The following is a 67,784-nucleotide window of genomic DNA, read 5'->3' as shown; positions in this document are numbered from 1 at the left end:
TTCAATGCCTGATGCCTATTAATTGAATTTTTCTTGTTGGCAGATTTTGGCAAGATTGTTTACAAGCTGCAATAAATTATTGCTTATCTCAGGCCTTGGTTTTATTCTGCTTTGTGCCTTCTGAGTTTGGACTCTGATTAGAGTAAAAGCCATGTTAGTACTGTAGATCCCGATACAGTGCTTAATCACAAATGGCTTTACTAATTGTGTGTGTGATTTCAGTAGTGTTGTAACTTGCTTAAGCAGTACAAAGGCAAAGCTTACCAAATCAACGTACAAGCTCTTGCATTAGGGAAAACCCATGTCTGTGTTTTGGACTTAAAAGAATTTTTAATCAGATGTTTCTATAATTGGATCCAGTCATCTCTTGGGATAAAATGTCTCTTATTTGAGAAGACGTTTGCAGTGCTTCCCATTTGGTCTTCTTATGGTAAAGGCAGAAAGTTGACCCATCTGCGTGAAGGATCTGTTTAATGTGTAGAAGCTGTTCTTTATTCATCATATCTTTTTGGTTTTTTCTGTTACTTACATGTTTGATCTCTGTGAGATGCAAATATGATTGAAGCCAGTTGTGTTTGCTTTATCTCTCAGTATTAAGAATGAAAAAGTGACACAGTTGTGAGAATGAATTCATAAAAATGATTATATCTCTAAAGCAGATGTTACTAACCTGGTGTGAATAATAGGTATGTTTGTATCAGCAGGCATGATCTGATATCTGTACGTTACTTCAGATATTGGGCAAAGACTGTGCTCTAACTGCAAAGTGTTTGTTTTTAATTGGATATTACTTTGCTAACCTCTCTGCTACTTTTGCCAAATTGTTTTTATGATTTGATTCACTCAGATGGGATTTTAGTGTTGTATGTGTAGAATCTGTGAAACAGCATTAGAACATGACTTCTAATAGTAAACCACTTCTGTATTGCCTGCTTTTAAAACTAGAACAGCAGCATTTTACAATGAGTTCATAATAACGTGGGGTCTTTTAAAGGCTGCAAACGTTACAGTGACATCTTCCTCTCTGCACACCTTGTTCAGAGCCTGAGCTTGCTGAAGGGATGAGCTGATCAAGTGTCATGTTTCTGCTGAATATAGGAGGTGACTTCGTTTGTGTTAGATTTAAGTGGGAACAGCATATGAACGGAAAATCTCTTTGCCTCAGAGCTGTAGTACGGAGCCCTGGACTGGGTTGTGCCCATTTGAGACCTCGTGCACCTTTGCTGGGCACTTCCCTGCAAGTGGGGTCCTTGAGGGTCTTCAGTCAAACTGCTCGGCTTAGTGAAGACAATGGTTCAGTTAGGAAACATGAAAAGGGACTCAAACCTAGCCTTTACACTGCAGAAGCTAAACTAGATAGGGTCTTAGTGTCAGAGGAGAGAATGTACATAAATACTCCAGCTTCTGTGTTAGTATCTCAGCTGCTTGTACTGTTCAGTATCTGCTTTTTGTCCAGAACCAGCTGCTGCTCCATGCTGCAATAATAGTCCTCTATCACCCTGAGAGTCCAGAAATAAGATTAGCGGGCATGAGCTATGGAAGTCATATGCTATACTGTCATACTGAACTGTGTTCACCTCAGGATAAACCTTTGTCTGGGAGTTCTGTCTCGAATAGCATACAGCGCATCTGTCTTATTCTGTCTGGTCATTTCTTACTCAGTATTTTTGGGGCCACTCTGTCCTGTGTGGGAAGCACCTCCCTTGGCTTTGTCTGCAGGTGTTTCAGATTAAAATTTGAAAAGCTGCTTTTGCAATTCCACATTTAAGACTCATTTCTTTCAGCTTCTTCAGGGTGTCTGTCATTTTTGTCCAAAATTTGACTCTATTTTGACTGAATCCAATAGTCTCTAAGTTTTAAATGTAAAGAACAAGTTCCTGAGTCATTGTTCCTTGCGCATTTTTCCTCCATAATTTTATGTAGTATAAAGTACAGATGCTGAACACATAAAACTTCTTGTTAAGGATATGCTTTCCCTGAAGAAAAATTTGAAAAACTTGGGGCTGTAATTTAGACAAGAAGGTTTGTGGGAATAAATTCTCAGTGTCAGTTCTGTAAAACTGCATGTTCTCTCCCCTCTTAAAAAGCACGTGGGTAAGAAACACTCAGTGAAACTGAAATTGAGGATTCAAATAACTACTTTTTTGGTGCTTTTCTCATAAAACCCATATCGGGCAACCAGGGGACAGTATTTTGCAGACAGACTTGTGCTAGAGTAAGCTGCTGCTGTATAGGGCTTATTGTCGTTTGAAATTAAGCAAATTTGTTTCCAAAACCCTGAAGACTGAACAAAGGAAGCAACAGGCTTTCCAGTATTGTTGCCTTGTGTTGAGTTTTCCGTTTGGGTGCGGCTGGATATTATATTGCTAGTTATGAATATGTATTGCATTACAGTTGTATTGAGTTCAGTGATTAGGCGCAGTTTAGCATTGTTTTAAATGCTGTAAATGGCGCTTCTTTCTTTTGTGGGGAGCTGAAGTATCTGTGTATCTGTCTGTTGGGATTTCATCTCCATTAAACCAGAACATTTAAGTGCATATAGTCACGATTTATGCTAGCGCTGTCCCTTGTGCCTGTAGTGTGAGACAGGGGACTGAAGATGCTGCTAATGACCTGACTACACCAGCTGGAGAGACAATTTTCCCCAGAATACTCCTAAATCCCCTGCCAGGCTAGGCAAAAAGTCCTCCATTTGCTGGAATACGCAGGGGCGTACGAGTGTACCCTGTTTTCACGGGGTACAGCCGAGCATCTGCGAACCAGCAAATAAAGCAGCTTTACTTTGTGACGTGACTTGTGCTATCACTAAGGTCGTTTCATTTTTGTCTTTGCCAGGTGTGGCTTTTATAGATGGACCAAATGTGTGGCCACTGGTGAGAATCTATCGAGGTGGCTTTCTCCTGATAGAATTCCTCTTTCTCCTGGGTATCAACACGTATGGCTGGAGACAGGCTGGAGTGAATCATGTCCTCATCTTCGAACTCAATCCCCGCAGCAACTTGTCCCATCAACATCTCTTTGAGGTAAACAGAACAGATAGTAGGAGTAGTTGAGCTGGGCAGTGTATCAGGAGGATAAATCCTGCACCGTTTCCTGGCAAGGAGTTCTAATACAATTAGAAGGGGAAGTTGCTGAAGTCTGATTAGATTACAGGATTGAGCACTGCTCTCCCATTTCTTATAATGAGAATTCACTGTAGGTTTCAGAGCTATATTTTCATAAGGTATCTATGTGTTTTTTCTATCTTTCTGTAGATTGCTGGTTTCCTGGGGGTTTTGTGGTGCCTGAGCCTGCTGGCATGTATATATGGTAAATTCACCTACATCCCTATGCAGGTGAACCCACTCATCTTGTACGGCTTCATGTTGCTTTTTCTTATCAACCCTACCAAAACCTTATATTACAAGTCCCGTTTTTGGCTGCTCAAACTATTGGTAAGTCTCAAACCTGATTTAAATAAATATTTTTTTTTTAAAATACTGTAGCTGAGCAGTTCGAGTTAAGTATATCCAAGCATCACTAATCTTCAGGAAGGAGAGATGCTTACACCACTGTGTACTCACAGAGCAGACCTGATAAGGTATTGACTGCAAATGCTTGTTGAGCATGGGTTTACAGAAGCAACTTCTGCTTGTCTGTGCCAGTCTGTCATTATCTTTGTATTGCAGGTAGCTACTTGTTAATCTTCCTATAGACAGCTGTATACATAGTTCTGCACATACAGAAACACTAGAATATCCTTGCTTGTTTGTTCCTTAACATAGTGAAACAGTTTGATTAAGGTTCCAGTGCTCTAAGGCAAGGCTGCACGGATGCCCCCCAGCCCAAACTGGGTGACTGCCAACACTGAGAGCGTTCACTGACAGAGAGGGAACCTTTGCAAAGGTTACTGCTTATAAAGTTATGTTCATGGGTGGGGTTTTTTTTCAGCAAATCTGTTTGTGGTGTTGAACAAACTATTTATTTTAGACCCTGCTCGTATTTTCTAGATAAGGTAAATTTGGTAAATTGAATGTAAATATACATGCTACTTCAGTGTTCCAGTTATAGGTGGGTGCTCCAAAAGAACAGTTTTCAAACTTGTTGGATGGCTCATCGGTTTCTTCCCAAATGGCTGTTTCACACGTTCATCCCCACCCTGTATGCTCTTTTAAATTTACTTTAATCAAGTTAGTTCCCTCGATACCTTATTCTTGCTGGAACTGCTCTGAGAGCATCGGGCGGAAGAGGGTTTGGCTGGCTGATGTTATTCGTAGAATCGTTTTAATGCCAATTAAAACAATTAACTTTATCTGGAACATGGCAAAGATGAAACGTAGAATCATGCTTCAAGCATGTGCGTGCAGGTATACACACAGCTAGTTAACCTCTGTGCGCTTACCTCTTGTTATTTCATTTGCTAGCTTACTACTATTGCAGTTCTTCCTTTTTTGCCTTCCAGCATTCAGTCATGTCTCATAGATGTACCTTTAGTCCCAAGCCTCATTAGTCTTACTGCTGTCCCTTGGTGCTAGGGGAAGCCCTGGAAGTAGTCTAACCATGTGAGCAATATCTGTGCTAATTTACCTTAATATGTTAAACATGGTAAAAGTCTCAGTCTTCACAGAGCTCTTAGGCAGTTTCCAGTGCCTGCTCTATCCCAGCTGTCTCTAGACTGCTCTGCAGTCTGCAGTACAAGCATACCTTGGGGTGTGCAGAGGCCAATTCATCCCAAGGTCTCCTGGGGAAAAAAGCTTCATCAAAATGCAAGATCACCTTAATGGTGGAAAATGACACAGTACTTCTGACTGTGTGTTATGCGGAAGGGGGAAGGGCAGAAAAGAGGCCAGACAAACCACATAAAGAGTAGCTGTTAGGCTTTTCTAATTTTTATTGTATGTAATTGGCTGGCTGGGTGTGTTTTATTTCTCCATACAGTCGCCAGCAGCTATCTGGGTGAAAAGAGGTTTAAATAGCACAATTCTTAGAACTGTGCTGTTCACACAGATTTTAGTTTGGTGAGCGTTTTTCTTCACGCGCTTTGATATGTTTCATTTCCATCCAAAATGAAGTCTGACATGTTGGGTGTAGCAGAGCATTACTGGCACCTTCAATTTTTCTAGCACCGAATCAGGAGGATACTTCAGTGTGTTGTAGCATTTCCTGATGGATCTAGGAGGCTTACTGCATCCACCCATGATCATCAACAACTGCTTGTTAGTACTCAGAAGTGGGATCTCTTTTGATAATCTCCGAGGGACTGCAGGTTACATCTGAATTGATCTTCCTCTGCGTGAAAACAGTTATTTAGCCCTTAGTAAGTTTAATTCCCATGCCAGGCTCTTCTTTCTCGCCTATGTGCTTAGGTGAGCAGTTTTTTGCCCCGTTGCTGCTGGATGAGAAGCCCATGAGTGCCCTTGTGTAGGCTGAGGAGAGCAGCTCGCCGGGAGGAATCGGATCCGAGCACAGGGGATGGCACAGCGTCTGCATGCCCACGCTCTCTGCAGGGCGCCGAAATGGCGAAACAACTGCAGGGAGCCTGTCTGTGAGAGGTGAAAATCTAGGAAGTGTTTAGCTCCAACTCAAATATCTACCATCTGAGCAGTTATTAAAATGGCAGTAATCAGCACCAGGAAGTCTGTGCTCAGATTGTGGAACTGTTGGTATATAACTGCAACTGATGACTTGAAACTGAGGTTCAACTCCAGCTTTTGGTGTTTTATGAGTTTATTCTTGTGGCCTGTCTTCTCTGGAGGATGTTGCAGGGACCCTTCTTAGCTGGGAAGTGAGGAGTTGCACCCTCTGGTAGCTGGGCTGCAGCTCCAGCTGTGCCTGGGTGATAGCAGCAGTTGGAAACCACAGTGCCTGACCTGTGGGGTTAGGAGGGTTCAAATGGCAGCTCATGTTCTTGAGGATCGTTGACTGAGATGCCAGTGCCTTAGCTAGGTCGTGGACATATCTGCTGACTCCTCACCCACTGTAACCTTTAGGTGGAAAGCTTCTACTCTCTTCTACTCTCTTAAAAGCTTTATGCTGTCGTCTGGCAGTGCCTAAGTGTCTCTCCCTAAATTAAATAACAACGGGGATTTTATTAATTTCTTTTTTTTTAGGAAGATCTGTCTGTAAGGCTGTTTTCACATTTCATTTGTTTCAGTCTGTCTTTATGGAAAAAAATGAGGTCTATGATGAAACAGGTAAAGATAGTATCAGGGAGTGTTGGTAAAACAGAGGAAGGCTGGTGTGGCTTCTCTGGAAGGCTTTGAGGACAGACCTCACTAACGGCTGGCCCTGTTTGAGCCTTTGTAATAGGCGCTGTCCTACACGAACACAGTGCTTTTTGGGTCAAGAATCCGTATCTGCTTTATGCCACTAAGTCTTAATCCCCTATTTGGCTTTGAAATTGAGGACCAGAGTCTTAAATTGGCATTACAAGCTGATGGGAATGTGTCAGTCCTTTCCCGGGTTTCTGTAACTCTGTACCCTTTAGGTTAATAAGGAGAGCAATATAAAAGATCAGTGTTAGCCTGTGCTTTCATTAATGTAAAGGTTCATAAATCTCTGAACTACCGGATGGTGCTGGTGCTGTCTCTTTGAGAAATTGGCTGTTAGTAACTATAACTAACTGGGTAGAGAAAGTTGTAATCAAAGGTAATGGACCATGAAAATTGTCTGGTTTGAAAGTAGCAAAACTGCCGTTAAGGCTTCAAGGGAAAGTGGACTGGGATTGAGGGGGAGTCTAACTGACAGTCAATAGGATTTCCTCTGCCCTTTCTTTAACTCTTTCCCTGCTAGAGGCTTTGGCAGATCCAGCAGTAACAGTCATCGCTTTTACAACTTCTAACACCAAAGAACAGCTAATGTGTTAAGTAAACCGAGCCATCATCAGACTAATGACCATGCTGAGGGTCTATAATCTAACTGACATTAAGTGTGAGGGAGAAGGTAAGTGTGGAAGGTGTCAGCAGACATGACATAAATGCCTGAAAGAGAGCGCTGGTCAAAATGAGGAGCGACAGGAGAAATGGAGCTGTGTAGAGATCTTACGTGGAGACCGGGAGTTTCTGGGAAAGAGCTTGGTTGGAGAAGACTGGGCTCTTCTGCCAGTAAAAAACCAAAAAAGGTGGGGGGGACATGAATAGTTGCATACAGGAGGAGGAAAGCAGGAATGTTATTTGTACTAAAAGTGAGGAGATAGTTATCTTTTTTTTTTTTGTCAGCAGGTATGAAATGTCAGCAATAAATCTTCAAGCGTTTCTGTTATTTCCATATTTGTTCAATGCTGTGATGTCCTGCCACTGCATTTAGATGTCTTTTACACTGTGTCATGAATTATTCCTTTTTTTTCCCTGACAGTTTCGAGTGTTCACTGCTCCCTTCCACAAGGTAGGCTTCGCAGATTTCTGGCTGGCTGATCAGCTCAACAGCCTGGTCGTGATACTCATGGATCTGGAATACATGATCTGCTTCTACAGCTTTGAGGTTCAGTGGGAGGACAATGCTGGACTTCTGGCAAATACAGGTAGAGTTATGCTGGCAACCCAGGCAAAGGTGGTCAAAATGACCTGAAAAACATTGAGCAAGGCAACTTCATAATCATCTATCTGTTTTGAAGAGGGCTACCAATGTCATAGGAAATTAAATAATTGGCATTTCTTGTAAACGCAGCGTTAGAGAGATTCTGCACTTTCTTACTTCCATCCAGAGAAGTGGAATTTCAGATGTCTGTTCATTTCCTAATCCAGTCATTTGGCCTGATCTGTATATTCATCAAAGAATTTAGACACAGCACTTCTTGACTGGAAAGAGAAATCCACTTTCCTGGCATTGTTGTTTTATTTCATAGTGGTTTAACCATGTATTTGCTTTTAGCCTGTTCTGTTGCTCAGCATGAAAATGAGTTGCATGAGCTTGTTAACCACAATTTTCTGTGCTGTAGCCTGTTTCTTACAGGCTCCATCACAGTACCCTAAAGCAACAGAGGATGGAGAAACATCCTCAGAGCTTGTTAGTGCCACCCGTTATTCAATCAGAGTTGATGCTGTGACACCAGGGTTGTGTGTGCTCTGCTGCTTCTCTCCTTTCTATCCAGAAGAGCCGCAGAGTTGGCATATGAATTTTGGCTTTGGCCTTCCCAGTGGCAAAATAGTACCTGTCTCCTCCTGGATCGGGCTGTTGTCTTTCCATTTTCAGCAGTGACTGGCAAATCGTGTTGTCTGATGGTTTTGACACTTGCTGAAAGATTTTGCAGTATGCTTCAATAAGCATTAGTGCTCGCTTTGTTCTTCCACTCTGTCTGATCCTTCTCTTCCCTGTAAGACAGTGTTGCAAGTAACTAAATATTTATTTATTAATAATAAAATAAATAAAGCAACTGAGTGGATAACAACTTGTCCTCTTCCAATCCAAACAGTGGAATGATAGCACAGTGCTTTGGGATAAATATCAGCTAATAACTTGTCTCCATTAGTCTCGATAAGAAACAAATGTTTGTTAGTGGGGTGTTTGGTTTAGATGTGCTGAGAGAGTCAGTATAAGAATACAGCATGCTTGGGGGTTCCAGGCAAAGCTGGGGTTTTCCTGGTCATTTCCTCAATAAAAAGAAGGCTTTCAAACACCAGGGGTGTGACACAATGTCATGTTGGTGTCATTGCCTCTCACCCCAGTTGTTGAAGCCAGAGCTATGCCCTGGCTTTGCTTTTTAAAAACAAAACAAAAAAACCCAAACCAAACCAACCTCAAACACATACTGAAATACGTTTTTTCCTATATACAAGAAAAGTGGGTCAAGGACATCGTAGGCAAAGTAGCCTTTTTGAGCTGTCCTGCAGAGTTTGGAAATGCTCTCCCATTTATGCACAAACATTCAGTGTTGAAGGCCTTTTGTAATTCCATCCTTAATTTGATTATTCACAGTACTGCCAACAGCACAAAATAAATTTAAAAATAGATTATTTCTAATCTTCTTTCATGTTAATTATACTGGCAGCAGTGAAATAGTTAGATGATGATCTGTCTGGATGTGTTATTGATGTCATGTCACCTGAACATTTCCGAGAGGGAGTAAAGGGCTTCAGGATACTTTCTGGGGATGAGCTGCTTGCTGTTCTGGATGTGTGGTGCCTACGTAGGAGACATCGGTGGGGAATTGCTCTCCTGTCTCGTGATATTACTCTTACCGAAAGGAAGACGATAGGAGTTCTTAAACTGACTGACTCTTTGTCCCTGAAACTTTTTTTCTTGCAGATAATCAGATTTGTTACAGCTACTCCTACGGAGTGAGAGCAGTTGTCCAGTGCATCCCCGCTTGGTTGCGATTCATCCAGTGCCTGCGCCGTTACCGTGATAACAAACGGGCCTTTCATCTGGTTAACGCTGGAAAATATTCCACCACCTTCTTCGTGGTGACATTTGCAGCCCTCTACAGCACTCACAAAGGTATTGGTTATTTTGGAAAATCCCTTACAAGTCATGGGCTCTGCTTTTTACATGGGAGAAGCTCAGAATTTGGCATCCCATTGAAGCAGGAACTTTTGTCTTTTGGCACCTGTGAAACATCTCAGTGGAAAGGCAAGGGCCTGCCTAGCTTGCAAAGAGTATTTTTAGATCATCTTCTAGGTATTTTTCACATACCTGGTCTGCTTAGAACTGCACTTCTGGAGTGTGAGAGAGAATTTTCAGGTTTGTCTCCCGAAAGGAGAAAACTAAAATACCTGTGAGTTTTTGCTGTGAAGGGGGCTTGAATGGGAGATGTAGAAGGAAAGGGATAACACAGGAATTACTTCTCCCTTAGCATTCATGAATAGCTAACCTGGATCATCTGAATAAAGGTGGTCCATCATTCCTGAATGTGGGAAGATGTGCACAGTGCTGGGAAAATGCCCTCTCTGGATTTTCCTGTGTATTTTATCCATGTTTTTTCTGCAGCTGGTAGGGGGAGTTGTTTCCAATCCATTTAACTGCAGATTGAGCTCTGATCCCTGAAGTTCCCCATCTCCCTGGAAACGACAATTACTCGATTCTGCTCTTGTTCTGAGGGAAAAAGCTTTTAGTTTCTGCACTTCAGGCAGTCACCCTGGCTTTCATTGTTCTGAAGTCCTAAAAGCTGTATTCTTTTATTTGAAAATATATGCCTTCTATATCTCTAGAAATTAGCAACTGCACACACTCATGAGCAATTACTTATCCTGAAATATGACTGTGGCAGAGCAGGGAGAAGCATTCAAGGCATGCTTCTAGTTAACATGATGGTCTTTTGGAGGGGTGGCAGGGTTATTAGAAACCTTCCTGCGGCCAAGAAATGGCTGTTTTGACGTAGCTGGGCCTGAAGTCACACCGATAACGTTTCTTAAACCTTGCATTTTAAGGGCAGAGAGGTGCGTTGGTGCAGGCTGGCTGAGGGCTGGAAGTCAGGCGCTCTGTTTCCGGAGGTACATGCAAACCTGGTGTGGGAGCATCAGTGGTGGATGCAGCGCCTAGCCCCTCCGTGCGTCTCCTCCCGGCTGCCGTGTCCCCGGAGCTTGTTCTCATTTTAACTTGTTTGCTCAGTGACATTCTGCAGCTCTTCTGTTCCAGCCCTGCAGTCCAGTTAGTCACCGCCACCAAACCCTGAGATGAGACAAGTACAGATTGCCTGGCTATAGTCACTGCGTATATGCGTTTATATACAGTGCCTGCTCTGGGGAGGCTGACTAATGCTTCTCCTTCCCAGGAGGCAGAGCCTTCTGTGGGAAGGTTGGGGTAGGTTTGGAACCAAGAGGAAAACCAGCATCTGTCACAATGTCCTGTTGAAGAATTTGACCTCTTTCTACTCCCCTTGAAGTTTACATCCGTGCCAGTACTGCTGACCCCTGTTCTCGTTGCTGCCATACATAACTGTTGTCTGCTCTTCAAGTCTGGCAGGGAGTGGGTTGTAATGAGGTGTTTACGAGCCAGGCATGGGGCTTGTTCCAACTGCTGAGAGATATTCATGACTCCCAGCTTTTGTCTGTCCGGTTTTGTTAGTGGGAGTCAATAGCACGTAGTTGTTGGTATCCTACAAAAAAATTTGGAAGCTTTGTGGCCTTTGGAAATCACAAGTTAGCAGAGATTTTGTAAATGTCACTGTGCCTGAGCTTCTAGTGATTTTTCAGAGGGCTGCCTAAAGACCTTGCTGTGTCTTCTCAGCCCTGCAGGCCTGTTCCCATCCTGCCATAAATGCACTTTCTAATATGCTGTATCTGTTAAGAATCTAATTTATCTATGTGCTTTACATAGATTCCCAGTTCTTTTTGAACTTGAAATCAGATGGTCTATCATCAAGTTATGATGTTACTGTTGAAAATAGATGCACTGCTCGCCCACACCTTCCCTGTGTCTGCCTAAGGATAGCAGAGACACTGATCTCTTACCTACAAAACATCTGTTGGGGGCTAGCTGCTTGCTATTAATGAAAGCAAGCACTGGCCAGTGTCAAATTGGTAAAGATCCTTGCTCCTTAGACCTGCTCTAATTGCAGTAATGAACCTGTTAATTGCTGTGGTAACAAGGGTTTTGTTTAAACAGCCTTTCATGCCTGTGTTTGCAAGGCTATGACTTATACCTCTGGAATGACAGTGTTTGGCTGCCAGGACAAGAGGGTAATTGGTGGCCTTTTCTTGGGAGGTCAGGTAATGTACACCAGCGCCCGTTCTCCACTTGGGAGTCCTGGGGATGTTGCAGCCCTCTGAAAAGGCTTGTCTTCCTCCCTTGATTTGAACAGTGAATAATTTGTAGCGGGTCTGTAGGTTTTTAGCTCGCGGTCTGCCAGCTGTGGGAAGATGGACTGTGCAGCTAGGAGGGTTTGTTGGCGTTGAAAGCCAGCTAATTCATACAGAGCACTTAGAGCATTCTTGTGCTGTGTTTTTGTATGCTTGCTGGAAAACAGCTCAAACTAAACAAATGCACAAGTGCCACCTTATTATGTTTAAGTGATGTATGCTGCTTCTAGTCATATGTGGTACTCCCTTCTCCAAACCTCCTGTAGCAAAGGATCCCCCCAGCAACACAGCGTACTGTGGGCTCTTGACAAGTATCTCAGTTTCCCCAAAATATCACTGTTTAATAATTCATATTGCTCAAGCAGTGCATAATTCTGATTCTTTCTTCCTCCAGAGAAGCCGTTTCTTTACTTTTCTTCCTTTTGATTTAGATGCAGAATGCAATTTTCTCTGCTAATTGCAGTTGGGATGTTAGACCAGTAAGATATCAAAGTAAACTGGTGGGTTTTCTCTCCCGAACTTGTGATCCTGTTGTCTTGGGACTAGACTAGTTTTACAGAGCTAACTCCAACCTATCATCTTGATATTTAGAGACTGAATTAGCGAAGCTGAAGTGAAAGTAGCAACCCCATAAGACTGGAGCAGGCAGTGGTTGTGTGGCCAAGTGCTGACACAGCCTGCCCGCTTCACCACGGCTCAGAAACACCGTCGCATTTCAGGGACGACAGCAGCAACCCAAGGGCAACTGTTGCTGAGCTCCCAAAGGAAGAATTCTCAGTATTTTTATATCACTCAAAGGAATGGGAAGCAAAGGCCGCGTTCTGTAAATATAGTCCTGCGGGGTATGTTTGCACAGGCAAATGAGGCATATCTGTAACTCTAAGCTACCTAGCAACTGGCGTGCGTGCCGCCGGTCCCTGCCCGCTCGCAGCGCGGCCGAGCAGAAGCCTCTGCCCCCGGCTTGTTCCTACCCTTGCTTTGCACTAAGGAGTTGAGCACTGGCATTAACTTCCCTGGCAGTGCTGAGTAGCTTTCCCCAGAGCTAGCCAACTGAGTATTATATTGCCTTATTTAATCCCTATGGAAACCTGCGTGGTGCTGGGGAAGCAAATTATTCAACCTGAGTCTGCAGCAGACTATTTACCCCAAGTGCAGGGTTATTTTGACACACAACTACGTGTTGCAGTGTTTTCGCTCTGCCAAAAACACATGTGCCTTCCTTGACAAATGCACCATTGTAGCTGCTTCCACTTCAGTCCAGCTTGTAGCATTCCACGGGGATCCCCTCTTGCATAAAGTGTACTTGTATTTAAGAAGGTACGCTGACATACCTAGAATAGCCAGCCTTGGTTTCGTTCCTCACTCAGAACTGGTTCAAGCTTTGTATGATAGGTTTATTATATTTAGGTCTTCAGCTCACATGAGAAGCAGTGCAACTGGAGTTGTTTTGTGCTACTCTGAGAGTGCTGGTCGCTTCTTAAGATTTTTGTGTGATTTATGTTCCAACTTTATTCTTTGTAAAATAAGATGCATCTTGGTTTTGCTACTGTCTGTCAGTTCTCTCTAACTCGATGTCTTTTGCTCACATGGTGTCATCAGAAATATCTGGCTCACGTAGAATATAGATTGGGCTTCTGTGCTTGAAGAACTGAGCTTCTTGAGTGCTTTGTAGTCTTCAACCATCTTCTTGTTTTGTGGGATTTCCTTTTTCAGCATGGTCATTTGTGTGTTTCCCTTGTTTTTTTCAGGAATGTGCTACTGAGCTTAAGTACAAGTACTGGCTTAAAACTGGCTATCTGGGTTTTTAACCTTTAACTGAAAGGAAAGATGGTTTGTGGAAGTTTTCATCGTCAGTTTGATTTACACACCTTCTTCAATTAAATCCTTGTGGTCTGGGTAGTATCCAGCTATTTATTAACCTCTAAATTATTCCAAAGTTAATCCATGCAGCCTGGAAACTTGAGTAAGCATCTCTTCTTCCATACCACTCCCACGCCATTTCCCAGGTACTCCAAATGAGACTGTTGAACACCAGCTCTCATTGGCTTGGAAATGCCACGGAGAGCCATGGGTTGGTCTCAAATAATGTAACTGCCATGCACTTTCTCATTAAACAGCCCGGGAAATTGACAGTAACTAAAAATATGGAAGTTAACTAAATAGGGCTGTCTCTAAAGAGTAGTGCTTCTGTCTGTGTTCTCATCAGCACTTCAGAAACAGGCTTCTCTGGTGAAATGCTGTGTAATTTGTTGGTTTTTTTTTTTAAGCCAGCGTAAGAGAAAACTGTGAAACTCCTTGCTTTGCCAAGGAATAGAGATGTGAGCCGTCAAGGCAGGAGTCATCCTTCGATTAATGGGCTTTTGCAGGGAGGTGTTGGACCATCCCTTCCTAATAGAGAGGTTCAACCAGATCTGACCAGATGAAGATGAATGGGAAATGTGCTGCTTTTTGAAAATACAGCGGAAGATTCCGAGGTCTCTTAAGTGCTGCCCACCCCTCATTAATCACAATGGCTTCAGCTGTTAGCAGTGGTGATACAGGCTGCCGTAGCCGGTGGAACGGATCGCTGGTTCTCCCACAGTCTGTCCCACCACAGCTCCCCTGGGGAGGGCTGTGACTTCCAGGTGAAGGATGGTGATGCACAGCAGGAAGGGGGAGAGGATGGTGGTAACGTCAAACTGTTGCACTGGGAGCTGCGGGAGGATGCCTGACTGCATGCACCCTGGCTCTGCTCTTCTCTGCCAGCTGAAGTACTGGGTAGTGGGTTGTGTCACTTAACCCTTGTTGCTGCCACATTGGAAACTGCAGGGTGCAGCGCCCGTGCAGTTAATTTGCTGGTAGGTGGGACAATAATTAACTGTGATCCTAAATGATTACAGCGGCAAGGAGAACAAGGTGATGTGAGAGCTGGGACTAAAATGACTTTTACAGAAATCAGACATCGGTGCAACAGCTTATAGTCCCTCAACTGAGAAATGTCATTTCATTTCTAGGGAGTGAGGAGTGGGGCAAGGCAAAATAAGTGGACATACAGAATTCAAGTACAAGTCTTTTTTTTTTTTTTTTTAAAAAAAGTACGAAACTTAAAAAAAAAAACAACCAACCAAACAACCCATTAATGAAAGAATGAAACAAGTAGCATTTGTGAGCTCCTGTTCCCTAGCTTATCCCTTGTGTGTCGGTAGAAGATCTCCCATCTCTCCCCTTCTTTCTCAGCACTGGAAGAGCTGTCAGCACTGTGGCAAGCCAGACCATTTGATTTGGGTGTCACAAGAGCCTTATAGAGTGCTTGGATTGACCTCTTGAAGTAAAACAAACTTTGTAATGGGATTAACTGGCTCCTTTCTTAATACTTGCAGTTTTTTGTGGGGCTTGCCTTAGCACAGCATACTGGCAACTCCATCAGGATGATTATTTGGAGGCGAAACGTGCAATGTCTGTCACATTGCTGTGAGCTAGGATGAATTTTTGTCTGAAACCCTGTCATCCTGTGCCCAGGAGGCCTTCAGTAATGAGTTGTGTTCATTAGCCAGTCTTTCTGATCCTTTCCATCAGAGCAGCAGCAGTGTCATTAGCAAAGAATCGGAGGCATTGCCATGGGCAAACATTTCCATCCTGGCCTCTGACCTCCTCCCAGCTTTGACGTGGGTCTCTGCGGCACCCCGAGCCAGCCCGGCTTCTCCACGCTGGCTTGTTAGCTTCTCTAATTGCTTAGACACCCGTCTCAGTGATGGTGCTTCAGGGTGGAGCTGGGAAGGGTGAGGAGCACCCCGGCAGGGCTGCAGCAGGACCACCGTGACCGGGGTGGAGGTGCCGGCAGGAGCTCGCTGGCCGGCAGCTTGCGGTAAGTGAGCGGGGAAGGCGAGATGAGACGGCAGCCTGTGCTTGGCGGGGAGCCCGGGAGGAGGGGGTGTTAGCGAGAGCGGTTTCGGGAACTGCCACCGCACCCCGAATGTCAGCACAAATGAAGCATAAAATCCCGCAGGGAAATCTTGCCATGCTTTGTAGGTCTACAAATGTCAAGCAGGACATTCCCAGTGCCGACAGCCGCACCAGGGGGGCGGAAGAGGCAACCTCGGCACCCTGCCGCTGCGTGATTCATGCGTTCGCTTCTCAAGATTGCAGCTGAGGGAGGGTTTTAATAGCTGGGATTTGGAAAGTGGGCTAATAGTACCGTTCATATCACTTAATACACTTTTGTGTTAAAGGTGGCTGGAGAAGCGGGAACACTAATGAATAAGGTGTAAGTAAAAAGGGTGGCCTACTGTTATCTCATTTCATGGGCACTTAAGAGGGAGAAGCCTGACCTTTTTTTTTAATGGAACGTTTTAGAGAAGTAACTGACTACATCACAAGTGATTTACCTGTGAAATGTATGCAGGTCTGGAGTTCTCTAGTGCTGCAGAAATCTAGGAGATGAGCTCATCTGACAATTTTTTTTTTTTTTAATTTTGATTTTGTTTGGTTGAAATTATCTTTTGAACGAATCTGCTTTTGGATCTCAAAGCACTATAGAGGTAGCAGGTGATATTGTGTCCCAGTCCCTAAATTGTTCAGCGAAGGCCCTGGTTACCATGCTATTTATTTCTAATTGTGAATCCAGAGATTCTTATTAGTGAGACTGTTGGCAAATGCTTAGATTGGAAACCCCATCCTTCTCAAGGTAGCAGTTAAACATCCCCCAAGAACACTTCTCAAGTGCTAGAGAAGCCACCAGAAGAATCAGATCAAATCTCAGTCATGACTGATATGCTTCCTCCTGTTTGCAATTAAATCCCATTTTTCTGTTTGTGAGATACAAGCAATGAGATTGCTGTGATGTCTTGAAATTAGACAGTCGTATCCTACTACAAACCCAATGCAAACCTGCAGAGTATTTTTAGGCAACACATGATTTGGGGATTTCCCTGCTCTACAAGTGTAGAATCTAACTAGAAGAAACGAGATGTTGCCTCCTGACAGTTCTTCACTGCACTGTATCTTGCTGCTTTGCTTTAAATTGTGCCCGGAGGCTATAGCCAAGGTTTGCAGAATCTAACGGGAAGGTTGTTCCTATGAAATGGTTGGTATTTGACAAAGCCCATCAGCGCATGATGGCGAGTCCTCCGTGTGCTCCTCCGGATTATTTGCCTTTTTACTGCATTAAGTCCACTGTCATGTCATGGCTCTGCCATTGATCAGTATTAAATAGTGGTACATGCTGGCTGGGCAGAAAGGCAACGCTGCTGCTATTCCCTCATTAAGACACATAATTACTGAGGGAGTGGTAGTACTGCACTTGAAGCAGTAAGGTGTTAGACAAATGCTTTGGGCTGTCGTTCTGATGGCAGTTCCTATGTAGATGAGTCACTTCTGGCTGTCACCCCCCTCCCGTTGTGTGCTGGGATGGAGTTAATGGGCACACATCATCCCCAGGCAAAAAGTGTACACTCAGTACTCTAGTGTCTGTGCTTGGCTAGCACACCGCAAATGTGTGTATTTTTGGTTTGGTTCTGCTTAAATCCATGACTGAAAGGCTGATTGTCAAAAGAGTCTGAATTTGGGGTGCCTTGACGGAGAGGTTTTCAATCGATGCTGGAGGCAGAACTGCTCTGGCTGGGTTGGTTTTGTCTGATGTAGCCAGGCTTACCTGACTGTGTTTCCTGATAACCTCATGCTTCTTACAGCTTTTATCACAGCTTTCACCATCAGCAGAAACCACAGCCAGCTCCAGTGGCTGACACACCAGGAGTGCTTATCGAGGGCCATTGTGCTCTTATCCAGATCTTCAATAATACATGGCATTGATTTTTGCTGTGTTGAATACTATATAGTGTTTACATTCCCCAGAATAATTCAGCAGGGTAAACAGATAGTATTCTCTGGAAGTAAAGTCAATAGTAACAGCATTCAGGACAGTATTTGCTGTCTAGCTTTGATAGAAAGCAACCTTTCTCTTGCCTGTGTTTAGAAGGGGCTATAATTTGTGCAGCATAGTATTCTCTCAGAATGCTAGTCAGATACTGTGTCCCCTGGGGCTGGTTTTGGGATCCAAGATATTGTCTATCAGCATTTTTCGCAGGCAGTAAATTCTGCTGCTGCAAGTGCCTTTGGCTGTTTTCTGGGACTGTGGCCATTCACAGCTTCAGTTCAAAGGTGGAAGCCTTCCATTATTTATCTAGCTGACCTTCTGGAGCAATTTGTAGGTGTGTTTGTGCAGAGTGTCTACTGGAATTGCCTTTTATAGGGTAAACTAAGGATACTGATGGAAATTCTGCGGTGGAGGTTGTAAATGGGTCCTGTGGTACGCTGCTTCCCATCAGCATTGCGGCAAGTAGAGATAGCAGGGCACTGTCTCTGACATAGCTGAACACCTCCAAGTTGCAGACATGGTCGTGTGAACATGTATTGAAATCTGCCCATCGGCAGAGAGGGTAAAGCTGCACCTGCAACTTTACACACAGGGGTCTTGTGCTGGTGGTGGTTTGTTCTGCACCTGCTGTTTTGAATAACTGTAGCTTAGGAAGTTGCTACATGGTGGTGCCCTTTGGAGCGTGGAGTAGAAAGGTTCTTCACGCACCTCTTGATGGGTGGACTGGCACTTGTGCTGCCAAAGGGTTGCTGCAGTCCATGGGATGTTGAAGACTTGGGGGGTTTCTTCTGTCTTGGAGAGGTTGAGATCTACCAGGTGTCCAGAGTGCTTCTCTCATCCTGAGACTATCCCTCTCTTACAGTTTTTGGTGGTTTCTAGTACATCATTAAACAAAGAAAGAACACAGGATGAAACAGCTTCTGCTTAAATAGACCCTGACATCATCATACATATGCACAGCTATGTATTGCTCCTGAAAAACTGTCAGGCCAGGAGTAGATGGAGCCTCTGGGCAGAATATGAATGCCTTGATTTTCTAGCCCCCTGAGCAGCAGGGAAGAGGGCCACTAGGACCAGCCAGTGGAGATTGAGATATAATTGCTTGCCTACAGCAGTAACATATTTCTGTACACCAGCTGAATACCAATGAGGACAGAAGGAAGGAAGGTATCAAACAGAATTGCAGGCAGGAGGAAAAGGAGGATAAGTGATTAAAGGAAGGGACTCAAAGGTCAAGGCTGAAGACAATAGGCTAGCTCTGATTAGCGTATTTTACCCGGGAGTGATTTGGTTTTTTTAAATGAATTTTTTCAGGAGCTGAATGCATTGCACAGCTGGTTGGTGAGAAAGCGAGCAGGAGCAAGGGGCAAGCAGCATGACTCCAGGTGCCACTGAAAAGTCCGCTGCAAAGATAGGGGCAGGGAAAGGGAGCTGAGACCAGGATCACCTAACTAGAAGCAAGCACATCCTTTTGAGGTTTATGAGGTTAATGATACAAGATTTCTTACTTGGGCCTTTTTCTTCTCGGTGCTCCTCCTTTCTGTAATTGCACACAATAACCTTTAAAGCAGTTTAGGTTTAAGCAGCATGAACCGTTGAAATCACCGTCCTGTGTAATGCCAGCTTATGATACAATTTTGTTGGCCCCTTATGTAGCTTGAGATGGTAGTCAGGGGCCAGGCTGTCCCCTCCATGACTGGAGAACGCCGAAGGAGCACCCAGCAATGCCGCTTCGCTGCTCTTCAGCCCTGCATCTGCAGGGCACGGCTCATGCCAGGGATGTGGCCGAAGGCGTGATGATGGTTGTGCTGCCTTCTCCATGTCTGCTCCATGAAGAAGTGGAGTAAGACTCAGTTTATCTGAATTCAGTCCTTAAGGGGAAAAAAAAAAAAGACAGCATGACCTAACCTTCAAGCCTAAGCTACCAATAGGAAGCATGCAGCCTCACAGGGTATTTTGGAGCATTTGAGATGCTTTGCCAGCACTTAACCCATTAGCTGCCTCTGAATTATCGTTTAGGATCTGGTGGTGAGAACTAAACATAGAGATCTAATGAGCTAAAAATAATGTTGGAAAGAACAGGCTTAGTGTCTCTGAGTCACTGAATGTCAGCATCTGCCTTTTCTTCCTGAAATAATGTAGTGGAGGCTTTGGAAGGAGCTGGTGGGGGAGAATGAAATCTTGCAGTAGAGCCCTAATTGCTAAGCTCCAAAAACCTCACCTGTGTCCTGTTTTGTGGGCAGCTGCACTTTTAAAATGGATGGGAGAGGCTGTTTCAAAGCAGCAGCATTAAGGTACCTGGGCATCAGAGCCTGTATTCTGCAGGACTTCTGTGCCTGCTCCTGGGTGACGTCATGGCTCTCTGCAGCAGCGGTGGCGGGTGATGCGATGCTTAGACCTGTCCCTGGGTAAAGCTGAGCCTAGCCAGGATGGGGGCTACTGCTCAGAGGCTTCCAAGCTGGCACAAAAGCAGGGAAGCTAGTCAAACCTGAGAGCTGCAGCAGATCCTGTGTCCTTTCCCTCCGCAGACGTGAAGCTTCAGTGCAGATGGGCTTTGCTGCATAAGTAGCTTTAATAGGTTTGCTTTAGGGGGTGTGTTTTGAAAGGAGAATGAGCGTGGGTATTTGACCTATATCCTGCACATCACGTCCAGGAAGCTTGAAAGGCGTAATGGGAGGAATGTACTCTTAACACGATGCCTCTCATTTTCACCTCCATTAATTTTATTGGATTGCTGCATTACGTTTATATCATAATTGTTAGAAACAAAAAGGGAAGGAGAGGGCAAATTGCCCTGTTGCTCCCTCTGTGATCCCTTTCGGGGATTCTGTTGTTTTAAAGCCACACATATGGAAAACAGTGCTGTCGCTTAGTGTGGCATTGGGTTTGGACTGAAAACATTACGGCTTTTTTTATACTAGAAGTGTTATTGGCTTTGTTAGAATCGGTGAAAGCAATTGCAGTGGCTGCACAGAAAAGAGGAAAGACCCCTGATAGCAGCGAGATGCAAAGTGTCTCAGCCTTGCAAAGCATTAGAATGTGTTTTATGAACTTTATGACCCAGATTTGACAATTAAAAGCAGACAGGATTATCAGATCTGTTCGGTTTTACCCAGCCAACTGATGTAGGGAAATTGAGCTGAATTGAGAGCAGCGTAACCTTTTCAGGGGGGAATGGGAAACAACTTAGTTGCAAAAACCCGTATCCACAGATGAGCAGACGCTGGGCCCACAGTCCTGTGTTTCGCAGAGGGGAGCTCTATATGGGCACTGAAAACTCCATACGGAGCCTTCTTCAGGATTTATACATACCCATTAATGTATTGCCTTCTTTTTGCTTAGTTTCCCCTGCCACCACAACCTCTGAAATGGCTAGTGGAAGTTCCTGCACTGTCTAGCCTCTTTTGGGCTTTTACTGCACTAACTCATAGTTGTTTATATTTATACAAACTAAAATACTTCTCTTACAAAACCCTCCTAACTGAGCACTGCCTCATTGCTTTTTCCTCTGTACAAGCCCGTGTCCTTTGTGAAATACGGCCCTCAGCTTCCACCTGCTGTTCAGAGTCAGAATGGCAGGTCTGCCACAAGTTTCAAGAAAATATTAGTGGAAATTTCAATCCCAGGTGCAAAACGCTGAACGAGGTGAAAGTGGAATTTAAATGACAACATAAAGCTGGTCCTCGTAAGGCTTTTAGTTTGGTTCAAGTTAGCTAGCCTGATCTTCCCCAAACTTGAATAAAAGGGGAATAAATCAGCCAATTTGTAGCTGTTTTAAGAAGCAATCTGCTTTAAGTTGTACAGAAGTATTCTGTTCTTCTCTTTTCCAGCTAAAAACCACAGTGACACCCAAGTGTTCTTCTACCTGTGGATTATCTTCTATTTCATCAGCTCTTGCTATACCCTAATTTGGGACCTGAAGATGGACTGGGGTCTCTTTGACAAAAATGCTGGTGAAAATACCTTTCTTCGAGAAGGAATTGTCTACCCACAGAAAGTGCGTATACAACCTGCTCTAGCATTAGGAGAGGCTTTTTATTATTTTAACAAAACTTGCTGAGTTTAGAGCACGTTGCAGTTGGCCACTGATACTTCTGAATGCTATGGGCTGGGATTTTCTAGCAGTAGAGTTCATTTGTTTCAAAGAGATTGTTTCTTACTGTTCACTTTTCTAGTGGTTGAGCAGCAAATTCTGTATCTTCCTAAAGGCCTGAAGAGGTCTGTCTTCTGTGCAGAACTTGTATGGTGAGCTGTCCTGTTTGTCTGTCTCGTTCTTCAGGCATACTACTATTGTGCCATTGTAGAAGATGTGATCCTGCGTTTTGCGTGGACCATCCAGATCTCCCTCACTTCCATGCAAATCTTTCCATACGCTGGAGACATCATTTCTACTGTATTTGCCCCACTTGAGGTATTCCGGTAAGGCCGCCTGACTGAACAGTCTGTTTCTCTTTTACATTTTTATTATTTGTATAATGTCAGCACGGTGGGAAGTGCCTTGCTCCTGGATGTGGAAGGTACCGGTCCTTGAAATGGAAGACTAGGCCTAATAGGAACATTTAATCCAAACAGGGTGCTGAGTGGAGAAAGCTGTAGAGGGCTCTGCCACACTGTGGGGCTGGGTCTTTCATACTGTGTTTACAGTTTCTTCTGAACCTAGACCTAATCTTCAGCATTTGTTTTTTTACTAAATTTCTCCTTAAAATTACCTGCTTGAAATTTACAGTTGAAATGTCACTTGATTCTCAAGTTTACAATTTTCAAATCTCTGCTTCTTTTCCAAACCCTAATTCGGATTCTCCATCATCGGTTTCAAGGCTCTTTACACACTTGTAGTCTCGGTGGAGACCCAACCCCCAGATTCTTGAGATGAGTAAAAGCCCTTGAAGCTGAACCTCAGCCATGCACATGGTGGAGGTTACTGAACCTCGCTCTCCTGCATGGTGGAGGTTGCCTTTTGCTTGTAATGCCTTCTGCCTTCACGCTGTCCAGACTAGGGCTGTCATCGTTAGGACAATGAACGAGCCTGACAGCTCTGTTCTTCTCCAGAGAGTTGGGACGATGTTGTAGCAGGTGCTGCTGTTAGTCATTTGCTGTTTCTCTGTACTCCCAGCATGTTCCCGGAGGCGCTTTGATCAGTGAGAACAGTCAGTGGTATCCAGGTGCAGGTACCAGTGCGTCGCCAAACACGGGCAATGCCCGTAAAAGCGGAGCCAAATCGGTAATTTTCACTTTTTCTCCACCCAGGCGGTTTGTATGGAACTTCTTCCGTCTGGAGAACGAGCACCTGAACAACTGTGGTGAGTTCCGTGCTGTGAGGGACATCTCTGTGGCACCGCTCAACGCCGACGACCTGACGCTCTTGGATCAGATGATGGACCAGGAAGATGGTGTACGAAACCGCCGCAAGAACAAACAGTGGAAACGCAGCCAGAGCGTGTCCTTGCGCAGACCTCGTCTTGCTTCACAGTATGTTTTGCCTCTCCTCCAGCGCAACAAACCAAATCATGTGTTAGAGCTGCTTTTAATGCTTGGTGGCCGTTTACGGGCTGGGTAATTGTGGAAAGATCTCGGCCAAAATAGTCATTCAAAGGAAGGACAGGTCCAATCAGTAAATGAGTATCTTTCAGCCGGAGGGTTGATCCATCCTTTACATCATCTTGGGGTTCTGGTAAACGACTGGAAAAGGGAGTCCCTTTACAAAACCCCCCTCCTGCAAAACATAGCCTGTAGCAGTTGCCAGAGGTTATAAATCCAAACCTGGAAGAGAGGTTCTCTTCAACCAGCTGTTTCCAGGCTTCAGACCACCCCAAGATTTCAGTTTATCCTTTGGTTAAGATTTCATGTGTGAGATCTCAGAACCCTTTCCCTCTCAAATCTAAACTCATGCATTTTCTTCTTCCCACCCATCGTTCTTGCACCCTAAATTGTTTCTGCACCTTGCACCCCAGCCCCTGAACCTGCCGACTGCCTCTCTTCGCTGCAGTGCCTGTGCTCCGAGCATCATGGGATGCTCCAGTGCCCAGGCATCACTTCTGCTTCAGCAGCACAGCCGTGGGGCCCGGCCCTCTGGCCAGGGGACAAGCTTGGGCTCCCCGGGGCTGCTGAAGCACAGCGTGTCAGGAGTGTTTTGCAATCCTTGCAGCACATCCCCCTGTTGCATCACCCCATGGGAGGGGTGGGTGGGAGGAAAAGACGGCCGTGGCTGTCACGCAAAGGGTGTGCTCTGGCCTGAGCCGTGGCCCTCGGGCCATACTTGGCTCATATCCGTGTTGGCCCAGCAGGGCCGCAGGGGTCCCCAGCCGAGGGCACGAGGTGGCCAGCGTGGTGCAGCATGGGCAGTGCCCCGGGAGGAGGATGCTGAGGGGCAGCTGGGGCACATTTATAAGGCTCTGCTATTCCTAGGGAGAGTGTGAAACAGTTCCAGGAGCCTGCTTATTCCCTCTCTGTGTAAGAAACTTTTCTTTAAGACTTTTTAAAAATTTTTCTCCGAGTGCACTGCAGTTCTACTGTCTGCATGTAGTAAAGGAATTTCTTCTCCCCAGTGAGTGTTTTCTGTTTGTTTCTTTTCCAGGTCCAAGGCTTGTGACACTAAGGTATTGATAGAGGACCTAGCGAATGAAGCGAACACATGAGATGGCCACGGTCTCTTATTCCGCATCCTTTGTTTTCTCATTCTGTTCCCCTCTTCCCCAAGTAACCCGATCTCTGGTACAGTTCCAGCTGAAAACAGGAGAAAACACTGAACACGTTTTCCGAGCTCTTCCAGACCAGATCCTATGGACTCCAACAAGCTCACTGTGTTTCGTTTCTTTTCTTCTGGGTTAATTTTAATGTTCTATTTTAAAAGAAAAATAAAATATTTTACTTTGTTTTGCCAATAAAGAGGACAGTTCAGGAAAGAAGGATTGTTTACAGTCTCAACAAGGACATACAAACCTATCTGGATAACGAAGCATCATAGGGACTCCCTCATGGGACAGTGCCGAGAGCACACTCGGTTTCTGCTTGGCCCGGTTTTGACTGGTTGAAACCGGACTTAAGTTTTTAAATCTGATTTTTTTGGTTTTGTTTTTTTTTTCCTTCATATCCAGCGCTGAGGCACTGGCTGCACTTGCAGGAAAAGTGCACTTAGAGCAGTATCTTCATTCATGAAGCTACTTTTTAATTTGATGTAACTTTTCTTATAATTTTTTGGAAATATGATGTATCTGTTGCATATAGTTTTCACATTATTTATGAAACTTAACAACCATATGAGAGTGATTTTGAGTCCTGTGCAATGAAGGTTGTAACGGTAAAACAAAGCCGGGAATGTAGATCTAGATCTCCAGGGTTGTGGGGTTATGCCCTGCAAATAACCCCTCTCGTGAGACAACTTGCACCTGTGTTTACCTTTCCTCTCTTTCTTTCTTTTCAATTTTGTTTTATTTTAAACCAAAGTTTCTCTTTCTGATTTTTTTAGTTGCTGCTACTGCTTCTGGGCATGTCTCTTGTGCCGGTTCAACGCCAACTTTCCATGCAGCTCTGTGAAAGTAGTGCAGATGATCCTTAAGGCCCTTTTGAAAGGAGAGTTGGGTCCTACCAACAGTGCAAAAAGCTAAGCAAAGGCTTCAGAATTTCATTCGCCAGATCAAAAAGTATTTTTCAAAGCCTTAATAGTCTTTAGACGGCATGAGGGCATCCCTCACCGAGCAGGGGGCTTTTCTGGTGTTCTCCTGCAGCTCAGTGCAGCAAAAGTGGGACGAGACGAGGAGGTGATGGTTCCTGTGGGCAGGGGGGGAGTTTAGCAGGCTGAGGTTCAAGAGCGGTGGTGTGTTAGGCAGCCGTCGGGGAACGTGGCAAGGACTGTGTTGTGCCCACCTGACGGGGAAGGTGGAATTGAAAACAGGTGGTCTCGTGGCTTCTGGTTTGGCAGAAAGCCTGTGTCGGGTGCTGTCTGCTGCCCTGTGCCTCGGCTGTTCCTCGCGCCCCTCGCCTTGTCTCACTAATCCAGTTTGGGAAGTGCGATATTATTAAGCAAATGTGGGTAAAGATCAGCCATATTGCTGAGCAAATTAAGAGCACTGCTAATTTGACGGTCTTGTTGGTCTCTCCTCTGGTAGGAAAGGAAACGTGGGGGCCCGCAGAGTTCTGCCGTCCTTCCCCTGGCACGACGTGCGCTGCCGGCTCTCCCACAGCAGAACTGCCGGGCGAGGGGAGCCGGAGCTGAACCTCACAGCCAGGGCTGCTGCTGCTGGGCCGGGCTGGCGTGGCCGAGGTGCCCGGGGCTGCTGCCTTCCCCTCTGCCCGGCTCGTGGGCAGCCGTGCTGCACAGCTGGGGCTGTGAGCGAGGGCTGAAGCTCCTGAAGTAGGATCCTCACACTGGTGGCTGGCTGGTGACTCACCTCTGGTTTGGGCAAGGGAGTTGTAGGAATCTCTGCTCAGTTGCTGTTCGGTGGTTATTTTTTTTAATTAGCTGATAGCATGGTTTCTCACACGACCGGTACGTTGCATTTTCTCAGTTTGCCTGCCATGCCTCTTGCCCAGAGGAACTGAAGAAGGAAACAGTTCTCTTCATTTAATTGGAAATAGATTAAAATTCAGTGGTGGTGACCCTATGCCCCATGCCAGGCTAAGGGCAGCACTGCAATCCTGGAACTACCAACACTTCTGTGACATGCTCTCAGCTTACAACGAAACTCTGATGGACCTGCTGGGAGGTGCCTCCGCCCCGTCAGCGGCGTGCGTGGCTGCTGTGTCTGTCGTGGTGCTCCCCCTCGCATCTCCTGCCGCGTCGGGCTGCTCCACCGGGCTGGCCGGGGCTGTCCTGGTGGTCTCGGTGCCCAGGAGCCTGTTTTCCCCGTATTTAACTCCCTTAGGTCTGTTGTTCGTGCTTAAATGGAGGGTTCATGTTTGTACAGAAGTGGAGTCTGAGATATAAAGCCCCTTAAAATAGTTCCGCGCCGGGGTGCAATCCAGAATAAACCAGTGGTGTTACTTAAGCAAATGGTTCTTTATAAAAAGAAACAGAGCTTTACTGGTAATTCTTCCTTTCAGAGGGAAGGAAAACTAACAGAGAGAGCTCTGCCTTCCTCAGCCAGGCTGGGGAGAGCGGGGCATGGCCGGGTGGCCTGTGGCCTGCCTGCTGCTGCTGCACCGTCCAGCCGTCCACTTCCCAACCTGGTGGGGAGGGTCTGCTTACAAGTAACTAAACTCTTGTTCTGCAGTTTACCCAAATCCTTACGGGAAGCAAGAATTCAGTCTGTCCGTCTGCTCTGCTCCCTGCTCTGCTCTTCCCCTTCCCTTTTTCTCTGTCTTTGCTGGCAGGAGAAATAAGAAAAAAAGGGGAGGTGGCATGCTAGAGCTAGCAAACATTATCTCCTGAAATAAAACATCATTCCTCTTGGCAGTGAAGATGCTCTCTCAGGGGAAAGTAGCCCAAATTCCCAGAGGCAGGGCTTTTAAAGGCTCCCAGCTCTCCTGTGCTGCATCAGCCTGTTCCCTCCCTCCCTCACAGAGATTTCTGAGAAATCAGGCGTGCAGATTCCTCCTGAGCGCGGGCACTAAAGCTGGCATGGCCCCGTGTCTGTGAGAACATCTGGCCAATAAAGGGAGCCCTAAAGAAGCAGAGCAGATGGTGAGAGAAAATAGCCCTGTCGCTCCTTGTGAGCAGCCTGTGCAGCAGGAGCGGGGACAGTCCCCAGGTGGCTTCGGGTGCTTGGAAACACCCCTGGAGGGGGAGCAGCAGGGTGACAGTCCAGAATTATGAGGAGTGGAGTTAAAGGAGCTGGGATTTGGTTTTGTCCAGCGCTTTAGTTGTTGGGCTATAGCTGGATGTGAAGTGGAAGCTGGGACAGGTCTGTGCTTTGGCCGTGGTGGAGCCGTGCTGGCTTTCGGGTGTTGAGCTCTCGCTCTCCTTGTGATTTGGTGCGGAGGTGGTGGTTGTGTGTGGCTCTGAGGGTGGTGTGGAAGCTGCCCTTGTCTGTCTGGAACCCTTGCAGATGGTCCCATCTAAGGAGAGGAGGTGCCAGTGTGGCTGGAGACTTGTGGAGATTCCCTTTGAACTAGCTTCTCCGTGCTGATCCCCTGCTGCTTTCCATCCTTCTTGCTCTTCCAGAGATTTTTCGGGTTGCAGGGGGTTAGGATTTGCAGCACCCAGAGTTTATTTGCTAGCTGGAATTCCCCGCGTGGCTTTGGGACTGTCACCAGAAGCGCCCCGTGCCTGGGGGAGGCAACGCTGTGTGCTCCTGAAGCGGCAGCGGGACAGGTTTGGCCTTTATGGGCTCGGTGAGTGGGAGCAGGAGCTGTTCCATCAACAGGAACCGACGCTGTCCCACCACGTTGGAAAAGAAATGCGTTTCAGCGCTCGTGGCTGTGGCCTGTCTGTATCAAATAAGCTCCTACCTCTCAAATCCAGGCGCGTTCCTGCAGGCTGTTGCTCATCCTGCGCCTTTCCTCGCCCCGCTCCCAGCCCTCCTTTTTCTGTCCGTGTCTTTGCTGCTTCTTCGAAGCCAACGGTACGCAGGGCGTGGGGGGACGACCCGCACCAGCCTTCAGCATGGAAATCTTGGGGGGGGGAAACATCTCTTGCGGAGCAGAGTTGGATTCCTGCTGCTCTGAGTTCCCTGATAACTTCTGGTGCTGCTTCTTCTGCCGCCTGGCTGGCGCTCAGCCACCGCAGCCCTGTGTGTGGCAGGGAGGGAGAGCGCCGGCCAGGTTCGGGAGAAAACAATCCCTGGGGATTTTTCTGCGGCGCTTCCAAGGAGCAAGGGAGATGGGGCAAAGCCTTCGAGCTTTGCCTTCATTGTGGACGGCCGAGTGAGTTTGGCCTTGTCTTGCAAGGCTGCTGCTGCGTACCGCTTGCTGTGACTCCGGCACGTGCCCCAGGTTTTTGGGGGTTTGTGGCCCCGGTGTCAGGCCGTCGTGCTGGGATGTGCCCTGGGACTGGGGCATGGCTTGGCTCCTGCTGGGGACACAAAAGCCACTTTGCTCACACACTGCAACCCGGCCCCTTGTCCTCCCTCCTCTCCTCCACTGTTCTGCTTTGCACTCACAGGGGGAAGATGATCTTCTGCCTTAAGCATATTTTTTTTTTCAATTTACATTTTTATTCCAGAAGGCGATCAGATTGTTTTGTCTCCTTGGAAAAGAGGAGTTGGGGCTCCTGAGGGAAGAGTGGAAAATCCCTACAGTAACTCTGCAGCAGTCATGGTTGGGCTCAGTGGCTGTCACCTCATCAAACCTTGCCTCCTTTACACGATGCCATCCCAAATGCTGCACGTTGGGACGAGCTGTCAACCCGCCACCACCGCGGGGTTAAACTGGTGTTACCAACATCCCTCAGGCACTTCAGTCCCTGTGGCAGCATCCTGGCCGAAAGAGAAATGCGGGTTTTGCAGGGGGAGGAGAGGAGAGGGATGGTAATACTGGGTGTACCCAGATGCTGATGCCCCAGCCCTGTTCCCGGTGGGAGTCGGAGGCTGCTCTGGCCCTGGCGCAGCCGTGCCATGGTGGGCGAGAGGCGCCGGCCCTGCCTGGGAAGATGCCCCATGGCCTGACAGTCCCTCAAGCTCTAGAAACCAAATTGCAAAGTCTTTGCTCCAGAGGAGAAATTGGGCAGCCTGGTAGAACTTGTGATGACCTCTCCGTCCCGTAGGTCCTCGTGGCGAAGGATCGGCGTTTGGAAGGGGCCCGGGGTGGAAATGCCAATGTTCCCCCCCGGGTCCTGCTGCCGCCTTCCTCTCCCCCTCCCCGCTGTGTTGGTCTAAATGATCTTTCTATGAAGCCCTGTAGATGTCAAAAGTAATTATGGAGTGTGATTAGTCCTCTGTGGGTGCTTTCTTTCTTTCCTCCTCCTTTCTCTTTTGCTATCCCCTTCTCCACTCTTCTTTTTTGGCTAAGTGGAAAAGGTGAGGACAAAGAATTGCCGCTTGCTTGGACTCATGATGTATCTGTGACTGCGCTATTAGCTGTCTCCTCTTTCCTCCCCAAATGGATATAATTTTTGAAGTGTGGAATACCCTTCTTGATAAGTAGGTTTAAAAAAAAAATGCACAATGTGATACTGTTTCATAGTTTCTAGGTGGTTGTATAAAGCAAAGTTACTGTGATTGTGTTTTTCAAAGGAAAAAGTGATTGGTTACAAAATCTGTCCTTTTTTCATTATTACAAGCTCTTTGTTTTCCAATGATCTGATGGCTCTTTTGTGCCCGGTCTGTGTGTCTTTCTTCCCACGTCCCACCCCTGGTGCCGCATCCACCCCATGAAGCCTTTGCTTCCACTGTTCTCTAAAGATGCTGCTCTTACGCCCTCGGGAGCTGTGGGCTGTCACTGGTGACCAGAGGTGGGGGATGTCTGTGTCCCAGGAGGAGGAAGATGTTTGAGAAGGGGTTGGAGGTGGGCAGGAGGGGTCCATGGGAAGGTGCCCAGGGCTCAAACCCGACATGCCAGGGGGTGATGCTGGAGGAAACCTCCTGCCCCAACAGTGCGGTACTGGCCAAAGGCTCTTGGTCCTACTGGGAGCTTTTGGTTGCCTCTCTCCTGCTTGTCTCTGGTCCAGCGTGTTGTCCTGCCTGCACAGGGGGTGGCCAGAGGCTGAGCAGCCCAAACTCTGGGTTGTCTGGGGTCTGTGCTTTCATTTTGCTCTCTTAAATCTCTTTGTCTCTTGCAACCAATCTTCCTCCAGAAGAGAGCCCAACGCCTTGAAATCACTCTAAGCCTGTTGCTGCTCGCGCCAGCCGCTTCCCGGACGCTTAATCCCGGCCGCAGCTCCCTGCCTGCGCTGCCTGGCTGGTGGCAGGACCCCGGCTGCCCTTGCTGTGGCACCTCACCGGGCGGTTTGTCCTCACCTTGATGGGGGTGACACCTCTCAGGCGTGTTTCACCTCCCCAGCCCGGGCAGAGGAACCAGGTTCCCTCCCCGGGAGGGCGCGGAGGTAAGGATGCGCCCTGGGATTGCAGGGGAGGTCGGAGCCCAGGGCTGGGGCACGGGGCGAGGGGGGTGTCTCTGCCCCGGGCTTTTCCACCCAAACCTGCCAGCGGTCCCCTCCTGCTTGAGAGCAGCCGGGGGAAGATGCTCGGTCTGTCCCCCATGGAGCAAGGAGTCAGCCCTGCTGCGAGCACGGCCAGCCCCCATGGGGAAGGAAGCCCTCGAGCTCAATTTTGGCCATGATGGGGGACCCAGGGCCACTGGCGTGGTGGTAGGGGACATTTTAAGGAGATAAAAGTGATTTCTTGCTGCTCGTGCTGGCAGGGGCCCGCGTGGCTGGAGCTGGGAGGATTAAAACAATTTCATAATCCTGGTGATTTCCTTTTGATCGGGATTATGAAACCAATCACGAATATCAAAAGCCGCAGCTTAAAGCGGCAGCCAGAGTGGGGCCGGGACACCCATGGCCCCCGCAGCACCCCTCCTGCCCCCCGGGGACCGCAGCCCCAGCACCTCCAGGTAAGCGGTGCCCACCGAGGACCCTCATCCTGCGTGATGAGTTTTGTGAGGTCTCGGGGGGAGGAGGACTGTGGGTTTTGGCCATGGGGAGCGGGTGGCTCCGCAGGGTGTGTGTTGCACGCTGGGTTGAGGGGTGGTGGTGTGTGGGTGCACCAAGCTCAGCTCCCACCATCCTCCTGCCTGAAGGTGCTCGCTTGGCACCGGCTCACCGGGCGTCCAGGCAGGATTTGGCCTCCGGGAAATCAGGAGAATTTAGCACGTCTGCAAATGTGTGATGCTCACAGGAGGGTGCCTAAAGCCGCCAGGCTTTGCTGCCGGTCTGAAGGCTCTTAGAGAAAACAGCCCTGCCCGGCGGGACCTCCCTCTCCATCCTTTTGGGGCCTCCTGGAGCCCCAGCCACTGGTGCTGGGCAGAGCCCTCCAGCACCCAGCACCCCGGGGTGAGGTGCCCCCCCGGCAGGCCTGGGGCGGTGGGCTGGCTCCGCTCCCCGCTCGCCTCCCAAACCCGCAGCCCAGACAAAGGACATTCCTGAGAGGCGGCCAAGGCAGCCGGGCTTCCCTCTGTCCCAGCGCGGGGTGTTGGGGTCCCCTGCGTCCCCCCAGGCTTTGGTGGCCACGGTGGCGTCGCCCTTTGGGGCCACCCACCAGCCAGCGCAGGGGCAGGAGGTTCAGCTTTGGGGCCGGGGCAGGATTTGGCCGGGTGCCCTGCGTGGGGTGTGCGCGGAGGAGGAGGAGGAGGAGGAGGAGGAGGAGGCCCAGGCGGGAGGCAGGGCCCGCTGCGGCCCCACAGCCCAGCCAAGCAGCTGAGCTCGGGCTTGGCTGAAGGGGCCGGGATTTGCTGGTTTGTCCTTTTTTTTTTTTTTAATTTTTTTTTTTCCCCTCCCCTGCTTCCTTCCCTTCTTCCGCCTTCTTCTCTCTCTTCCCAGCCTTCTCCCGATGCTGCTCCGGGGGTAAGGACAGCCCTCGCCTCCCGCCCCCAGCCCCATCCTGCCACTGCTCTGCCCCGGGGCAGCAAAGGGGCTGCGGTGGGCCAGGGGGGGCTGATTGGGGCCCGGGTGGGTGTCCCGGGGATGCTCCTGCAGCCCCGCGCGTGGGGGAGGCTCCTCCGGGGGTACCAGCGGGAACGGGATGCTGCCAGCGGGGTGCAGGGGGGCAGCGGCACCTGGGTGCCACCGGGACCACAAGGTCGGTGCAGGACGAGTGACACGTGTGACGCTGGGGGCTGGGGTGGAGCAGGGGGCTGGTGACACCTTCGGCGAGTTGCAGCCGCGAGGGATTTCTGTTCTGGAGAGTTTTGGGGCCTTGATTTGGCTCAGAAAGTGCCAGTTCCCTCCGGGGCATCTTGCCCGGGTGCTCCTGGGGCACCCAAAACAGCACAGGCAGGCACCCGCACTCCTGATCAACCCCTGGCTGCCCACTTCGGGGAACCACCGCTCCCCCATTCCCCCTGCTCCCCCATTCCCCCGCCCCAGAGCGGTGCTAGTGCAGTGTCAGTGCTCTGGGTGGGTGGGTGGCCTCGTGCTCTGCCACATCCCTGTCCCCTTCCCCGCCGGGCCATGCTGCATGGTGGTGGCATCGCCTGCGTTTGCCCCCCAAGCTGCTGTCTGCAGAGCCTCTGGGGTGCAGGAGGCACCAGGGCAGAGGAAGGTGAGGGCAGTGTGGGGACTCACCCACCCTCCCCCCGGTTTTCTCCCCGCAGGGCGCATGGAGGGGGGCTCTCCTGCTGAGACGCGGCGGGCGCCACGGCCCCCCAAGCAGCACGGCCAGAGCAGCGGCCGAGCCCCCGCCCCACCGGAGCGCCCTGACGCCGCCCGTGGCCCCCACGCCATCCTGGAGAGCAAGGTGAAGGCGCTGAAGGAGAAGCGGGGGGGTGGCCGGCCGGGGACCCCCACGGCCACCCCTGAACGCCCCTCACCCAAAAAGCACCGGCCCCGGCGGGGGAAGGCGGGAGTGGACGTGGCGGAGCCACGGGCTCAGCTCCGCACCTACCTGACAGACGGGCTGCTGGATGGCGGGGAGCCTGTGGCCAGCGGCCCCCCGACCCCGGCACCCCTCGCCAGCACCCCGGGGCTCTGGCGGGTGCCGGCACCCAGGGGAGTTGTGCCAGGAGGCACCGAGCTCCCCCTGGATGAGGGCAGCGGGTCCCAGGGCTCTGCCTCCCTCCATGAGAGACCCCCCCTGGAAGAAGAGACACGAACCCTGCCACGGGACCGGGGGGGTCCCTCCGTGTCCCCCACCGCGGCAGAGGGCTGGGAGAGGCTCTCGCTGGCTGAGCAGGTGGAGAGGAACCGGCAGCTGCTGCAGGAGGTGCTGGGCCTCGCTGCGCCCGGTGCGTATTTTCGGCAGACGGTGGCTGTTTTGGTAGAGCCAGGGGGAGCGGGAAGGCAAAGCTCTGAGGTGAGGGGGGGTCCTCGGCACCGTCCTCCAGCCTCCCACACTGTGGGTGTAGCTGGTTCACACCCCAGGGCTGCCCCGTCCCCCGCGGGTGCTGCATCCCCTTCGTCGGCAGCTGTGGAAGATGCCCACAAACAGAACAGGGCGGTTCTTCACCGGGATGTTCCGGGTGCTGCCGGTCCCCTCCAGCGTCCTGGTGAGGAATTTCACTGCTAAAAGCAAGAGCAAGAAATCTGCTTTCTGGGGCACTCGAGGTCTGTGGGCGTCATCTTCCCTTTGCAAGCTGTCACCAGAAAAGGGAATTAATTTCTTCTTTAAAAGCATCTGCCCTAACGACCCTGCGGGCACACCCCACGCCGGGTGCTCTTGCCCCACATCCTGCTCCTCTGGGGTCTCTCCAGAGCCCAGCAGCTGGGATAGCCCCAGAAAGGGTGTTTGTTAGCACAGGCCGAGCCGTGAGGCTGGGGGAGACAGGGGGTGCTATTGAGGGGGGGCCAGGGTGGGGGCCGCAGTCCAGCCAGGCTGATGCCTTTCCCTGTCCTGCATTTCAGAGGTGCCAGCGAGCGATGGGGACTGGGACTCGGGGGTCTCACTGCAGGACGCCGAGGGCTGCAGGTAGGTCAGTCCCAGTGTGGCAGAGACGGATATTTCCCTCTTTTCCTCCTCCCCAGTTTGTATATTAAATGCACCCCGTGAAGCAGCGCTGGGGCTCAGCAGGGCTTCGCGGAAGGGCTGTGGGGGCAGCCCCCAGCGTGGCAGCTGGTGGGTGGAGTGTGGACGGGCTCTGGTGATGCTTCGGTGCGAGCGGGGCAGGAGGGTCAGGCCAAGCCGGGTGTCCATGTGGTGTTTGGGCACAGGGGGGTCCCTGCCAGGACCCCACGGTGGGAAGGGAGCTGGGGAAGAGGATGGGACAGAAATTTGCTCCAGGTGCTTAAGAGGATCGAGGCAGCAGGAGTGTGTAATCTTGTTGGACTAATGATAAACCTTAGAGGCATGGACTAAAAATATGGGGGTGGGACAGGCAGGTGAGCTGGGCCAGGGAGCAGGGTTGGGGGCTCGGGGGCTGCATGGGGGAAGCAAGGGAGTGGGAGTGACCCCCCTGTATCGTGGGTACTGGTTCCACTCTGCTCCAAGGGCTGTGGTTGATTGGTGACGGCCAGGTTCATGGCAGAGCCGGGGATGCTGCGTTCCCCCTGCACAGGGGCAGCCAAAACCTGGGGGGAAGCCTGGACCCCCCCATGGTGCTGCACAGGGGGCTTTCCTGGGGGCCGGCATGCGCCCACCCTCCTGCCGCGAAGAGGTTAAGGCCAGGCTCCCCGAAGTGACTGCCTGAGCTGATTATTTTAATCAGAGGGATTAGGGCCATGGCCAACCGGGAAGTCAGTGCTGGAGCAGGGCTGTGCCCTCCCGTCGCTGATGGAGCCCCCACCCTGCAGCTGGCAGGGCCGGGGGACCAGGGGGAAGACACCCTGCAAGGAAGGGAAGGCAGCCAGCTCGGGGGGGGTCATCCCAAACCTACCTGCGTTCACATCGCTGCAGGATTTACACTAGTGGGGATCGGAGGCGGTGCCTGCCTCAGTTTCCCCATCCACCTCCGGGATGCCCGTGATGCAAAGTGCTGCCTCGGCTGAGCCGGTGCCCGAGCTGTGTGGTGCTGAGCCTCCCTCCAAAGCATCGCCGGTGCGGGGTGTGACCCGCCGCCTCCTGCCTGGCACGGGGGGGTACGGGGACTCCTGCCCAGCTGTGCCCCTGCACGGCAACCAGCCCGCCTATGAATGGAGGCCGGGCCCTTTTTCTCTGAGCAGAGCAGCCTCATCGTCACTGTTAAACCAGGTCTAATCCCTGTTATTTTTTCCTAATCCCCCTCCCCGCTGCGGGGCCACAGGGCCTTTGTCCCCAGGCAGGAGCTGGAGCTGAGCCCACGGCACGAGCAGGCCAAGCAGCTGCTGCAGCGTGCCCGCATGAAGGCTCGCACGAACCCCCTGCGCGCCAGCCACGACATCCTCCTCCTCCTCCCCGCCGCCGCCGGCCCGCACCCCAGGTCAGTGCCAGCCCCGCGGGCCGCATCCTGCCCCCCGCTGTCGCCACCACGGAGTGCTCGGGGGTGCCTCACCTGGATTTGGTTCATGTGTAGAGCGTGCATGGGCGACGCACACGAGTGTGTGTGGGGAGCGTGCGCAGGCGTGCGGGCACGTGTGCGGAGTGTGCACCCGCTTGTGCAGAGCCCGGGGCCGACCTGCTGCGGCCACGTGTGCGGCCTCGTACCCTCGCGTGATGCTCGCAGGAGCATCCCCCTGCCCGGGCACGCGTGAAGTCTTTGCAGCATCATATTTGGGGGGTGTTTAATTGTGTTTTATGATAACGTGGCGGGGTGCTCCCGGCTGGCTGGGAGGATTGTGTTTCCCAGCTGATGGGGAGTGCCTCACCCAGGAGGTTCGAGGCTGGGGGGCTGTACCAAAGCCACGGCTCACCGTGTGTGCCGGGTCATGTGCGAGTCGGTGTTCCCAGACTGATTAACGAGGCGCTGCGGTGCAGGGGAAAGGTGATGGAGGTCGGGCTGTGGCAGCGGGGCATTGCCGTAGCCTCTCATGGTTTCAGCTTCAGGCAGCCTGGGCAGAGGGCTGGAGGGGAGCAGGGCTGTACGCGGCAGTGCAGCATCAGGTGGACTTTCCTCCTGCCCCATCTCCTGCCTTGGGTTTTCCCCCTCCTGCTCTGCTTTCCCGAGGGAGCTGGGCAGCCCTCGCAGCTCGTCCGTGTCCATCTGTCTGTCCCCACGGCAGGGAGCCCAGCGGGAGGCCGAGCATCACCCCACGGGATGGTGGGAGCCTGAGTGACTCGTCAAGTGGGGAGTCGAGCTGCGGGCGGCCGCGGCGGCCCCGGGGACCCTCCCCGTCCCGCGTCCGCTTCGAGGACGAGTCGGCCCGCGACGCCGAGGTGCGGTACCTGGAGCGGCTGCAGCTGCGGCACCGGCGGGCCCTGGCCTCTGCGCTCTCCTCGCTGGAGCCGGCCGGCGGTGGGCAGCCGGGGGACGGGGCCAGCCAGCCCAAAGCCCGGAGTGGTGACCTGGTGGCCGGGGGCAAGTGCAGTGCCTGTGGCTCCTTCCTCGGTGCTGCTTCTGGCCGGGGCATGGACACGCTGGCGGCCACCAGCATGGCTGAAAGTAGCCCCACGGCACAAGGAAGTGTCCCAGGGGATAGTGGGGGGCTGAGCACTGCCCGGCCAGAGCCCAAAACCAGGGCTCTGGGCCCCCGGGGGTCCCCGCTGTGGATCCTCCCCTCCCGACAGCGCATCCACACCGAGAAGATCAAGGAGACATACATTGGGGATGTCACCTACATCGACGAGGTGGACTCGGCCCTGGAGAGCACCGACACCTCCGACGGCTGCCGAACGGACAGTGAGGAGGCAGGACCCCGCAGCCCCCACCTGCGGGGGCACCGGGACCCTCGGCTGCGAGGTCACAGGGCCCCCCGTGCCACCCTGCAGCCGGAGGCAAGGGCTGGGAAGGAGAAGTGTGTGGCCAGCAGTGGCCCCCGTGCAGGGGATGGGGGCTCAGGTGGCACCACAAGCCGGACAGGGGCTGTTTTCCCCCCGCCACCGGGGAGAGCTGGCAGCCAGGAGGAGGAGGAGGACCCTCGCTGGCATGTGGGGGGCAGCGAGGGGGTGGGAAACACCGCTCATCTTCTGCAGCATCCCAGTGAGCCCCCAGATCACTCCTTGCAGCCAGGAGCTGGCACCCCAACTCCAGGCACCCACCTCCCCGCTCCCCCCCCCACCAAAAAGGCCTGCTCCCAGGTGCCTTGCAGGAAAGTCGTCTTCTCCGGTGGCAGCCACCGGGTATCGAGCCAAGCAGCCCGGGTCCCGGAGCCCGAGGATGGGAGCGCTGCGTCCCCCCAACCCAGGGGCACAGTGGGGCCGGGGGAGCAGCGGGGTCCCTGCAGCCCCAGGTGGCTCCCGGGGAGCCCCCTCCGTGCCTTGTCCACCAACAACTGCAACAACACCCACGGGCAGGACCCCCCGGGGACAGGCAGAGGTAAGGGACCTGTGCACGGGGGTGCCCGGGGGGGTCCCCAATGAGGCAGAGATGTGACTATCTCGCTGCAGTTACAGGGGCACCGTCGCACCCCACTGTTACCCCTACGCCCCAGGAGGCTGCTCGTCCCCCCAGGGAAGCTGCCGGGACACCCGGAGTGCAGCAGCACCCAGCTGGGAGCGTGGCACACGGGTGAGTGCGAGCGAGGGGCCGCTGGCATCCTGCACCGCGAGGTGGGTGCTGCGCCCCTGAGCATCCCGCCTCGGCGCAGCAGGATGCTGCTGGGCTGAGCCTCCCCGAGGCTTCCCGGTGGGACTCAGTGGCACCAAAACCCTCCCAGAAACCGCAGTATGGGGCTGACAGTTTCACCTGGGTGTTCAAGTGGGTTTGGGGGAGCAGGGTTTCACCCCGCATCTGGTTCCACCGGGGGTGTTGCAGCAAATGTGATGGTGGGTGCCCCTGGAGCTTGGTGCTAGGACTTTCCCTTTGGGGGGAAAATCAGCTGCTAAATGCTGCCAGCCCCGGGGCTGCCTTGGGGCTCACCAAACATGAACCCCCTGGACCTGCACCGGGGCGCATCGTGTCTCAGCCTGGCAGGAGGGTTCGCAGGCAGCGCTGGGTCTTTGAAGCCCCTTGGCAGAGTGCGATCCCTTCAGGCAGCGAGCCGGGGAGGTCTGGAAGGTGTTAAACCCCTGCAGTTAGGGGGAAAATGGGTAGGGAGCCCTTCAGATTGCTTTGGCTGGTGAAGCCATCCCTCGTGTGTGCTGGGTTACTGCTGCGGGGAGGTGGCTGCACCCCGATCTCACTGTGCACCCTGATCTCACCGTGCACCCCGATCTCGCCATGCTGCGGCTCTTAAGGCTGTGAAGGCAGGTGCAGGATGCACCCCCAGCCCCGAGAAAGCTGCTGGTCCTGCTCCCCCCCAGCCAGGCACAGGGTGGATGACTATCGCCCCTCTCCACGCAGGGAGCTGGGGCGGCCCGTGAGCCGCAAGGGCAGCAGCGCTTCGGGCTCAGGGCTGAAGAAGCTCCTGTGCAGCCTGAGCCAGAGCACCAAGCAGCGCCTGGGCCGCTTCCGCTGCTACAGCATGGAGCAGCTCCCGGCCCCCGGCAGCACCCCTCCGGACAGCCCCGGCATGAAGAAGTCGCCCTCCCTGCAGTCCCTGCGCCTGGTGAGCTTGAAGTGTCACCCCAGTCAGGGGGTCCCGCTGGAGGAGGGGTGCTGGGCTGGGGGAAGCGTTCCTGAGCATTGCTTTATGGCCCCAGAGGTACCGGCGGAGGGGAGGGCATGGGGGCATGTGCCAGCCCAGGTTTGGAAAGCCCGGAGCCAAGTGGGGAGTGGAAGGGGGTAGAAGGGAGCGAGGTGGGGGTGGAAGAGCAGATTTTGGGAGGGGAGATGATGGGGTAGTTCGGTTGGGGGTCATGGCCTGTGCATCCCCGCAGCGAGGTGCACCCCCCTCTGAGAAGCCCTGCTCCTTGGGTGGGTGTCCCTGCCCAGGGCTTATCCCTCCTCCGCAGTGGTTTGGGGAGGGCTCCGGCGGTGTCGCAGGGGGTGTGGGCTGCCCCCTGCTCCCTCAGCACGTCGCTGGGTGGAGGGCTGCAGCGCTGCAGGTGTTTGTGGTTGTCCCCAGCTTAGCCAAGTGCTTTTTCCCCAGGTGTCACCTTTCTGCCAGCCCCGAGAAGCTGCCTCCATCCAGAGCCTGCACTCGCTCCTGGGCAAACCACCCCGTGCCAGCGCCTACCTCCTGCCCCAAACCACAGCCGACAGGTAGGACAGGGCCTGGCATGTCCCAGCTGTGCCCGAGAAAGCTGTTTTGGGGTGCTTGGCTCCATCACCCAATCCCCCAGCGGCTTCCCGGAGTCCCCGCTCACCCTTGTCTCCCCTCTCCCCACAGGAAGGGGGGCTCAGGGCCGCGGCGCTCGCTGAGCGTGGAGGATATCGGGGCGCCCGGCCGGCTGCGTGCGGTGGGGCGTGTGGTGGAGGTCTTCCCCGACGGCACCAGCCAGCTGGAGCTGCAGCGACCCCCCCATGGCGCCTTCGGGTTTTGTGTCACCTCCGGGCACGGCCGGCCTGACACAGGTACGGTGGGGACATCCCAAAGTGCGTCCCCAACGTGTAGCGGAAGCACGGCACGGCATAGCCCCTCCGCGGTGGCTCTCGTCCCTCCCCAGGAGCGAGCTTGGGAATGGGGGGAGGGGGGCTGCTCCATCCCTGCTGAGCCCCAAAGGGGTGACGGTGGCGGAGGAGGGATGCTGCCACGTGTGGCTTTGGCCTGGGACACACAGCCCATCCCAAAAGCCATTTATAGTGAATCTGTTGCCATGCACGGGCCCAGCGTGCAGCCCCGGGGCACCCCTGTGGGGTGCAGGGTTGGGGGGGGGCCTCACCCGCCCCGTCCCTCTCCGCAGGTGTCTACGTGCAGGAGATGGCGGACGCCGGCACGGCCAAGCTGTACGCGGGGCTCCTGGGCGTGGGGGATGAGATCCTGCAGGTCAACGGGGTGGCCGTCTCGGGGCTGGGGCTGCCCCGCATCCGCGAGCTGCTGCGCCGGGCGGACACCCTGTCCCTCCGCGTGCTCCGGCACCGCCCAGCGCCCCGGTAGCCCCGGTATGGCTCCCGGGAAGGCCGGCGGGAGGAGGACGATGTCCCACCGACGTCCCGGGATGCTGCAGGACGGCGCCAGGACCTGCCCCGCTCCGGTGCAATGCTTGGCCCCCCGGGAGGCAGAGAGGGACCAAGGACCCCACCAGGCAGTGTCCAGCATCTCCAGGAGCTGCCCCAAGTGTGGGGCCAGGGGACAGCCCAGCCCTGCCGTTGAGCTGGGGTGTGTGTGGGGTCTGTGCTGCTGGGCACCGGGGTGGGGACACCCTCTCCTTGCATCCCCAAGAGATGCGGGGTTCCCTACCACCGCTGGAAGCCTGCACCCGTGGGCTGGTGGGTTTCTTTTAAATTATTTCACACTAAAAAAAAAAAAAAATATATGTATGTGATCATGAAACATGGTGCCCTTGGCTTGCGGGTGGCATGGAGGGGCTGGGGGTGGCACTCGGCCAGGGGGACAGGACATGCCCCAGCCCCGGGGGGCGTGGGGCCGCTGGCAGCTGCGGGAGCGTGCGGGTGCCTTCACACGGGGCTGAGCCCCCCATAACTGCGGTGGGGGGCTTGGCCGGGGCGCTGAACACGTGTCCCGGCTGCGGGGTGGCAGGGGGTGCACAGCGCATGGGGCAGAGCTGGGATGCTGTCGGCTGAGGAGCCCGAGGACCCGTTTGGTGTGTGGGGTGAGGAAATGGGGACAGGGCGGGGGGGGGGGGGGGGCTTCCTGGGGTGAATGCTCCCCAGAAAGCTGGGGGGGGGCTCTCCCCATTGCCACCCACAGGCACCCTGTTTTGGGGGGAGGCCTCTGGATGGGCCCAGGGTGTTCGCTGGCTGCTTTCTCATGCCCCGGTTGCTCTATCAGCTGCCTCCTGCCCCTGCTGTGGTGCTGGGGGGGTCCTGGGCAGGCAGACGGGGGGTTCAGCCGCCTGCAGCGCTCCTCGAAGGGCAGAACAACCACCCTCCCCGCTCTGGTGGGTGGCATGGTGGGGAGCACGGGGTGATGGGGCTGCTCTCTTCCTGCCAGCACTGCCAGATTGCTAATTAGAGGGGGCTGCGCTCCTGCTGCCGGTTTGGGTTTTTTTTTTTTCCAGCCACAGAAAGGGAAACTCGTGCCGGGGCGGCTGCGCAGGGACAAGCCTCTCCGGCGAGCAGAGGAGACAGGGCAGCAGTGGCTGCCCTCTGCATGGTGGCGCCCCCACACCTGGGCAGCAGCTGCCCACAGCAGAGGGGACCCCAGAAACTGCAGCAGCCGCTTAGGCCTTAAAAGCCAGGAGGGCGATGCCTGGCTGATGCTGGTGGGAGCTTTTTCCCGCTCCCTGGTGCCAGGCGACCCCAACTTGTCACTGCGAGAACGAGCGGTGAGCTGTGCTGCGCCACGCTGGGCAGAAGCACTGCATTTATTTAGTGTTAAGGGGAGGGGCATCACCAACAACAGAAAAAGCAAATGTACACAGGAGAAAGGACCGAAGACAGTCTGGTGGCTTGCGATGATGCCAGCAGCTGGGCCACCCTCCAGCAGTGCACCGGAGTAACGACGCAGCGGTCCCACACAGAGCACCAGGAGCCTTTCCCGGAGGATGCACGACCACGCCAAAAATAATGCGGGGATCGGAGGTGTGCGAATACCGGGCACTGGCCAGGCCCCTGCTTGGACTCGCGCTCCCGGGAACCTGCTCTTGGAGAGGTACTAAGCCCGAGGAGCCACGCAGACGCTGCGGGAGCCAGCCTTGGGAAGGAGGCACCGCGTATCTCTTGCAGCGTAACCGAAAGAAAACAAGGATGAAGAGCAACTGCTGAAATAATTAGCAGGGGTCGGCGCTAAGGGTGTGTGTGCGTTAGTGACGAGAGCCTCTGCCCAGACGTGGCGCGGCAGCTCGGTCTCGCCCCGGGCAGAAGGCACGGTGCCGCTGGCTGTCAGCGCCCGGCGCCTACGGGGGGGGACAGGGAGGGTCACGCAGCCACTTGAAGGGAGCCACAAACCCGCCGGGGAGGAGTGTTCAGTCCAGGCTAAGCATCCCGGAGGTAAAGTCGTCTGGCGGTGAGTTTCCTGCTCGGGGAGGATGATTTTTGGGGGCAATTTGCAATTTCAGCAGAAGTCTTAGCGTCAGCACCAATTAACTTCCTCCCCCAGCCCCATCTGAGACCCAGATGGGAGGCGTAAGCCAGCCTGTCCCGAGTCTTTTGGTGTTTGCAACTTAAATACAGGAGCAGACTTCAGTAAGAAACCGGTTTTGCTTTCCTGAAGAGTCACTCCACATCCTGCAATCGGTGTCTGCAGCACAAACCCCCCCCCCCGCCTGCGTTTCTCCCCAGTGATACTGCCAGGGTGGGCTTTCTGCACCACATGTGGGTATCGACCACCCGGCTAACTCCTAATCCAGGGACACAACTAGGCTATCCGACACCGCCAAGACAACTCGCGTGACAAACAACTCCAAGGTAACAAAAGGGCTGGGAAGTAATATAGAAACGTGATCTAGCTTTGAATCTCCTGCCTTTTGGTTGCTCACAACGGAGGTGTCCAAAAAATAGCCGTTGGGAAAAATTAAGACATCCTATTTACAAGTTCATATGCACTTAAAATAGATAATTGAGCCCCATTCCTCTGATAATGCATGTCGGGCACCCGCAGTGAGAACGTGGCTCGAACGGTCATCAAAAAAATCTTTAAAGTTTTTTTTCCTTAAAAAAAATAAGTTATTTTAGACCTGACAAATCACTTGCCAAAGGGAAGCAGCTGTTAAACAGAAGCAGTTACTCAGTTATACAAGGGCAAAGAAAGCATCAGTCAATGAGCTTTAGAGGCTTGTATAACAACGGAGGCAATTTTAAAAGCTTTAAGAAACTCACTCTCCGGCTGATGGTTTTGTTTGCCAGCTTTCAGCGTGCATCAACCCAAGTTTAAAGCTCTGGGGTTTCTATCTGTGGCGGGCCGGCCGACGGCAGGACACCGCACCCGACGGCTCACCCACCTGTGAGCTCCTGCCAAGGGGTGGTGGATGTGGACGCTCTGCTGCAGACTCGCCCCGGGGTCTCGGCAAGTCGGGGGATGAAGGCAGCGTGGGGCGGGGGGGTCCGGCCAGGGCTCCCCTCCCTCGCCATGGCTGCGTGGGGTTTCACGCCACCGCTCCTCCCAGCAGCGCTTTTGGCTGGCAAACCCCCGCGGGCTGGCAATGTGGTTTGTAATGCTCAGTGAATTAATTAATTCCTCCCCCTCCCCGGTCCCGTCCTCCCCAGGGCTCGCTGCTGTGTGTCCGCATCCGACCGCCGGCAGCTCGGGACCGCTGCGACCAGCTCCTACCTGCACGGGGTGGAAGCGCAGGGGTAAGTCCCCCTCCAAGCTGCCCAGCTCCGGACCTGGAGCCCAGGTCGGGATGGCGCCGCACCGGGGGAGGAGGCAGCTCCAGTCCTCCACCCCCTCTCCCCAGGGCCAGGTGAGACGCCGGCAGAGCAGAGCCGTGGTCCTCAGAGGAGAACGGTGAGAGCTGGGTGCGGGTCTTCTTGCCGGGGATCTCTGTGGGCGGACGGAAACGGTGAGTTTCATTTCCCCGTGCTACGGGGGCGAGGGGGCGGGGAGGGGGCGTCTGAGGAAGTTCAGTCCATCACAGGACAAAAAACAGGATGAGCACCACCAGCAAGATGACGAAAAGGACGATAATTGCACACCACTGCCGTCGATCTGGAAGGAAAAGGAAGCGTCAGTCTTCCTGCTTTAACAGGGAAGGAAAATTGGGCGAGAGCTTTTCTTTGCTTTACTGGTAGGAGCCCAATTTGAGCTTAAAGAAGCCATAAAAAGCCAAAGCAGCAGTTCCTTTGGCACCGTGCCCCACTGCAGCCCACGAGGCGACAGCGTTTCTCCTCCAGGATACATCTGTTTTTGGGGACAGCTGCGGGAATTCTTGAGGCTTCTCCCCAACCAAGTTCAAACAGATTTGATAAAGCCGGTTCAAAAGCAATCGGGAGGAACAGACAGCTGCTGTGTGTTGCTGCTTGTTCACGGAGTAACCCGTTTGCTAGCGGAACAAGGGGTCCGGTGAAAGCTGCCCGGAAGAGCTCTGCCAGGAGGAGCTTATGGCAGCTCCCCTGAGGAGAGGGCCAGGACTGAGGCTTCCCCAGGATGTCCTTACACCTCGCTGGCCCCGGGCACGCTCCGTAGGAGCTCAATGCTGCATCGCCTCTGAGAGTGGCTACTGTCAGTGGCCAGAGAAGGCCCCTGTGAGACGATGGTGCAGCAGCAAGGCCAGGGCTGCTGGCAACCCCCAACTTCTGGGCACAGAAGCTACCCTGGGAAGAGCCCTCCTGGTCAGCCCCAGCACGTGCGATGCCAGGGATAGCAGAAATGCTTTCACAACTCTCAGAAGCACTCTGCAACGATCGAAGTGGTTTTTCCAGAGGAAAGGGGAGATACACAAGGTTTGCCAGCAGTCCTGCTGCCACCGGGCTACTGGTGACCCAAAAAGCACTGCCAGCACTCCAAATGGTCTCTCTAGGGCTGTATTTCCACCACCTCAGAAATCCCCCAGCCAGCCCAATCTTGCAGAGCAGGAACACTTCTCCTCGCTGCTCCCTCCACAAGCTACCCGAGCACCCACGGGAGAGGGGGTAACGGAGGAGGCAACGCCGGGCGCCCTGCCAGCGCTCGGAGAGCGGCGGCGGGGGGACTTCCCGGCAGGCATGCTGGGCTTCCTGTTTGCTCTGCCCGCGGCGCCCCGCCAGCCCACCCGCTGCAGGCACAGCCTTATAAGGACTTTTCTCGTGGGTTCAGCCTCCCCCCCCCCCGACGCAGAAATCGCCTCTTTCCTCTGTCAGCTGAGAGATCTAGCGGGCCTGCCCGGTGCCAGCAGCGCGAGGGCAGGTGGGATTTGGGAAGGAGCTTGCCGCGGGCAAGTGTTTGGTGGGGGTGGGGGGGAAGCCACACACGGTGGCGAGTGTTTTATGGCACCTTGAAAGCTTTTGTTCCGCAGGCAGTCTGAGAAACTGCAGCAGCGCAGGAGGCTGCAGAGCTTCCCTCCTACTGTCGAGAGGGGGATTTTCCCACCGCGGCAGTAGCAGCATAAATAGAAAAGCATCTGTAAATAAAACAAAGGCAAAGGATGGGCTGCAGAGCAGTGTCTGGGCAGGAGCAGCTGCAGGGCTTGGAAGTCTTCCCCCTCTTTCAAACACCAAGAGAGCTGCTGCCTTCCCTCTGCTCGGGTCTGGGCTGGCTGTCGGTGGGTGGGAGCACGCAGCGTCCCAGCCCGAAGATCCGAGGGCTTGTCTCTCCCTTTCCAGGACTGGATCCCACTTCCCAGGACCTACCGCTTGTCATGTGAGACACTTTGGCGAGCTTCTTCATGACGTTATCAAGCCGCGACTGAGTGCTGTCTAACTCGTGGGAGAAGTCGTCCAGCATCCTGGGGACAGAGAAGCACAGCACCTGTCAGCAAACAGTGCATCCCTTCAGGATTCCTCACACCCTCACACACGCTGGTCAAAACCCCGATGTGATTAGCGTGTCACACCTTGGCGGAGAAACGCAGCGCAGCCCAGTCTCCTTTAAAGTACCCAAGGAGGGGGAAAAAGCCCTGCTGAGGCAGCTCTGCTTTGGTGGAGAGTGGGAAGTCATTTGGGACTCCCATCGGACTGGCCCCCCCTGCGTGTTCACGGCTGAGCTCTATGCACCCCTGCTAGATGAGGAGTGGGGTTTTTCCTCCTTTTAAAGAGGAAGGTCTCATGTATAATCTGCAATTAGCAGAGACCAGTTAGATACACCTAGGTGCTAGCTTGCACTTTAAATCCCTTTTCTTGTTCAGGGCTTGCAGTTGAAGCTAAAATCTTGCTCCAGTCACCTATCAAGCAGGAACGAGATTTTGAAATTGCTGTTAAGGTGCTTTTTAAGCTCTGCATGGAAGTTACCCCTCTACTTCCTCCACACAGTGACTGTAATGAATCTGAAAGCCTTCCTGAAGCTGTGCTTTGTCAATGCCAAGAGCCCATTTGAAGAGAAACGAGCACACCCAGAATCAAGGTACCAATCCAACTGTCTCCAGCCAGTCAGATTTTAAAGCTTAATATGTTTAAAAGGACAGCTTCCCTCATTTGGAGTTCTAGGGCACTTGTTAAACCTTTCATTCAGTGGGAAAAAAGAAAGTTGTAAAAAACACATTGCAGTAGTTATCTGCTGCTGTCTAGCAAGCACTGATGGCTTATGTGATGGTATCAAAACGGACACACCGCACCGATCTGCTTCCATGAGAGCAGAAGACTCTCAGGCTTCAAGGCTTCATACAGGAGGTGTGTTTAAAGTTTCTTCTCTCCATCAAGGAAGACATTGCTTCACAAGGGACATGGCCCTCCAGACTCCTACCAGCCAAACAAGGAGGGCTTTTAGGCACAAAGCCTTCAAGCCTCTCTGCAAGTGTTAGCTGTTAGCCTGCATAACTGGAAACTTTATGCACTTGTTTGCGAAGGACAAGAACTGGGAAAAAAATCTGATTTATATGCAAATGATGGATGCAAATTACTTTGTGAGCTACCCTTTAACCCTTTGCGTGGGTGAGGGTTATTTTTAGCTTAAACTATGAATAGCAGCTCTGTGCTGCGTGTTTCAGAGCAGTGAGGCAGAGCTGAGAGCTCCCAGGTCAAGCCGTTTTCCAGGGTCAGCACAAAACCCTGTGGAGTGGGAAAGCACCCAGTATCCCCATTACACAGCACCTCCGTCCCTTCGGTGCTGCTGGCTGGCTGAAACCAGGGAGCTCACTATGTGCCTTAGGGGGAGTGTGTAAATAGGAGAGAAGGAGAGACGGGAAGGTAAAACAGCAGCTAAGCCTGCCCTAGGTGCAGGCTTTCAAACCAACGAGACTGCGGTTGGATTGCTGCAGGCTGCAGTAAGAAATGCTTTCCACTGCCTAAAATCAAAGGCTGGCTAGGAGCGGCTGCCTGAGGGACTAGGAAATTCAAGGCCCTAACAGGGGCAGAGATACGTGTTTGAGGACCTCCAGCTGTGTTGCAGCCAGCCCCATACTGGGTTTTCAGCGCCGCGTCTCACACTTACACTGCTTGCTCCTCCAGCTCCCCGCCAATGCGCTGGGACATGTTCTTCAGCACCCCGATGCTGCCAGAGACCAGCTCCAACTGCTCATCTTGCTGCTCCACAATCAACTGGGGCCAAAGAGAAGGGAAACGGGCAATTACAGGTCTGCCGCCTCCTGCAGCTGGGTTGAAGCTAGCCGATCCCATGGACAGACACTCGCTGCTGGGCCAACATCAGCTGCAGGGGCCTGGGCACAGACCTAAACCACCAGGAATGAGGACCACGTTTCTAAGAAATGCTGGGGAAGTGACAGCCTCAGGAGAGCCTCCCGGGCATGGCACCCCTACGGCACAGCAGGCTGCAGTCTCCCAACAGCCCTGCAAATCCAGCCTCAGCTCAGCCATGCCCCCTCCCTTCCCTGCCGCACCCACCACTAAAGCAACTCTTGGAAACCACAGGGGCTGGTCGTCAAAACCTCCGTGAGCCCCCCTGCCTGCAACGGGCACCAGGGAGCCGTGCTGATGCTGTGCCTGGGAAACGCAACCTGGAACGTGCGGCAGCTAACAAGGGGTTAATGCGAGTAAAAGGGTTGCAGCTTCTACAGCTGAAAATAGCAAGCCTGGCTCCGAATGTGCCAAAGGAATAGGTCTGCTGATGTTTTAAGTCATTTTCAGGGCACAGTCACGCTAAGGATTACGTTTACCCTAGTTACCTATTTCTGAATCTATTTATCTTCCTGGAGTCACTAGGTAAAACTGCGGGGTGGCATCACGGGACAGGAGCTTTAGCAGAGTTTGCCACCTCCAAAAGGCACCTTGTTTAAAGGCCCGTGTTTGGGTGGGCTGCTGTACGCGGGTCTGCACGCTGCCCGGGCACTTCTCCAGACAAAACTCCCCCGGCAACGGGGAAGCACCTCGCCAGGGGTTCGGCAAAGCCCACGCACAGGCTTTCTCACGAAGCTCGTGTTGACAAAGGCAGGAAAAGGAAGCAGGCACGTGCTCCTGCTCCTAGCCCTGTTCTGATGAAGATGCACACAACCAACAGCAAACATCAGCTCATTTTTTAACCAGGGGAAGTTGAATAAGAGAAACAGGCTCTTTTCTGTTTGCGATGTTTCTACTCTTCCAAGGATTTCAGCAATCGATGTCGTATTAAAGCTTAGCGTGCTACATCTTCCAGATCATGTTGTTTGCCTTCTGTACAGAGCAGAAGACCCAAGCCTCAAGGGTTAAAAACTCTGTGCCAAGGTGCATCCAAAGCTGTTCTGTACAGGAAATGCATGCACAGGTATATGCTGCAAGCAAAGAGGAGTGCTGTCAGGCTCCTGGATCCAGACCAGCCGAGGACTGGATTTGGTTTTTGGCTCTCACAGCCTGCACCTCATCCCCCCAGCACCCATTTGGCAAGCAAAGCTATTTAGTTAGTCCGCACGGTGCCAGTTGTTGCCTTACCTGTTGTTGAGCTTGCTGCTCCTCGATGAAGTGTGAATTTGCTAACTGCAGCTCCCGGTCCAGACGGCTGTATTTATCAGGTCCAGCGCTCCAACTCTGACTCCCGCTTTCTCCCAGGAGCGCCTGAAGAGATGCAGAGAGCCCTTAGCAACACCCTTGCGTCTGCTCACAGCCTGCATAGAGGGTGTTGTGGGAAGGCAGACAAGGCAATGCTCCTGTACACACGTATATAGCACCCTTGTCCTCCTGCCCTATTGCTACTCAACCAGAGTGCTGTCACAATCTAAAACAACACAATCCCAAAACGCCAGCCTGGGAAGTCTCTGCAGCCTGTTATTGCAGATCTGCCCCTCCAGCAGCAGGAAAGCTGGAGTACGAGTGACAGACGGTGTATGCAGGAGGTCTGCACAGCACAAAAGACTAGCAAAGGTCTAAGAGGCAGCATTGTGTGCTAGGACATGTGATCTGGGAAGTATCCAGCTATATTGTGTTAACAGATGTATAGCTCGAACTGAACGTTGTGCTACAGACAGGGACTTAAGAGGGTCTGGATAAAGTGCTTAACCAGTGCAGGGTTGTATGTTCACAGTCTTTGATTCAGGCTACCTGCTCCTCCAGCGTACTGTACAGTTGCCAGCATACAAGATTACACTTGCTACCTGCTCTACAACCCGAATGGAGAAGCTTGGGCAAAGCCAGCAGAGACGTGGCTTTCCAGCTGAGTAAGTCTGTTCCCTGGAAGGGGTACAACACGAGCAATGGATGCTGGAGAATGAACATGGCCCGCAGGTGAGGAGCTGCACCCTGCAGCACCACATATGGGTGAGGGAGCTCTGCCCACCAGTGTGGAAGCAAGGCCGACTCGTAATGAGACTGTCTGGCAGCTTCTGATTGTGGGCAGGAGGGGACAACTGAGTATTTGTGAAGAACAGCAAGATGATGACCAGGCTGCTCCAGCAGACTAAAAACAAGATGGCCGCTACAGTTCATCTGCCTTACAAGGCTCAAGGAGGGATGAGGAAAGCCGACAGACCAACCACTCAGGAAGCTGGCAGGACATCTGGCTCTGTCTGCCCCCGAGACACTGAGCAAGCTCCTGGTCCTCTCCAGTTCATGGGAAGCACAGCTACCGCTTATTTAATGCGATGCACTAGTTTTGCTGCAGCTTCAACACAAAAGCCTCTGTTTGCCAGCCTTAGCCTGTGAGGGTCAGGAACCCGTCTCTCAGACCCAGAGGCACGCTGGAAAAGCTGCTACAGCCCAGCCCAAGCTTCGTAGTCTGAAGCTGAGGGGCTGGGGAAGGGAGAGGAAAGCGGCAAGGGGAAGTCAGTTTTCCTGACCAGATGTCGCCGCGCTCGCTGGGCCATATGGTCTCCTGCAGCTAGCAGGAACTTCGCACAAGAGAAAGCAGCAAAACGCAGACAGCTACAGACTTGTTTGAGCAGGGGTGTAAGGGACTTTGCTTCTTCAAGTATTTGCCAAGCATGTCAATTAACCCCGTAACAAGCTCAGGAATCAGCTCTGTGCTTCTCAGTAGCTTGTTGCAGTTTGTCATTTTTGCCACAAGCGGTACGATAGGTGCAGTGAGATAAGTTCCTTGTGCGACATGTACGCTGACTTTTACTGAGGCAGCTCTGAGATCTCCTTACAGCCGCCCCCATCAGCTGAGAAGGAGCACAAGCCACATCTATTCCTTAGATTACAAGTGCAGACAACCTGAGACTCCTTGAGCTTCTTCCATGGCTAACTATTACAAGAGGCAGTTGTGTGAAAGGATATTGCAGCATCTTAGCTCCGAAATACAGCAGAGCGCAGGATTACACATGGATTCTGAGTCTGTTCCCCCTGAGGAGGAGGGAGATTCCCCTTTCCGCGGGATGATGCAACACCAACAGTTGTACACAACCAGATCTGAAGGCAGAGACAGATGGCAAGTGCTGACTTATTGCTTTGAGACACAGGCTTGGAAGAGGGAGGCAGCATCATGCCTGTGAGAACCAGCTCTCTCGGTCAGCAAAACAGACACGGTTCAAACACACAGCTCTGCTGCAGCATGCAAGCCCCCTCCCAGAACAAAGGTTTTTAAGGGGATGAACTACAGACAGGATATATATTGTAATTACAGCTTTTACACAGCTTTGATCAATGCTATACGCTCTACCTTATGATGTGGGGTCTTGAAGTAAGTGAAAATGGAAGTTCCACCTAGCACATACCTTAAGACACCAGCTGCCAGAGCTGATAAATCCTCCTCACTCCTTAAAGTACCAAACAGCTACTGCATTCACTTAACTTGCCTGTTTCTGGTTCTTACCTGCCTGTTTTTCCTTTCAGCCAGTGCTTGCATGGAGGAGTTTGACATCTGATCCTTCATTTCCTGTTTGTTCAACGAAAGAAGTAGTATGTGAGCATTGGATTTGAGGTGACAGGCAGTTTCAGGGTGCTACAGGGCTGTCTATAGCCAGCAAGGCTTCTTTAGGGGGAGTAAGAGAAGGGACATTTTCTTTGAAAATGTGCAGTTCTAAAGAGCCTGGAAGGCTTCATCACAGTTCATCATTTTACTAATACTAGAATCGACAGCAATGGGATATTTTGAAAATATTCCTTATTTACCACTCATTTTGCTTCACTACAGCCAGAAACACTTTGATTTGTATATTAAACTAATGATCCCATCGATAGACTGCAAGGAAGAGTCATGTTCTTCAAGGTCTTGAAAGCCCATAACCCGCTGCACTTTGTTCCCAGTTGCATCTGGTTTTATATTGTGGAGGATAAGTTTCCTGTCCTGTGGCCATCCTCTCCGACTGTGCCTGTTTTCTCTGTTATCAATTAAGTTTTGCTGTCAAGTTCCTGTAGAAGATCACTAGCCACAGAAGGGTCTCCATCACAGCGTAGTCTAGTTTTTATAGGGTAGATTAGCAAGTAGTCAATACGATCTAGCAGGGATTGATCCACCAGCACAGTTCTGATGTCACCAGAACATTTAGGTAAGTTTAGCTGTTCAAAGATGCACAATATGTCACCTAAGAGCACCAGATCCCGCTCGGTTACTTGGCACCGGCTAATGCTCATGCATCACGAATTCCCTCAGGGAAACTGGAAGTCAGCTGCATAATGCCACTACGAAATTTCACTTAACAGTAAAAGATGTGGCTCCAAAACCCATTAGCCAGCAGTTTTCAGCCAGGAAAAGAGGACCATAGAGCGGGCTTGCCTGATCCTGCCCGTTTGGGAGTGGACTACACCGAGGGGAAGGCAGCAAGCACATGTCTGCTACCCAGGGCCAGCACGGTTTCGGGATCAGTTCCCAGGCAGCAGGCTTTAGGAACTGCGTCCAGACTGCAGGACTGCAGGTAGGGTAACAAGCTTGCTGCCAGCCACAGCAATGCATTTGTGAAGCAGGAACATCGGAGGCATGAGGGGCAGCAGAAACTAAGCTATGCTCAATGTAGCTATTAATAGGGAGAAAATTTCCTAACTAGCAGCTTGTTACCAGGCAGTGGAGGCTTTTAGGAAGACGTTTCTTCTCTATTTATTACCACCAAGTAGTTAAAATCCTCCTTTTGCTTCTGAAGTGTGAGCTTAAACTAAAAAAAAATCTTCTCAAAGTTAAAAATAAATCTAGTGGTTGTTTGGACTATTTTGTAGTGGTAGGAAGTTGAAGTCAGCACGTCAATAACGTTAGGCTTTAACCATCTGTCAGTGTTCAAAGTGGACTCTCTGTTTTTGAAAACTAGCGCTACAAAAGCACAGGACAGTTGCGGTTTCCTTCAACACTGAAGAGAGGCTCCAGCCTCCCCTGCATCGCAGCAGGGTCTTTACTCTTCCTTCCCAGTTTCTATAGGTTCCCAGGCTCACTGTTGCAAGAGAGGTGTGAAGACTTGAAGGGGCAGCAGCAGAAAAGGAGGGTATGCCATGGGGTACCTGCACCCCCACAGCCCCAAACCCATCTGGGCATCCCCAGGAGGGACCATATGAGGAAGAGGAGGAGGCCTGAGAGAAAGCAGGTAGCAGGTTTATTCCCTGCTCTCCACTTCAGCACAGAAATGACCACAAGCTTTCCTTTTTTTAACCACCTAATCACTCCTCCTGCCTTCCCCCCTGCTCCCACCCCAAGCCCACGTTCCTTACCCTGACCACCTGCCGCGTGCTCGTGATGAAGGCTTTCCTGATACCCAGCTCCGTCGCATCGAGGTTGAATTTCCGTGGGTTTGCCTCAACAATGCGTAGGCAGTGAGTCAAGGAGACCCCGTTAGCAGTGTTGACTATGCACACAAATACACAAAACCCGAGCGTGCCGCAGCGGGGGGTCTACCAAGTGTCCACTGCGCTGTGCCTTTTCCCAAAATTTGATTAGCCAAGTACAAAACACTGGAGGAAAAAACAGGCACGCAGGAACATACTGTGCAGTACACGCACCAGTGTGAGGTTTTTCTCTTGCATTTTTTTGGTTCTCTGATACTGCGCAGCGCTTTCAGGAGTGCTCAGATGAACACAAGGGAAAAGAAGTATTTCTGGAAGCCAGCCTAGAGTATGACTGACTACACAGAAATCCAAATTCATACAACACAATAGGCTTTCTAGAACAAAGCATCTTAGAATATACCTTGTCAAAAGGAAAACAAAAAGGCAAAAGGAAAATCCTTTTGCTGAACACATTTGTCTTAATTTCTCATTTGCAGTTTGAGAAAAGCCAACGTAAATGCAAAATTCAATCCCAAGTAGTCCTGATTTCTGCAAAAAGTAACTACTGGCAAGCACTGGTACTCAGCTATTTAGTTCAACTCAGGAACTGTACGCCCTTACGCCCAAAGGACCACAGAAAGGATATTAATTGTTTCATCCAAGTCTTCCAGGTCCCACTCGATGCTCCGCAGGTTGTTCCTGAGCTCATTAGTGGTCCAGTCGATTTCTTCTCTTGTGGCGATGGAGGGATCTTGCAAGAGCTCTGTCCACCTCTGGAAGAGCCCCTGGGCGGTGTTCACAGCCTTCTGCACCTCCCTGCAGCCGGGGTGATCAGAGAGAAGCGAAGGGATTATCGTCATGCCAGGACAGCCCTGGGTCCAGCTAAGCAGGGAAGCATAGCTTTCTTCCAAACACCGCTCCTTCACACAATTTTTAGTTTATTTTGTAAAATAAGGATTTGCCCTAGTTGCTGGACAATCCCGTCTCTTGTTACGGCACAAAGTGCTGAGCAGCAACAACTTACAGGTCAGCTATTAATGAAGGGACCTATTTCTTTATGGAAGGTTTCTGTCGAGTGTCACGCAGGCAAGCCAGGGCAGAGTGTCTGAACAAGGCAGCTCTTTGGCAATTAAATGTTCTGCATTCCTCTCAACAGCTTTCCTCTGAAGACTCTTGACTACCTATGTAAGATACCCCAAGGGCACACAGAATTACAGGAACTGTCCCCACAATACAGCCAGGCAGACTCTTGAGTGCAGCACTGTTTACTTTAATTCAGCATTTAAAAAATACACAGCTCTACTGGCTTAGGGAACAGAAGTCTTTTCTGCTGCTCTAAGCTTTTTGGAGATGAGTGCATTCACAGCACGGGAAGGCAGGCTTTGCTGACAGTACTGAACACCGCTTTGATGGTTTGGGGCAAGCGGGTCTGTAAGTTTGGGTCACGGTCCATCAGTGTGGTTATCTGTATTTACAAACCCTGCAGTCCTGGGCTGTGAAGCGCTCCCCCACCTTCACGGGGAGCTGGGATGAGGGGTGCAGTCGAGACCAGACTTTGCTGGTGTGAAAGGGGGCCACCACAAGCCTGAGAGCTTGCACGCAGCATCCACCTAAGATGCAGGTGTTTATCCCCAGTAAAGGTAAGTAGGTTATCAGCAGGGGAAGCCCAGGACAGATAAACTGAGCCCACACCCTGCAGGGGTGCCAGAACGGCAGCTTCTCTTTACGTTACACCATGGCCTGAAGTACTCAACATTGTTGTCTAAGCTGCAGTCTCTCGGCACCCTGACATGCGTCCCTCCTCTTCTTGCACGCCCACAGCTCCGAGTCTGCCACATCTAGTGCCCTAAAGTCAGCAGCCCACACTGAGGATCCGGAGCTTCGTTCCCTCCACTACTTGCTAGCAGAAGTTTTAGTTTTCTTCCATCTGGGCACACTTGGGAAAGTACCCACAAGCAGGAATTTAAAGCAGAGCTGGATGTCCTCTGATGGGAGGAGTTACGAACTCCAGAAAAGCAAACTAAACACAATGTGGACAGCCTCCACCAGCCCCTTCCACCCCAACTGGTTGGGTAATAATTAATGCTGGGAGCGGCAGCACATCCCCTCTCCCTTCCCAGCCCTTCCCCACATAGCACGGGAACCTCTCTGGAAAGTTTGACAGGACGTTTGCTCCCCACCCACGGCAAATCGTATTTTTTCCCCTTAGCACCAGTTCAACCTGGCAGAGATTCACTTTCCCTGGCTGCACCAGCATCCCTTCCCGCACCTCCTATGCTCACACGCTTTCCCCACGGCTCCCCTATGACCACTTCCACTGCTCCTGAGGGCTGTTTCACTGCGATACGGGGCAGGCGACCAGCCCGCAGCAGAAGCTGAAGCAGGCCCCAGGGTATTTTTTAGAGACTAAGGTGCTTTCACGGTATTGATTACAATTTTCCTTTCCTGCTGCCTCGACCGCCTTTGGTTTGCGCTCGCCTTTGTTCAGGCTCTTCTCTGCTTGCTTCCTCTCAGGGCCACTGTCCACACTGCAGCTTCTTTCCCGGCTTGGTCCCTGCTCCTCTCCATCTTTCCGCCTGGACACCACGGCCCTGGTCTCCTGGGGATGCCACCCACGAGCCAGCCCGCCCGGCTCTGCCTGCTGCAGGGCGACATTTCCCAAGCCGCTGTCACCTCGCTCCGACGGCCGGCGGGGACATCCGGGCAGGCTGTCCCCACGCCGGGCCAGCGTGCCGGCGGCCGCACCTGCAGCCAAGGCAGCGCTGCACCTCCCGCTTCCCCGCCCGCCCCTGTACCCGGGGCCGCACCTACAGAGTTGGGGTGTCCTTGGCCCGCAGAGCGGGGACTGCTTCGCGCGGGGAGGCCCGGGCGCGGCCCGGCACCTGCCCGGCACAGCGCCTCGCCCCGGGGCCTCCCGCGCCCGGCTGCCGACGCCGGGCACCCCAGCTGGGCCCAGGCCGGGGACGCCCCAAAAGCCCCTCACCCTCAGAAAGCGGGGGCCGGGGGCGCCATTTTCCCCCGCCTCGGTCGCCTCCACAGGACCCCCCCCGGCCGCCGCTCACCCCCCTCTCCCCGGGCCTCCCCCGCTGCGGGGCGGCCATACCCAGCCCCCTCCCACCTGCGCCCGGGAACGCCCCCCGGACCCCTCCCCAGCCCCCACGGCGCAGGGTGTCTCCCGCGGGCGGGCGCTCACCCCTTCACCACGAAGAAGGGGTCCTCCATCGACATGGCGCTGCCGCCGCCGCGCGCCCCGGCCGCCGCGCGCCGCCCGCCACGCCCCCGCCGCCCCCGCCCCGCCCCTTCCCCCGCCGCGCCTGCGCACAGCACCCGTGGAGGGCGCGGGGGGGCAGGGGGCGGGCTGAGGGGACGGAGCGCGCGGCTCCCGCCGCTATGGCGGCCGCCTGAGGGAGCGGCTGCGCCTCGGCGGGACCGGCCTCACCGGGGGCTGTCGAGGGGCGGCGGGTGCCCCCCAGGCCGCTGCCGGGCGGGGAGCAGCCCCCAGAAGGGGGGTGCTGCAGGGGCGGGGACAGTCCCGGCTCTTCCAGACTCGGGGAACCCGCGGCCCGCTGGGCCCTGGGCAGCCCGTCAGTGCTGGGGGGCACCGTGGCCGTCTCGCCCCTTCGCCGCCGGGTCTCGCTACGGGCCGGCTTCTCGGCGCTGAGCAGGGCCAGAATCACAGAATCATCAAGGTTGGAAAAGACCTTGCGGATCATCTACTTCAACCGCGGCTTGTGTGGGGCTGGGGCGGCCACCCTGGCCTGGCTGCCGGGCCACGGTCCCTGCCAGGGTGTCTGGCAGGAGCGGCTCGGCCGGGCTGTGTTCCCGCCCGGCGGGGGAGGAAGAAGGGGAGAGCGACAGCCAGTCTGCTGTGCTCCCGCTACCCTTCCTGCCCCGGGAACGAACAGGCACCGCTTCCTTCCTCCTCCCTTCTGCGGGGTGAGAACAGCCTCTTGGCTTATGTCCATCTCAGGGTGAGGACCCCCCTGTGCCCTGCCTCCCCCTTCTGTTAAATCTCTGGGCTCCTTCGTAGCCGCTCAGCTGCAGGCACAGGTAGCTCTGGGCGTAGAAAAGCTGATGGGAGAGGAGTGGGGCCTGTGCAGCTTTGGGGGATGTTCCCATACAGACCCAGCGGAGCTTCTGTGCAGCCCTCTGCATGAGGGGTGGCCCTGCGTTACTCCCACGAGACAGGCAGGCACAGCGGTCCATTTTGCAGTGGCTTGGCCAGGAGTAATTCCCCAAATCTTTGCCCTCTTGACCGAAGTGTGTGTCCCTGCCTGCTCTTTCCAAACGTGGCTGTGGTCCAGCATCCCTAGCAAAGGCAGTGCCGGTTCACTGGGGGAACCGGCACAAACCCCATTTGCAGAGATGCCTCCTCAGCATGTGAACTGGATACCTCACTTTTGCAATCGCAGCAGCTTTACTCATGAGTATGGGGTGGGAAGGCTGTGGCACATGTCAAACTGGTTTCTGCAGTTTGTGGGGTGAGAAAGCCGCCTCCTGCTCCGGCCAGCCCCACGCCTGGGAAGCTGCAGCTTGCCAGGTGTGGTGCAACAGGCGGCAGCTTTAGGGCTTGTGTTTGCCGGCCCTTCCTTGCTGCACCTTGGATGGCTCCTTTCCCACGCTGGCAGGTATCGGGGCGGGGGGGGTCCCTGCCAAATGCACTTTGCTGAATGCAGCAAGGTTCCCTCCAGAAAAAAACAGAGTGCCGAGGAGTCGCTGGGCCAGTTTGTCTGTCCCTGTCCCTCAAAGACCTTGTACTCCCTGAAACCTCACAATCGTCCCGTGATTTCCACCTGTGCTTCGTGCTCTTCAGATCTCCCACCTTCCTCACTGCTGCTGTTCCCCACACCATGCTGCAGCCCTTGTCTCCCGCTCTGGCAGCTTTGGGCTTCTTGCTGGGATAGAGGAGGAAAACCAGTGTGTTTCCGAGCAGGGGAAGGAGAGCTTGGGTTGGACTGGAGCTGCTTGGCAGTTCTGGTTTCCTCCTGCCAACAGTGTCCCAGCAGAGCCCTGGTATTTACTCAGTACCTGTGCTCTGCAGTGGCAGTGTATCCCAATGTGCTGCTGTGCCCTAACGACTCACATATTGCAAACGAGCTTGGAGGTGGCAGGTTGTGTAAAGTGTAAAGCTTCCCAGAGCTGTTGAGGGCTGAAAATAAGGAGGCGCTACCGAAATGTAGGGAAGCTGCAAACTTTCCAGGAAAAAAAAAAAGACAGCCTTATCTTTGATGCTGGAAATTAATTTATGCAATGTAGTAAATGATTTAGATTTTCACATGGAAGCCACTACAACCGCGCTGCTATGTATTTTTTAGAATGGGGGGATTTTTGCTGTTTCTTGTGGGAAACTCTGCTTTTGGTTTGGAAGCAGCAGGGAGTGTTTCGGTCGCTTTTTGGCATGCTCGGCTAACTGATTCCTCCCTGGGAGAGGAGTGCTTAGTGCATGGCCCACAGCTGCAGAACTGGTCAGGAGAGATCTGATTAAACACTTCTGCACCAAAAAGTGCCAACTCGTCAAAATCCCAACCGTCTGCACGAAAGAACTGGGCTCACTGAGACTTTTATCAGGAAAATTTTTGCGGCGTGTGTGTACACGCACAGGGATGTGTGTGATCCCATGCTAGCCTGGCGCAAAGAATATGCATTTGGCATGGAAAGGATGGCTTTCCCTCTTGAGGAAAAGCTGGACTAGTTTGAATTTGGATTTGTAAAAGTATAGGGGATTTTTTTTTTCCCCCAGAAAAGGTGTTACAGCTAAAGGAAGAAGTGATAAAACAAATGGGTTTCAGAAGCTTCGGTGTTTTTCCTCCTCGTTTGCATTTTTAGTGAAAGTTGTTGAAGATTTTCAATGGGGGTTGTAAGAGGAGGATTAAGGCAGTGATAACTTGATATAAAACACTAGTCTGTAGCTAAATATTCAGTGTTGTGGTGGGCAGCGAGGCTTTACATCAAATCCTGAGGGTTTCCATCAAATCCTACCCACTCGTGGCCTCTCTGCATTTGTAACTAGGTTTCCTGAGCCTCATTTTTACAAATCTGTGGGGACTTCACTGTGAAGTGCAAAGGGGACAGACGTCATGAGGCCTCAGCTGTATGATGGCATGGTGACCTGACAGCAGCAGCTCCGAGGCGCTAGAGGAAAAAGATGCCAAGAGGTGACTGCTCCTTGCCAAGAAGAAGGCTTGGATGCTGGATGCTCCTGGTCCCATGTGCTGGAGCCGGTGGAGCGGGTTTCCCTGGGCTTGCAGTTGTCTGGGAAGGAGTGAAGCGTGACCAGAGCTTCTCCTGTGGTCAAGGCTCTCCTCCTGTTACTATCTCTTGTGGGCTCTTGTCTAACGAGAGTTGGTTTCATGCCATAGCTGTGCCCTTGGGTGGATTCGCAACAGTGCAAGACCTGTGGGCAGCAGAGACTGTAATCCCTGACTGGGCAACTGATCAAAAATGGTAAAAATGCCATAAAGTACGGAATAAATGAGCAAATGCAAGGTGATAATTCATGGTAGGATGTGGGATGACTATTCAGAATAAGGGTTGTTTGGGAGAAAATTAATTTTCCTCTTTGTAGTGCATGAGCGATCGGTTATTTAATGATGATGAAAATGGGAAATGAAGTTGAGCAAAGGCAGCATTACTTTCTGGGGAGTGAACCTCTGGTACTGCCTGCCACAGGATGCCAGGGATGCTGAGAGTTTACCTGGATCCAAGAAGAGGTTAAATTACATGAGTAGCAAGGTGCTGGACTGTCAGAGTCCTTGTTACTTTTTTAAGTGGGTGACATTGGAAGGAACTTTCCCCCGGCAACCTTTCCCCGTAACCTACCTCAGTATCCTGGTGTCCGTGGATGACCTCGCCAGGGCTCTGCGCTCCGTCATGTAGTCAGCCCCACAAACCAGGTGAAAGACGAGGTGGCCAAAGGAAGGTCCCTACAAGAGAGAAGGGGCACAGATCAGAAAGAGTCGGGGGAGTCAATGCCTGCTGGCAGGCACAGATGTTTTATTTTGCAGTTTCCCTTGATGGTGGGAGGAGGGATTCACCACAGACAGGGTCTGCTCTGCCCTTGCTCTCATCGGTGGTTGCTACTCTGAGGACTCAAGGTTGCCTCCTGGGATGCCTTTGGACTTTTAATAAGCACAGTGTGTGGTGGGATTTGCTGGCAAGTCCCAAGGACCCTGGTCCCTCCTCTCGTTAGCAGGGAGTGGAGCAGGCAGCCTCGCCGAGGATAACGGCTCTGTGGCTTGGGAGTGTCATCGAGCAACCTCCCCATCACGCCTGAGCGGGAAGCAGTCGCACAGAGGACACATCTGCGCTCTGGGATGTGCAGAGGGCTGCAGTTGTCATTTGCCTGCCGGCTAAAAGGAAGGTGACATTGAGATACAGGGAGAGAGAAAAAAATAATTAGGCTGAGACTCCTTTGGGCAGGCGATCTACCCCACGGTTTGCTGAACTGTGACTTTGGCTGGCTCCGTGTGGAGTTCCACGATTAATTTGAGATGTTTAACCCCGTTCTGGGCTGCAGGTGAACGACACCGAGGCTGCCTTCTTCTTTAGCAAAGAGTTTGCTGGGGAGCGAATTGCTCCAGCAGAAAGCCCAGGCTTTGTCGGGCAGCCGGAGGGTCGTCTGCTGGGCTGCATCCCAGGGCTGTCCTGCTTCTTTTCCCCCTGGACACACGGCAGCCTCGGTCTTTGGCAATGCCACAGGACCCATTGCAGGCATATCAGAGAGGGAAAAAAAAATACAGGAAGGTGGACTACAATAGAAGGGTTGTCTGATAGGAAACCCCGGACAAATAAATGCATTTTTTCCCCAGGAAACCCAAACCAGTTCCATAAAACACTGTAAGATGTGGGGCCACATTTTTCCAAGGGAAATGTCTGCCTGAAGAAGCTGATAACTGGGAGTGGGATTTTTCCCCCCCTCTCTTCTTTGTGTTTGCAGAGGCTGCTGGAGGAGTAGCAGGATTTCTGATGGGCAGGGGGCCCAGGTCACGGGTCTCCAGGGGAGGGGAGGGAAATCCCAAGCCAGTGGCTCAGGGTGAGGGAAGGGAAATTTTAAATCATTTTTGCAGGGGGAAAAGGGGGAATCCCAGGTCACCAGTGAAAAAAAAGGCATGTAGGAGGGACTCCTGCCTGCCTGTGGTATCTACAGTATCATCTTTGCCGATGGGAAGGGGGTTTTTAACCCTGGAAAACCCCTTTGCTTTCTAGTACGCGGCTGTGCTGCAGGTTCACACCCCACTGTGGTCTCAGGGGCAGGTGTCTCGGCACTCTCAGAAGCCGAGGGAGCTGCTTCCTCTCCTTTGGGTTTAAGTTTGTGTTGATTTGTTTGTATTTGTTTCGCTTGCACATTGTGTTTGGTTTCCCTTCACCAGTGATGAGCGGTTAGCACGCTTGGCTGTGTTTTGGGATGTTTCCCCACTCTTCTGACCTTATCTCCAAGCATGGATAAACCAGAGCAGTGGGGAACTCGAGGGGATTAGTTACCGATATCCGATTGCTGCAGGTCCAGACCACATCCATGCAAATCATCGATTTTTCTGAAGGAAAAAAACCAACCCCAAACAGGCCTCCTCCTCCTCCTCCCCCTGAGCTCTGCGTGGGTCCCTCACAATTCAGATGTTTGTTGTTCCCATCTAGAAATGAACTTGGGCTGCGGATGAATCCACGTTTGGAAATGTTCCTGTGCTGTCCTGCTCCTCTTCTGTCAGCAGTCCCTGGGGATGTGCCTGGATCTCCCTGGGGCTTTGGCTGTCCTGAAGCTCCATTTTTGCTGCAGGCTGCTGTTGGGCTGAAGGCTTTTGCCCCAACCAGAGGGAGGTCTGGTTTGTTCTCATCTTCTTCCCAGGAAGGATCTAACTCATGAATCGTGGTCCCAATCGAAGACAGAGGGGACGATGCGCTGCAGTGGTGCTGGGACAGCCAAGAGAAGTGATGGATGACTTCAGCCTGTGCTTTGAGGAGACCCTCATTTCACTGCCCGTCCTATCCAGAGGGTTTTCCACCTCTTTGCTGCAGCTGGCTTCCCCCTGGGGCCTGGCCGGAACATTTGGTGACAGCCAGAGAGAGGCTGGCGGGGGTTGTGGGGACTGGGGATGGGGACAGGCGCCGCTGTTGAAACAGGATCTTGCTAACCACATCCTCAGCCCCACCGCCGCAGGTTCGGGGCGGCCGCGCTGTGTGCCATATGGCCTTGCCGGTACGGCCCCCAGCCACGCTGACGCCGCGTGGGCTGTGTCTGGGGGGGACGGGAGCACCCCGGCCGGGGTTTTGCTGCCCTAGGTGGGGACGCAGGCAGCCGACACACAGCCCCAGCCGCTCTGGGCCAAGATGCAGCCGCGCGAATCCCCGAAGAGCTTCCCGGCGCCGACCACCGAAGGCGGATTTAAACGCCTCCAAAAAACCCAGCGGTGTGCGCAGCCCTCTGCAGTTATTATTTGTACCACAAGCTGCTTCCTGCCCCGAGCTGCTTTTATCTCGCATTGTTTTCCTTTCCAGGTGGGGCCGTGGGCTCCCCGCTGCTCGGCCTCCGGGGCTGCCTCCTCCGCCGGCTTGCCGGCCACACCGCCGGCTGCAGCTCGCTGGCGGAGAGGCCACCTTTGTCTGCCAGCCCGTCCGCCCTCCTCCTCCTGCCAGAGCTATTTCGGGAAACAGCAGCTGAGCCGAAGGATTGTTAATTGTTCGTCAAACCCCTTCCAGCCTGGTTAGATCACATGCGGAGATTAGAGTGCCCCGTCACACCCTTCCCTCCGCCTCCTCCTGTATTCCCCCTGACCCACAGGGATGGGGGGCAATGCCCCTTCTGTGGGCAGATGGACAGACACGAGGCATGTCCGACTGTCCAGGATGCCGTCCCCACGGAGGCGACGGCTCCCACGCCGTGCCGAGCCGTGGGTATCCCCGAGATGCTGAGCCGTGGGTATCCCGGAGATGCCCTGCTCAGAGGGCAGCCCCAGCAGGGTCACCCACCAGCGAGGACCGAGGACCGGCTGCGGGTGCAGGCAGGAGCCCAGGGCAGGCAGGCAGGCAGGCAGACAGACAACAAAGCCACCCCAGGCGCTGACCTCAGAAGCTACCATGTGACTGCCTCAAACTTACTAAAGCATGACATCAGCCTGGGAGGGAAGGGCAGGGCTGCCACCAAAATACTGCCTGGCTTAAACAGGCTGCCTGTACGCTGCCTGCGCTGCTGCCGGTCCTCTCCTTCTGCCTTCCTCTTGCACTGCCACCCCTGGGAAAGCAATCCTCCTCCCGCCTCTTTGCAAAGGGCATGGAATGCAGGCAGGAGCAGGGCAGATGTCAAGGCAGGGCTTTGGTGCCCTGGGAATAACACATGCTGCGGGTTGTAGCTGACACCGGGCACGGTGTCGGTGGGTGAAACTGGTGGTAGCGGGTAGTAGCTCTGCTGTCTGATGGTGGCGTGCACCTCTGCTCCTCCGTGCTGGCTCCCAAAGTCCCCTGTCTGAGCACTAATAGGGATGAGGGACTGCTTGGTACCTGTCCCCATTGTGCTTATCCCTCGCCAGGGGAGGGGAGAGGCTGCCGGCCCGCCCACTCCTAGGCAGGGTAGGTAGCCAAAACCTGGCGACTGGCGAGAAATGATGCCTCATGCCATCGGGGTGAGGCAGCGAGCGGGAGAACAGGTCGGTCCACCCGGATCCAGGCATCTTTACTCAGCAGAGCTCTCACGCTGTGTCTCCTCCACCCGCGTTTGGCTTTTTCCAGCCAGTGGGGCAGCTTTGCACCGCTGCTCTTCATCCGCATCCGACTTGGGAGTGAGTGGAGATGTATCAAACCTGGTTTTATCCTTCTAACCCAGGTCATCTCTGCTGAGGATGCAGGTGCCTGGATCCTGCAAACAGCAGTTCCAGAACAACTCGCCTGGTGATGCACAAGCCTTTTCTCAGGGGCACAACCGAAGGCTGTGCCGCAGAGAGGGCACCGCTGGTGAGCAGACGTGCCGGCTTCGGGCCAGCAGGCGTGACTGCAGTCCCAAATATCCAAGCCCAGACCTGCCCGGGCTGGTTAGACTGACCTGAGGGCTTAGGCCAGGGTGTTGCCGGCCCTCCGAGGCGCAGGGAGCAGGTTTGGCGGGTCTGGAAACCCTTGGTTCCCATGGCCAGGGCTCGCGTCCCTCCAGCCTCCCACGCCGGGCGTGGGGGGGACAGCCCTGCTCTCTTCAGCCAGGAGAGGCTCATCCTGGCATGGGCAGGGGGAAAGCCGAGACCGGCTGTTTTGGCCGGTGTTTTGGCTGTGCAGTTGAGTGTGCTCCAGTCTAGTTGTTTAAGACTGAGTGTGGCAGGTTTGTGCAAGAGGAGGTGGACATTTTGAGATGTCAACTCCCAGGTTGACATACTGTCGTGTTCAACATCCAGAGAGAGGCATTTGAGGTTTTCCAGCTGCGCTCAAGCGGAAGGAAAACATGTATTTGGTCCAAGTGTGGGGTTTCTTTGAGGGAAGGCTCTTGCTATGTCAACTGTGTCTTGATGTGGCTGAATCTTCACCTGTTTTTTGTTACCACTGTGACCAGCAACCCCCTTGTCTTTACAGCAAGCCAGGATGTGGTGGCAGATCCTGCCAACAAAGCATCACGACAGGCTGCAGCTCTCGTTTTGGGGGACAAATCCTTTGGAAAAAAAGGGATGGAAGCAAGTTGTCATGTGTCAACTGGGAACGGAAACTGATACTCTGGGGCGGCACGTTGAACTTCCTTAATTTTGGGCCCTTTCACTTCTTCCCTCCTTGCAGACAGTGGTTGCTGCTCAGTGGAAGAAGGAGAGTCCCCACTCCACGCCCTGAAACACCCCCTGAGCTTTCTCAGAGGCTTCTCAGGCACCTGGAGCTGTGTCTGGGGGGGTGAGTTGTCCCCTGTGGCCACCAGCCACCAGGCTGGCCCTGCCACCCGGTTTCACAGCTACAGCAGAGCGAGTTCCCAAACAAAGTGTTCCAGGCTGCCGTGGGCCCCATCACCCCTGGAGATGCTGGTGGCCTGTTGTCCTCCCCCAGTCTCCCTTGTAGCCCTTCCTGCCCCTGTTGTGGATCTTCCTCTTCTGTCCTGGGCTTTCTGTGAGCTTCACTGCAGGACCCCCGGCTTTCTGCTCGACATCGGGGCAGATTTTCCTTGAAATACTCAAAGGTGTACTTCCCCTTCCAGCCGACACCAACACCAGTTCCTTCTCTAAGAGGACACGTCAGAGACCGGTGCTGAAATTGGGGGAAACGTTTCTAACCTGCACAAAACAGGGGTTGCTCTTGGTTTGGGTTGTTTGGGGTTTTTTTTCACCTCCCCGAAATGTTTCAGTCGTTTCGGCCAAAATTCCCACTGCTGCCTGTCGGTGTGAACAAGCCAATGTGGGGTGCAGTGAAGCTGGGGTGCTTCAGAACGAGGGGTGCTGCAGAGCCTGGGGTGCTGCCTGCTGTCCCTGCCGCTGCCGCCCGGCGGGCCCCATCACCAGCCGGGCTCTGGCGTTGCCGCTTTAAGAACCCTCTCCGCGGGGCGAGCTTTCGAACCCGCTCCTCTGCCTCGCCATTGGCCGGCGCGGGCGCGCGAGGGCCAGCCGGCGGTTGGAGCGGCCGGCGGGGCGCCCTGATTGGCCGGGGCGGGGGCGGTATAAAAGGCGGCCGGGCGCGTGGGCTCCCCTCAGTCCGCGGCGCGAAGGAGCGGCGAGCGGAGCCAGGGCGCGGGCGGAAGGTGCGGCACGCCCCCCCTCTTCCCCTCCTCACGACCCCGCTCCTCACGGCCCGGCGCCCCCCTGGCCGCCGTCCCCCATGGACTTCAAGCTGGAGGCGCACCGCATCGTCAGCATCTCGCTGGGCAAGATCTACAGCGCTCGGGGCCAGCGCGGCGGCCTCAAGCTCCACAAGAACCTCCTGGTGTCGCTGGTGCTGCGCAGCGCCCGGCAGGTCTACCTGAGCGAGCCGGGCTGCCCGCCCGAGCCGCCCCCCGCTGCCTGCGGGCCCCCCGAGGAGGAGCCGCCGCCCTGCACCGCCGCCTGGGCGGCCGGTGAGCCGCCGCCCCCGCAGGCCGAGGCGTCGAGGGGCGGCCCGCGGCTGCCCGGCGCGGACTGCGAGGGCCCCCGGCCGCGGCGCTGTTGCTGCGGCTGCAGCTGCTGCTGTTGCGCGGCGGCGGGCGGGGAGGCGAACCGCCCGGACTGCGACCCCGCCGCCCCGGGGGCCGCCACGGCCCCGCCGCCACACTGCCCTCGGAAGCGGAGCGCCGCCGAGCGGGGCCAGGCGGGTTCCCCGGTGAAGAAGCCCCGCCGCGAGGTGGAGGAGCCGCCGCCCGCGCCGCCGGGCGAGCAGGAGGACATGGAGACGGGCAACGTGGCCAGCCTCATCAGCATCTTCGGCTCCAGCTTCTCGGGACTGCTCAGCAAGGAGCCCAAGGGCCGGCGGCGGCCGCCCCTTGACAGCGACGAGCCGGCGGCGACGCCCGCCGAGCCGGCGGCCGAGCCGGGACAGATCTGCTGCGACGAGCCGGTGCTGCGGACCCTCAACCCCTGGAGCACGGCCATCGTGGCCTTCTGACGCGCCGGCCGCAGAGACTCGCCCTTCGCCGAGGGGAGGGGGGGGCCCGGCGGACAGACGGGCAGCCGGACCGAGAGGTGACCCACCACCCCCCAGCTCCTCCCGCACCCCCGGCCCGGCGGAGGAAGGGCGGGCGCGGGCAGCGCCGCGGGGCTCCGGCGAGTCCCGGCGCCCTGCCCCGCCGCACGGGAAGGACCGCGGGGCAGCGGCAGCGCTTCCCCCTTCCCCGCCCGCCCGCGGCGCCGCGGGTGCCGTCTGCCGGCACCCGCCCTGGGAGCGCCCCCGGCCCGGCCCTCCCGGAATTCCCCTGCCCGGCCGGGCCGCCGCCCGGGGGAAGCTCCCCGGCTGCCGCCGACAGCGGGGGCCCTCCCACCGGGTGATATTTTAAGCTTGGAAAGTATTAAGTTTATTAAATAAAGTCTATTTTGGAAAGGTTTAGGTCAGAACTATTACATGGTGCTTTTTAAAAGTGTTTATTGAGAGAAACGAAGTTTACAGATGCTCTGACGGAAAGTCCTCGAGCCTGTTGGTTAGGCTTGGTAACTCCCGGTCTTTGTTGTATAAAGGCTTGGGGCTCCCGTAGGGATTTTTGTACAGTGTTCTCCTTCAGTGATGTATCTTGTTTTGTATAAAATGTAATTCTACGTGTACAACACGTATTAAATATTTTCAACTGTATGAGCCTAGTCCCTGTTTGTGCCCCCGCTTGGCTCGGGGGGAGGAGGAGGAGGAGGAGGAGGAGGAGGAGGAGGAGGAGGAGGAGGAGGGCCGCGGGGAGCCGGGCAGGCAGCAGCCAGGGTGTGGTTGCTGCATGTCTGTGGCTGGATCCACCCTGCCTCGCCAGAGGCTGTGGGGTGGGTTGGAGTCCAGCTCCTCCGGGAGCCGGGGAAGAATGGGAACTTGTGTCGGGGCCACTGGAGCCCTTCCCAGGCTCTTCCAGGTGCTGCCGCCGCTCGGCCGGCTGCGGGCTCCTCCCGGGCCCGGAGCTGCCGCCGCATTTGAGGTCTTACTCAGAAACTAGCTAATGTGCAGAGTCACTCTGGGGGCGGGTGGAGAGCGGTTGCTAAATCCCAGAAGAGCAGCTGGGCGCAGGCCGGGCTTTGCTGGCCCAAGGGTCTGGGCTGGGGGTGTGCGAGGGGATCCTGCCCCAGCACGGCCTCTGCTCGCTGCCACCCGCTGCTCTGCCAGAGAGAATTTTCAGTGCCTCCTCTTTGCTGTTCGAAGAGTTGAAATCGTGAATATCGGAGCCTTTTTTTTTTCTCTCTTCCGTTATCAGTAAAACTATAACTGGGTTAAAGTTCCTGCTCTTAGGGGTGGGGAGAAAAGTTTGGCCTCCACTTCAGAGCCACTGGAGTGCCCCAGGGCGTTGCAATTAGACTGAATTGTGGGGGAAATATTTTTTTTTCCTGCTCTTGCTGGGAGATTCACTGGAGGCTTCTCTGCTCCTAATTAATGAACTTTTCAACTGAGGATTGCATCTCCAGCGAGTCAAGGAAGACGTTTGTGCGCTGTGAGAGGCAGCCTGGGATATCTGGCTGATCCTGGGGGGCCCGGCTGGGGTGGGAGAGCTGGGCAGTGGCGTGGGAGATGAGCGGTGA

The 67,784-nt window shown here is 53.4% G+C and overlaps 4 protein-coding genes across 7 annotated transcripts in view; 3 read left to right on the top strand and 1 right to left on the bottom strand.

Moving 5' to 3' along the window:
* The window catches only part of XPR1 (xenotropic and polytropic retrovirus receptor 1), a 114,260-nt gene extending 84,522 nt beyond the window's left edge, over positions 1–29,738 (top strand). Inside the window, exons 8-15 of the mRNA XM_074876952.1 lie at positions 2,836–3,023; positions 3,255–3,434; positions 7,333–7,498; positions 9,223–9,414; positions 21,396–21,562; positions 21,845–21,984; positions 22,813–23,034; positions 24,140–29,738. Coding sequence (XP_074733053.1) covers positions 2,836–3,023; positions 3,255–3,434; positions 7,333–7,498; positions 9,223–9,414; positions 21,396–21,562; positions 21,845–21,984; positions 22,813–23,034; positions 24,140–24,200 — 1,316 coding nt within the window. The 3' untranslated portion in view covers positions 24,201–29,738. The remainder of the gene's footprint in view (positions 1–2,835; positions 3,024–3,254; positions 3,435–7,332; positions 7,499–9,222; positions 9,415–21,395; positions 21,563–21,844; positions 21,985–22,812; positions 23,035–24,139) is intronic.
* Positions 29,739–30,908: 1,170 nt separating this feature from the next.
* Positions 30,909–40,417, top strand: KIAA1614 (KIAA1614 ortholog). 2 transcript variants are annotated; one of them, XM_074876950.1, is made up of 10 exons: positions 30,909–30,993; positions 32,692–33,321; positions 33,938–34,001; positions 35,272–35,427; positions 36,167–37,419; positions 37,491–37,611; positions 38,386–38,590; positions 39,074–39,186; positions 39,314–39,498; positions 39,828–40,417. In XM_074876950.1, exons 2-10 carry the CDS (start codon positions 32,697–32,699, stop codon positions 40,019–40,021), a joined length of 2,916 nt encoding a protein of 971 aa, XP_074733051.1. In that variant the 5' UTR covers positions 30,909–30,993; positions 32,692–32,696; the 3' UTR covers positions 40,022–40,417. The 2 variants fall into 2 exon arrangements, with proteins under 2 accessions (XP_074733051.1, XP_074733052.1); XM_074876951.1 differs by lacking the exon at positions 30,909–30,993 and adding an exon at positions 31,911–31,942.
* Positions 40,418–41,368: 951 nt separating this feature from the next.
* On the bottom strand, positions 41,369–55,937 carry STX6 (syntaxin 6). 3 transcript variants are annotated; one of them, XM_074876948.1, is made up of 8 exons: positions 55,859–55,937; positions 53,301–53,481; positions 52,612–52,695; positions 50,792–50,854; positions 48,478–48,600; positions 47,048–47,154; positions 45,313–45,407; positions 41,369–43,693 (listed from the first exon to the last, which is right to left on the bottom strand). In XM_074876948.1, exons 1-8 carry the CDS (start codon positions 55,891–55,893, stop codon positions 43,617–43,619), a joined length of 765 nt encoding a protein of 254 aa, XP_074733049.1. In that variant the 5' UTR covers positions 55,894–55,937; the 3' UTR covers positions 41,369–43,616. The 3 variants fall into 3 exon arrangements, with proteins under 3 accessions (XP_074733049.1, XP_074733048.1, XP_074733050.1); XM_074876947.1 differs by lacking the exon at positions 41,369–43,693 and adding an exon at positions 44,742–45,083; XM_074876949.1 differs by lacking the exons at positions 41,369–43,693; positions 55,859–55,937 and adding exons at positions 44,742–45,083; positions 55,144–55,270.
* A 9,349-nt stretch (positions 55,938–65,286) lies between these two features.
* On the top strand, positions 65,287–66,864 carry IER5 (immediate early response 5). Its single transcript, XM_074877261.1, has one exon. The coding sequence runs from the start codon at positions 65,428–65,430 to the stop codon at positions 66,184–66,186; it is 759 nt and encodes a 252-aa protein (XP_074733362.1). The 5' UTR covers positions 65,287–65,427; the 3' UTR covers positions 66,187–66,864.
* The last annotated feature ends 920 nt before the right edge of the window (positions 66,865–67,784 follow it).

The sequence above is a fragment of the Strix uralensis genome, chromosome 8 (genome assembly GCF_047716275.1).
Source record: "Strix uralensis isolate ZFMK-TIS-50842 chromosome 8, bStrUra1, whole genome shotgun sequence".
Lineage (NCBI taxonomy): Eukaryota > Metazoa > Chordata > Aves > Strigiformes > Strigidae > Strix > Strix uralensis.
The sequence above is the reverse complement of the archived record's forward strand: the minus strand, read 5'-3'. Positions and strand labels throughout refer to the sequence as shown.

What these genes read in the sequence shown, in the direction of transcription:
- KIAA1614 (XM_074876950.1), top strand. Translation starts at nt 32,697, where the DNA reads ATGGAGGGGGGCTCTCCTGCTGAGACGCGGCGGGCGCCACGGCCCCCC. An exon ending in GCTGGGCCTCGCTGCGCCCG is followed by an intron (nt 33,322 to 33,937) that starts GTGCGTATTTTC and finishes CCTGCATTTCAG; the next exon opens with AGGTGCCAGCGAGCGATGGG. An exon ending in CCCTGCAGTCCCTGCGCCTG is followed by an intron (nt 38,591 to 39,073) that starts GTGAGCTTGAAG and finishes CTTTTTCCCCAG; the next exon opens with GTGTCACCTTTCTGCCAGCC.
- STX6 (XM_074876947.1), bottom strand. Translation starts at nt 55,893, where the DNA reads ATGTCGATGGAGGACCCCTTCTTCGTGGTGAAGGG. An exon ending in GCACGCGGCAGGTGGTCAGG is followed by an intron (nt 50,855 to 52,611) that starts GTAAGGAACGTG and finishes TTGAACAAACAG; the next exon opens with GAAATGAAGGATCAGATGTC. An exon ending in AGCAGCAAGCTCAACAACAG is followed by an intron (nt 47,155 to 48,477) that starts GTAAGGCAACAA and finishes CTTTGGCCCCAG; the next exon opens with TTGATTGTGGAGCAGCAAGA.
- IER5 (XM_074877261.1), top strand. Translation starts at nt 65,428, where the DNA reads ATGGACTTCAAGCTGGAGGCGCACCGCATCGTCAGCATCTCGCTGGGC.